Source organism: Nelumbo nucifera, chromosome 1 (genome assembly GCF_055504915.1).
Source record: "Nelumbo nucifera cultivar China Antique chromosome 1, China Antique-T2T, whole genome shotgun sequence".
Taxonomy (NCBI): Eukaryota; Viridiplantae; Streptophyta; class Magnoliopsida; order Proteales; family Nelumbonaceae; genus Nelumbo; species Nelumbo nucifera.
In genome coordinates this window covers 107,262,138-107,334,226 of record NC_142649.1, presented here as the reverse complement: position 1 = coordinate 107,334,226, position 72,089 = coordinate 107,262,138, and the positions used below count along the sequence as shown (strand labels likewise).

Here is a 72,089-nt window from a genome sequence, read left to right as displayed (position 1 = left end):
GGAAGCCGATATCAAGGGAGATGTTCCTGATGTACAGATACAAGGGCTATGAGGTGCCTATGAGGACCAATTTTGTAAGGAGGAAATCCAAACTTGGCAAGATGTTTCAGACAAAGTTGTTTTCCAACAGGGTGCAAAGAGTGACTTAGAGACTTCTTTTAAGCTCCGATTTAAAGGACATTTTTGCCCAACTAATAGTGGTATACTTATTAATTTTTCTCATTTTCTGCCACTTTGGTAAATATAATATTGCATACTTCCTATTCCTCTGGGTCAGCCCTCGTTCACTCCACCGGTCCATACCAGCCTTGCAGTTCGCATGGCAGTTTTATTTCGCTATATTGAGGATATCTGACTCGTCGGAGTAGAGAACTAGGACCAAAGCTGACAGCAGCGTTGGGGGTTAATGGAGGGGGGTGGGCTACACCTATGTAAACCCATGAAGAAAACGAAAAGGTGGAGATAGATCGTTGATATCTCTCAGTCATTGTTTCATGCCTTTAGTTGAAAACTTACTTTATTACTAGAAAAGAAAGGTAAAAAGAAATAGAAAACCTAACATTTCTATGGAAGATTGGAATCAACTCAGCCTAGTTTCATATATACCCCTCAGTCCACAATCTTAATTTTGTTGATCGTCTCATCTTGCGGTTTAAGAAGATTATACATGGATCACAACATCTACTCGGCCATTAAAAACCGGCTAGTTACTAGTTATTAGTTTGTTTGCATTATAGAAGTGGCAATGTAGGTTCAGGAAATTGACCTGAGCTAGTGCGAGACCAAACCCATTTTCAAAGTCATTGTTTGAATGATATGCATCAAGCACATCAACCATATCCTTCTAAATGGAGTTTACTTCGACTACCCTTGACCGTATTAAAATTAAAGACCATGACTGACCAACCAAATGAGAGAGAGAGAGAAACAAAGAACAAGTAAAAAATCAACTTTATCCAACTCAAGTTTAACCAAGACTGATCAGCCTCATGAATGGGAGCTTGCATCCTCGAAAACTTTCTATTCCTGCCAAGATAGAGCAGCCACAACACCATTTACATTCTAACCTCACAACTAACGGAGTTCAGACTTAATTCCACGTATCAAATTTTGTTAGCCCTCTCAAATAGATTCTCATTTTCGTTTTTCTAGAACTACTCCCTCCTTTCTTCTCCCCCTACACTGCCATTGCAACCAATCACCATACGTTTGTCTACTGCAACAGCCGACTCTCAACCGTCGTTCATTCCCCATCCTGAGCCCAACTCTCTCTCTTCCTCTTCTTTATTCCTCCCCCTCACCTCTAGTTCCACCCTACTATGGCTCAGCTTGGAAAGAGTAGAAATGCAAATATGTACAGCGTAAATACATACAAAATATTACAAAATATAAGGTTTTGCACTCTACAATTTTGCATTTGTACTCCTTCCAAACTCAGCCTATGGATTTCTAGAGACCAGTGCTACCAACCATCAAAAAATGCCCTCAATAACAACATAGGGATTTCAATGGTGAATTCAGTGTAATAGAAGACGAAGAACATGGTTGAAATGCCACTGATAGGGATGGCAATTTTGTGGGAATTTTTGAGTATCCAACCCTTCTCGACCCTAATAGGACCCGTTAATCAAAATGCTATAGGGTTTGGGATTTTAGATTAAAACCTATAGAGTTTGGGACGGGTTTGGGTTTTGACTTTAGTGTATATTATATATCATGCACAAACTTATAAATTTTAAGTACTAAGATAATTATTCTATTATTAATATTTTATTTGTATAAATTTCTTTTGATTAAAATCATCATTTGATGTAAATTTGGATTTGATAGATTGTTTATTTCATTTAGTTACAAAATGCTATTTTTAAATATTATTTCTTTTAATTTTTAGTTGAAATTTTTAATCATATATATGTATTAATTATTTTAATGAACACAAAAGTTAATAAAATCTATTTTATTTCATTAAATAACACAAAAAGCGAGATGGCTTAATAGCCTAAGGTAGTACTAAGAGATTTGGTGTTATCATTAATTGATTTGGGTTCAAGTCACACTATAAGCATTAAGTAACAATTTTTTTAGTAGAAAACATTTGGTCAAGGGGTTAAAAGGGTAGGACAGGTACAGTGCCAATGCCCAAAAATTGAAGTCCCACAATGAGAGGTTCTTCTTCATGTCATTTTGACTTTGAGGAGTTGAGCCTTCACCTCTTTTAGCTTTGTTTTGTCCTTTATCCTTATTCCAATTTTGTTTAGCTTTGTCTCATCCTTCAATCGAATTAGAATGCAACCTTTCAACTGTATTCCAATTTCTCTCAATGCCTTGATAGTTCCTCCGGTTCTCAAATGTTGTAAAGTAATAGTAACAGAAATCAAAATGGAACTTATCGGTAATTTCTTTCCAAACCAAGAGACAGTAATGTTGTAGAACTGCGGTGATGAATTTGAGAAATTACAGAGAGGAGGAGTGAGTTGTGCCACTTGGTCACTCTCCTTAAAATCGCATTTGCCCCCTACAGTGTAGTTGGGTGAATGCAAATTAATTTCCATGATAAAACAACCCACAAGCCACTGGTAGGCGTGCACTCACTTACCAGACCACCGCAAACCACCAGGAATGATGCTTAGAAATCTGACACTCGACAGAGAATAGAACAGTGTTGTGTGCACTAGTCTATGTTTCTAGGTCGACTGACACTCTCTTTATAGAGTGTTCTTAGTCACTTGAATGGACCAGAAGTGTCTTTTCATTGAGATGTTTCTTCAAAACAATGCACCTATTCAAAGAGACATAGAGAAGAAGAGACATGAAAAAGGAAAAAAAAAACATTTTAAAAAATAAATTTGAAATTCAAAAGTCAATCCCAACCCCTCTCTTGGTGAGACACGTGCATACACGGACACGCACACCCCCAACCCCTCTCCCATGCATGTGAACATCTATATTGCTTTCCTCCTATGGGTTCCTACCCATAGATAGAGAAAGTCTATAGATATACTCAAACACAACTCCTTTCCCAGCAACGTGGGACAAAGAGTTTTCCCATTGATTTAAAGGAGGAAGGAGAAAAAGACAAAACAATAACATAAGGGAAAAATGAGACATTCTTGAAATTTTGAATCTCGCTCAAACAATCCCCCACAAGATTTAAAATTACAAGATCGGACATCTTGAGCATCATAGTGAAAAAAGTTTTCATGGTGATGTCTTTTGAACTCCAATCAACACTTAGGTATGACAGACTATGTTATAGAGTACAAATGAAGTCAGACTCCTTCGACCTTTCTTCTTTGTCATAACTAACTAATCTGCCAACCAGCTCAACTCACCATTTCTTTAGTGGTTCTTTTGTTTTGGAACATTTTGGCCTTGTTCCCCTCTTAGAATCATAAGTGTTTTAAAGAGTTAACCCTTAGATCTCTCTTAGAAGCAACCACACTTCGCACTCACTCAGGTTAGTTATTTAGTGTACACTGCACACACTATTTTTAACCAATTACAAGTCTTATATTCAACCTCCACATTTTGCAACGAGCACTATCTTATTTCAACATCTAGTAATGGGGCACAAATTGATAGTGCTTTCCCAAGTCACCTAGCAACTTGTTTTTACCCGTTTAATCTAATTACAGGGATCTCCTTTCACATAGGTTGGGTGTCCATCATTAATGACTTGTGTAATGGGCTTCAGCCCCATTCCTACTGGTGCCTCATAAACTACTTTAAAAGTTTGCGGTTTGGTTAATGAATCTACAAGGTTCTTTTTAGGCCTTACAAAATCCAAAGTGATTGTACCTTTGCTGAGGTATTGTCTTACCATGTTATGCCTTACTGTTGTAAGTTTTGTTTTGGCCTTGCCTATCACTACTTGACTATCACAATGGAGAGATATAGATGGAACTGGTTGTGGCCAAAGTGGTATATCTACCAATACGTTTCTTAGCCACTCTACCTCGGACCTTGCCAATTCTAACACAATGAATTAGGCCTCCATTATCAAACTTGTATTGCAGGATTGTTTTATTGATTTCCACGATACTGTTCCACCTCCTAAGGTAAAGACATATCCACTGGTGGAAGTTTTGAAATCCAGTTTGCATCAGTAAAGCCTTTTAAAACATGAGGAAAACCTAAGTAATGTAAATCAAAGTTTATAGTTCCCTTTAAATATTTTAATAGCCTTATTAGAGCATCCCGATGTTCATTTCTAGGATTATGAGTATATTGACTTAATTTTTCAACAGCTATTGCTATATCCAGTCTTGTGAAATTCATTTAGTAAGACATAGACCCAATTATGCTTGCATACTCCTTTTGTGAAACAGGTTCTCTTATATGTTTCCTTAAGTGAATACTACAGTCAAGTGGTGTTTTAACAGGTTTACAGTCATAGTGTCCAAACTTTCTAAGAATACTTTCTACATAGTGTGACTAGGAGAGAATAAAATTTCCTTGTTGTTTTTAAATTTTAATCCCCAATATCCCATAAGCCTCACCCATGTCTTTGGTATCAAATTTGGACATTACGAACTATTTTGTTTCTTTCACTACCTCCAGACTTATTCTCATTATTAGCATATCATCAACATATAAACAGATCATGACACGTTTATTATTTACAAACTTGTTGTACCCATTTGTTACTAACACATTATCAAACTTTTCATGCCATTATTTGGGAGCTTGTTTTAAGCCATACAACGACTTAATTAGTTTGTACACTTTGTTTTCTTGTCCTAGCACTATGAAGCCTTCAGGTTGCTTAATATATATTTCATCCTCTAGTTCTCCATTTAAGAAGGTTGTTTTTACATCCATTTAATGAACTACCAATTTATAAATGGAAGATATAGCAAACAAGACTCTAATTGTAATTAACCTTGCAACTAGGGAAAATGTGCCAAAAAAACATACATCTTTCTTTTGTTTAAAGCCTTTAGCAACTAAAGCGGCTTTGAATTTATCTATTGCATCATCTAATTTTAATTTTTTCTTAAAAATCCACTTACAATCTAATCCCTTAGTTCCAGGTGGGAGATCTACAAATTCACAAGTGTGATTAGTGACTAAAGAGTCCATTTCACTTTTTATGGCTTCTTTCCAAAACACTGCATTAGGGGAGCTTACAACTTTCTGATATGTTATTGGGTCTTTGTCAACTAGAAATGTGAACATTCTATCACCCAAGTTTGTTTCTTTTCTTTATCTTTTACTTCTTCTCAAGTCCAGTTCTTGATTATTGGAATCAATGTTTCCTGAACTAAGTGAAATACTATTTTCTTGAGCATTTAACCCTTGTTCTTGGTTTCTATTATAGACTTGGGATGGTTTCCTACTTATTGTTTCCCTTTTCTATGGGAAGATATGCTCAAAGAACTCTGTGTTTCGGGACTCAATTATTGTGTTGTATTCTACAACATTTTCTATTATTTTTATTAGAAGGAATTTGTATACTACACTGTTTTGTGCATATCCAATAAAATACACAGTTACAAGTTCTGGGTCCCAGTTTCTTTCTTTTAAGTTCAGGTATTTCGACCTTTTCTAAGCAACCCCAAACTTTTAAATAGTTTAGGTTGGGTCTCCTATTATGCCAAAGATTAAAAGGCATTTGACCTTTCTTCTTATGAGGTACTCTATTGTATAGGTGACAAGTGTGAATGTCGGAAAAAAAAATGGCTCACTTTGCCACTTGGGCTGGAAATGGAGTCGCCACCCATCAGATTAAAAAAATGGAGGTGATGGGACCTCCGGGAATAATTTTTAAAAATGTTTTCATTTTAGTAATGACTCCAAAGACCGTGGCACCGGTTAACCAGTCCGGGTAAGACTTGGAAGGGAGAGGGAAGGGGTTAGACACCCCTCTCCTAGGTCCAATAGGTGGGGCCTACATGGTACTCAAGCCTTCAGTTAGAAGTAAAAAAATCCTAATTAATTAAAGAAAGCTACTAAGGACAAAAATAAGGTTCAACAAACCAAAAGCTCAAAATGATAAGTACATACATTCTTTCTCTTTTCATGAATTTGAAGATACTATCATTAGCATTACTTTCCAAAACAAGCTTTAAATAATACTGAGAAGATTCTAGAAATATAACACAAATGAAAGCAAGCCAGAAGCAGGGGCCTACTATTGTATTGTCATCTTATTAAACCTGAATCAAGAATTACATCTCTTGGTAAACTTCTAGAGATTGCCCCTCCAACTAATTCAATCAAAGGATAATAAGAGGAAAAAGTGTGACCACACTATGCAGCAGATCAACTATGAATTTAACAATGAATCACAAACTTCTAGAAAGGAGACAGGATTTCTACGAAACAAATCTTACTCCGAAGAAATCTAACTGAAAACATACCACCTAGAAAATATTAACAAAAGGAAGAAAGAGGATTCAATGAACACTCTAAAAGAGATCGATCTAAACACAATTTTAACTTCAAATAACAAGATGAGGAATCTAACAATGAAACAAACTCACATTCATAGTACTATTCGAGACATATATGGATTAAACCTGAAAACTATCAACACTAAATCTAAAAGAATAAAATAAAAACAAAAAATGAATAAAAAAAACAAGGAGTAACTGAACAACAACATAACATACAATAGTACGTACAGATCTAACCACACATGATAGTAGACAATGAACTAAACTACAGGTTTGGTTCAGCTGGAAACCTACCAACAGGAACGAGTCCAATGGAATCTGCTCCGTCAGTCTAATCCCCAACCTTGAACCCTCACTGTCAAAGTGAAGTGATAAAGGGTTGGTGCGGGTTACTTGAGGGATGTCCTAACCAGAGGTTCGATGCAGCGAATGGAAGTCTAGATAAATTTGGTGTATCTTGCAGGAGACAATAAAAAACTATGGCAATCGCATGGATCCTCCCGACCTCTGAAGTTCACTGGCTTCCTGAGGAAGTCTGCCGAACAGGGGGAGTCGTAGTTCATTGATGGACGTCGAATATGCAGTAATCTTCTAGAGAACAAATGAGATAAGTGATGGTGTTAAGGATGATGAATCTCACTCTAAATTTCGTAGGAGGAGAGGGATTATCGAGAAAGAGAGAGAGAGAGAGGTGGATGTCGTCACTATTCGTCGAAGGAGATGATGAACAGTGATGAATGAGCGATGGGCTTCAGACTAGAGGAAGGAGAGGGAGGCGAAGGTGGAAAATGATCAGGAAAGAAATACAAGAAAAAGGGATAAAGGAAACCGGCGAAATCTAATGAAGAGGATGACGAAATCGTCATCGCCTCCAATGGTCTAAGCGAGAATGACAATGAATAGTAAGAGCTTCCCTCCTCTTCTCCACGTTTGCTTTGCTTAGGGTGAAAATGAAGGGTTCGGTTCCTTTTAAAAATGTGTTAGGGGGTTTTGTAAATTCTGAAATATTAAAGGGGTATTTTGTACTTTATGATTTTTGACCTAAAATGGTTCAAAGGGGATGGTCGGACCAGGGTTTTTGGTTCAAAGATGAGGTTTGGTTCAGCTGATATAGGGTTAAAGTGGGTTTGACCGTAAATAAGGATTTGTAAGAGCAGACCCGTAAACAAGGGTATTTTTGGTTTAAAGTTTATAAGGTGGGATTTTTGGACATTCTAAGTTGATTGACGGGGTCAGATTGGCCCAACTAGGCCCGGATTGGGCAGATCTGGAAAGGTTTCAATTTGGTTAATCTGAGGGCTCAAAATGGAATCTTTGTGTGATGAAGGGGCAAATAAAGGCAGTTTTGGGTGAAATTTCACAAGGTAGGGTTATTAGGAAATTTGAGGTGACTGGTAATGTTAGATTGAACGAACTAGGCTCAGATCAGGTAGATTTGTAATCCGGTAAACCTATAACCTTAAAATATAATATTTGTATAATTGAGGGTAAATGGAGATGTTTTGGGCTGAGATTTCATATGTAGAGATTTTTTGGTATTCTGGGGTGATTGGAAATGTTTGATTGGCTTATGTGTTCAGATCAAGAGGATATGGGTTGTAGGTACGAGAAGGGTCGAAATAGAATCTTTGTTTGATGGTCGGGTGAATGGTGAAATCTTGAGTTAAAATTTCATGGGTAGGTGTTTTGGGATGTCCCAGGTTTGATGGTTATATCTGATCTAATGGTTGAGGTGTAAGTGATGATCAATCGGGGATCATCGAATAGGTATCAGGTATGTTTAACGGTGGATTTGAGGGCTCTCGGGGTAAAATTCGGGTTGTTTGGGGTTTTGAGGTGTTTCAGAGAGGTTGGATGAGATTGATCGGGTGTTTGGGGAAATTGGAGATTTAGGTGGCAGACCGAACAAAAATTGGATGCTAACAACAAGCCGTTAGGATTGGTTCTCCCCACATGTTCAAAGGTGCACCCAAACTGATTAACATACCACTCATCATTTCTTTTAATGTTCAATTTAGTCTTTCTGCAACTCCATTAGATCCAGGCTAGTAAGGGGTTGTGGTTTCATGGATGATTCCATTTTCTTCAAAAAATTCCCTTATGGTTTCTCCATCATACTCAATCTTTCTATCTATTCTAAGTCTTTTTATTTTCTTTCCTAATTAATTTTCTACTTTAGCCTTATATGCTATAAAGGCTTGACCAACCTCATCTTTTGATATAAGTAAAACAACTTTTGCATATCTAAAGAAGTCACCTGTGAAGGTTATATAATATCTTTTTCCTCCTTTAAATTCATGAGACTTAAGATCTCTTAAATCGTTGTGTATAAGTTGGAATAGTTCAGATTCTCTTTCTACACTTTTATGAGGTTTTTTAGTGAATTTTTCTTCTATGCATACTTGGCATTTTTCTGTTTTAAATCTATGGGAACATTCAATACTCCTAACTTAGATAACCGTTTTAGATAAGGAGCACTACGATGTCCTAGTCTAACATGCCAAAAATCAAAAGATTCAATAATATAAGTAGAAGAAGAAACATTCTTATTCATAAAAACATCAAAAATATTTAGTACAAATAGTCCACTAGCATTATATCCTTTTCCAACAAATACATTATTTTTAGTTAACACAGTTCTATTTGCTTCAAATAGGAGTTTCAATCCTACTTTGTTGAGGAGCGCTCCCAATACCAAATTTTGACTGATCTCCAGTACATGCAGCACGCCATTTAGCATTAGGATCTTTTTTGAAGTCAGTTTCAAGAGTACCTTTCCCTTGTCGATGACCTTCAAAGTTTGTGAGTTTCCCATGAAGACTTGCTCTCACAGAAGGAACTGCAATCTCCACATATGTGCTTAGTAGCACCAGTGTCCAACACCCACTCCTTTGGTTTATCAACCAAGTTTGCCTCAATTACTATGGTTGCAATGATGTCCTCAGTCATTAACCTTTGGCTTTCTAGAGTCTTTCTTCTTTTGGTACCGGTAGTCTTTCTTGTAATGCCCAGATTTACCACATACAACTATTTAGATTCAGACAACTACTTGATTCAAAGTAGTGCCCTTTCTCTTGTGCTTCATAATGGTTTTAAAATCATTCCATGTATGTGGCAATTTCTCTATGAGAGAACCGGCAATGAATTTAACTGGCAATTTCATGCCTTCTTTTGCTAGTTCCCCCACAAGCACTTCAAACCATAGTTTAAAGTACTAATACAATATGCCTGGGCGTATCTTTTGAAAAGATATAGTGCAAAACGCCTATTTCCAGGTGTTTCAGACCCCCAACTTTTTTTAATAATAAAAAACACGTTTTAAGCTTCCAAAAAAACCAAACTTTGAAAAAAATCTTAAAAAAAGGTGTTTCAGTCATTTCTAAGTACCGATACAATACGACCGAAATGTGTATCGTATCAATAATTTGAACCTTGCTTGAAACTCATCTATTTAGGCAGAAACGTGCATGTCTTCTTTCATGGTAAAATGTAGGAAATTGGCAATTACATATTTTTTATTTCTGGCATTTTCCAAAGCATATTTATTGTCCAAAGCATTCTAGATTTCATAGGCAAAATTGTAGGAGTAGTAGACATTATAGAGTTCAATGGACAAGCAGTTAAAGATATAGTTTTTGCATAGGTGATCAGTTGTGATCTAGTGTTCTGCAATAACAGAATATGTTGGTTTCTCCATGTTTAGTGGGTTCGGTTCAGTCAAAGTTGATGCTACCCCTAACTATTCTAAGGCAAAAAGGAGGTGTTGTCTACAACGCTTGTCTTGTAGTTGGTTCCATTAAAGGAGTCAATCTTAGAGAAATTGGGAACTGTTGATAGTATCTGGTTCCTCATGATAGGGTGAGCAAAGATAGGTTCCATAAATGCAGTTTAAAGATTGTTGTAAAATAATAGTAACAGAGGAAAAATGGAACTTATCGGTAATCGCTTTCCAAACAGAGAGACGGTAGTGTTGTAGAACTGCAGTGATGAATCTGAGAAATTGCAAAGAGAAGGAGGAATGAGTCGTGCCACTTGGTCACTCTCCTAAAACTGCATCTGCCCCCTACGGTGTAGCTGGGTGAATGCAAATCGATTGCCATGATAAAACAACCCACAAGCCATTGGTAGGCGTGTACTCATTTACAAGACCTCCGCAAACCACCAGGAATGATGCTTAGAAATCTAACACTCGACAGAGAATAGAACTGTGTTATGTGCACTAGTCTATGTTTCTAGGTCCACTAACACTCTCTTTATAGAGTGTTCTTAGCCACTCGAATGGACATAGAAGTGTCTTTTTAAAGAGATGTTTCTTGAAAACAGTGCACATTTCGAAGAGACAGAGAGAAGAAGAGATAGGAAAAACAAGAAAATATTTTAAAAAATAAATTTAAAAGTTAAAAGTTAAACTATTTAAGCTGATCAAAGGTAAAAAACTAATTTTGTGGGACACGCACACACATGTACATGCACCTACAGCCCAACCCGGCCCAGCCTGGCTCACACGTGTGAAAGGCACCCCCAACCCCTCTCTCATACATGTGAACATATATAGCGCTTTCCTCCTATGGGTCCCTACCCATAGATAGAGCAAGTTTATAGATATACTCAAATACAACTCCTTTCCCAGGAAATGCAGGAGAAGGAGTTTTTCCATGCATTTAAAGGAGGAAGGAGAAAAAGACAAAATAACTACTAGGAAATCCTTGTTATTGCATGTACATCCTCTTCTTCTTATTGCTTTCTTTTCACCCTTCCATTGTTTTTAGCAACTTCTTTTCCTTTTTCTATCTTATAGTTTGTGGTTTGAAATCCAAAATTATTCTTTCTATCAAAGTCCATGACTATGAAAGACAAACTATTAGAACTTCATTTGATCATTTATTATGGGATCGTTTATTAGGATGATGTTATAGTATTATCCCATCAAAATAGGAGGAAAAAACTATTTAGGTTTAACAAAAATGCAATAAATAGAATGACCCATGAAAACCAGAAAAAGCAAATCACAAGAAACTAAATCCTAAAATACAAATTCACACACATTGGTGTAGGTGGTGGTGGCCAGTGGGGTGGGGGTAGGGCTGTCAAGTGGACTAGATTTGGTCCAATCAGGTCCAATCCAACGTTGGTCCATTTACAAATGGACTGGACCAAATCCGGTCCAAACCCCATACAAACAGGATCTAGTCCAGTCCAATTGAAATTCAAACCGGTCCAAATTAAATGTTTTTCTCATAAAATGTTTTCCCTACTCACAATCCATAAGAGTTCACAATGGTCACTAAGAAAAAACAACAACAATCAACGGACGATAGCCTCTCAACATATATGTGTCATCTTTTCATTGGTTGAGTTTTGGTAAAGCAACACTCCTTCCAAACCACGTACAAACCCTGGAAGGCAGGAAAATTTGCCCCCTCCCTAGATAATATCCCACCGTCCATCTCTATAAACTTGGAGAAATCTCAATCGTAGCTTGCGGCATTGCTTGTCCCTCGCTAGTCGCCATGCAGCATGCTGACAGTCGTTGTTTTCTATAAAAAGAAAAGCCCTCCAGACCTCTAGCATCTCTCTCTCTCTCTCTAGTTTCTTGGGTTTTAATAAAAATGGCGGCGATAATTGCACATCAAATCAGTGCCCTATTTGTGATGCCCATAGCTTCATAAAAAAATAGGAAAGTGTCAAGTGATCAGCCTATTGCGGTAGTCAGTGTATCAACTCTCTGGAAGACACCCTTACGGCCTATGAACTAAAGGGATGTGAGATCTAGCATATGGATGGCCGAACCCTACAGGAAGGTTGGGCAAAATTTCAAAAAATTCTTTGCTCCTATCCGGGAATCCTATTCCCAAATTAGAAAACTGCATTTTCAAGGTTCGTTCTTGTAACCAAACCAAACCAAATCTGAAACCAAATAAAGGGAGGGATATACCTGATACGGAATCCATGCAAGAATACTCCTCCCAACGTAGGTGTTCACGCCCAAAGAGAGTACCAAATCCTTCATCCACTGAAAATGACACAGCTTAGGATGAGGCAGGATCAACAGATAGTTCTTCACCAAGAACTAGTGATTCTTTAGCAAGAATCGAATGGGACAGTGAGCACAGCTTCTAGATTGTCTCTTCTGGCAGGAAACAACATCAAGATCAAATCTTGATTCAATCCAAGAATTGGAGATCGAACAGGGTGGAGCGGCAAGAGTAGGAAGAAAAAGAGCAGAAGGCAAGAACAGTTTAACTGTGTTGTCTTCTCTTTGTATTCAGTGAATGAGTTTTTGGTAGTTCGTCATGTTCTCCTATTTATAGCCTTAAAGAAACAATTTCCTAATCTCATTAGGAGTTTCCTAATCCAAATCTTTATTTGGATCTGGACTCTTTAACTGATAAGGATAATCCCTTATCTTATCTATAGATAAAGTTCAACCTTCCTAATCAAATTAGGAGTTCCTTTAATCCAAATCTTTATTTGGATCTGGACTCCTTAAGTGGATGAGGATAATCTCTTATCTTATCTGTTAATCCAAATCCCAGATCCGCCCCTGTTTAACTAATCTAATTAACCTAATTTCAAATGGGCTTTTAGGCCCATTAAGCTTTCAGGCTCACTTCCACTTTAATGCTAGCTAGCTTGGCTCTCTTTGTATGGCATGGGACCCTATCATTGATCTACACATCAGCCACATGGGTTCAGCCTAGCCTCTGTTACAAGGTCAGGCCGAATTTACTACTAAATACAGTGAAACCCTGAGTTCATCACTATGGGCTCTTAATGGGCCCAACATTTACACTAAATAGTCCTTGGGTCTAGCCATTTTATGAAGGCCCAAGAATTGTGGACAGATGCAAGATTAGCCCATCAGGTATAACCCTCAATGGTCTTACACTTAACCTCTCAGCCCATAATGATCAAACACTGTCCGACAAGAGAGGACCTCTCCCTCGGCTGTAAGGTGCAGTGTTGCACTCTCTACTCACATGGATCCTGGGAATTAAAACCTTTTGCAAACATTTTGAAACCATAATTGCAAAAAAAATTTCAATGGTTGAAATCAATTGCCAGCAGTTTAGGTTTCCATCAGAAAGAGTGCATCCCCGATCATTCACTTTGTCTGATAAAGGGGCTAATCCTGTCACTATGATCACCCACTCAAATGAATTCTCAGACTGTCCCAACATACCTAGGTTTTGACCCCCCCTAAGGATCTCACTGATTGGTATATCAAAGACAGTCCAATCCGACACCTAGTGTAGCATCATAATCGAGTCTAGGGGTTAGGTGTAACATTCCAGTTTTGCCCATCTGTCTCCAAGGTCCAGGGTAATACTGGAATTTTGGTCCAGTTTAGGGTTTCAAGAAAACCCACACTACATGTACCTTAGGTCTCACCTTGGTAGCTGAGACAAGCCACTCCAACCAACTTGGTGGTACATCAATGTCAGCTTTGGCAGGATAAATCTCCCCAAATCTATCCAACAGCTGTGAAGATTCTAAACTAACACGAGTCTCATATGTGTCCAGTTTAAGGGTATTACACAGAAAAACACTATAATAACATGAATTAAATATGTATTTTATTCATTTACAATAAATGTCATAATGTACATCATGCTGATTAGAGCTAAGGGAATACACTATCTAACAACTTCCACTTGCACTTAGGTTCAATCAGGTATAAGTCGGAGTCCCATACTTTCCACGTGTTTCTCAAACACTTCCAGTGTTAGTGGCTTAGTCAGGTCTGCTACATTTTCCACTGATGCTACCTTTTGAATCAGGACATCCCCTCTTCCAACTATCTCTTGTAGTACATGGTACTTCCTCTCGATGTGCTTTGACTTTGAGTGGGCCCGTGGCTCCTTGGCCTGAGCAATAGCTCCAGTGTTGTCACACAACAATGGAATGAGTGATGTGCTGGATGGAACCACTCCTAACTCCTGAATGAACTTCTTCATCCATACGACTTCTTTGGCAGCTTCACTTGCAGCAATGTCATCGGCCTCGATTGTTAAATCTACAGTGGACTCATGTTTGTTGCTTTTCCAGTTAACTACAGGACCCCACTGTAAAGATGTATCCTGATGTAGGCTTTCTATCATCTGGGTCCAACTGGAAATTGACATCGGTATACCTAAGGATTTGTAGTAAACTACCATCGAATAGTAGACAAAACTCTTTTGTCCATCGAAGGTATTTCAGTATGTTTTTCACAGTGGTCCAATGCTCTTGTCCTGGATTAGATTGGTATTTACTTACCACACTCAAGGCCTAAGCTATGTCTGGCGAGTGCACAGCATGGCATACATGATGCTCCCTATGGCAGATGCATAGAGAACTTCCTTCATGCCCTCAATTTCCTCAGGTGTCTTGGGAGACATACCCTTGGAGAGAGTGACTCCATGCCTAAAAGGAACATTTCCTTTCTTAGAGTTCTCCATACTGTATCTCTTGACTATTTTATCAATATAAGTAGATTGGGATAATCCTATTATCCTCTTCGATCTATCTCTATAGAGTCGAAGTCCTAAGATATAAGTTGCTTCTCCAAAATCTTTCATGGAGAATTGCTGCGAAAGCCATACTTTCATTGCAGTCAACATTCCTACATCATTCCCAATAAGTAGAATGTCGTCTACAAATAGAACAAAGAACGTAACCTTATCCCCACTAGTCTTCCCATAAACACAGGGCTCATCCAGATTCTACTCAAAGTCAAACCATTTGACAGTAGAGTCAAATCGGATGTTCCAGCTCCTAGAAGCTTGCTTAAGTCCATATATGGATCGGTTGAGTTTACATACCATGTGTTCCTGACCTGCAACAATAAAACCTTGTGGTTGCTGCATATAGATACCTTCAGTAAGATCATTATTCAAGAACGTGGTTTTGACATCCATTTGTCAAATCTTGTAGTCATGGTATGCTATTATAGCTAGCAGAATCCTAATAGATTTAAGCATGGCCGCGAGCGAAAAGGTTTCCTCATAATCAATTCCTTCTTTATGAGTGTACCCTTTTGCCAAAAGACGAGTTTCGTAGGTCTCAACATTTCCATCAGGGCCCTTCTTCCTCTTATAGATCCATTTGCAACCAATTGTTTTTACCCCAGGGAGTGGATCTACTAGAGTTCAGACTCCATTGGTCTCCATTGAGTCCATCTCAGCTCTCATGGCATCTACCCACTTCAAGGAATATATGTCCAACATAGCTTCCGTATAAGTCACGGGATCCTCCTCACTGGTCATGGCTTCCACCAAGTAACTTTCTTGGTCATAACCGTAATGAACTAGAGACCTGGATGCCCGGGTAGATCTCCTAAGTTGGTCATTTACTGGAGCTTGTGGGACATCTCCCACTACTCCTGAGCTCTCCTCATTAAGAACAATTTCCTGACGATGATTGTTCAGGATGTAATCTTCCTCCAAGAGATGGGCATTTCGATTATAGAACACCTTCTGTTCTCTTGGATCATAGAACAAATATCCTACAGAGCCTTTTGGGTATCCTACAAATAGGCAACGGCTAGTTTTAGATTTCAATTTGTTAACACTTGTTCTTTTAACATGTGTCGGACAACCCTAAATCTTCAAGTGTCTTACACTTGGTTTCTTACTAGTCCAAAGCTCATAAGGAGTCTTCGGAACGGATTTGGTTGAAACCTGGTTCAACACATATATCACAGTCTCTAATGCATAACCCCAAAAGGATGTGAGTAGTTTCACGTGTACGAGAAATGATCGGACCATATCCAATAAAGTCCGGTTCCTCCTTTCTGACACACCATTTAAGTGTGGTGTAGCAAGAGGAGCTAGTTGTGATACTATCACATTTTCCTTTAAGTAGTCCCTAAATTCAACAAAGAGATATTCACCTCCTCGATCAAATCAAAGGGACTTAATGTGTCTCCCCAATTGCTTCTTGACCTCTTGCCTTAACTCTTAGATCTTTTCAAAGGATTCAAACTTATGTATCATTAGGTATACGTAACCATATCGAGAGTGATCATCGATGAATTTTATAAAATAAACGTGTTGGTTACGTGTCCTAACATTCAGGGGACCATATACATCTGTATGTATAAGGTCAAATGTGTCTATTGATCTTTCAGGCTTACCGTTAAATGGTCGTTTTGTCATTTTACCCTGAAGGCAAGGTTCACAAGTTGGAAGATATTCTACAGTTAGAAAATCCAAAGGACAATCATTTACTAACCTTGTGATACGATCTATGTTAATGTGGCCAAGTCGATAATGCCACAGGCATGTGGGGTTAACTGTATCACGGGTTTTTTTCTTGGGGTTATTATCCGACGTAGTTTCGGTTATATTTGTTTTCAGAGAAGGATGGAGAACATAGAGACAATTCTTAAGTTATCCATATGCGAGGAATTTGTTATTTCTTTTGATAGTAATCACATTACTGAAGAGAATACAATATCCATCTGCACATAGTTTTGAAACAGAAATCAAATTTCTTCTCAAATTGGATACATAAAGACAATCTTTTAATGTAATTATTCCTTTTCTGAAATACAATTCTACAGTTCTTATGGTTGTAGCTGCAATGCTTGCAGAATTCCCCAAGTAAAGAACCACTTCATCATCACTCAGTCTTCTGTTTGTCCTAAACCCCTACAATGTATTACATGCATGAGTAGAAGCCCTAGAGTCAATACACCAAGAAGCAGAAGTGACCAACATATTGGTCTCTATGACAAAGGATTCGAAATTACCTTGTTTCTTGGTCTCTAGGTACTGAGGACAGTTCCTCTTCTAGTGGCCGGTCTGTTTGCATAAGTGACAAGCATCTGATGCCTTGTCCTTCCTCTACCTTTTAGGCTTGCTATTTTTCTTCTGAGGTTTCTTCTTTGCCTTCCTCTTCTTCTTGCCCGACTTGACACCTTCAACAAGCATGGAAAGGGCTCATCCTTCTTTATTAGTTCTTCGGCCCTCTACAACATATTGTTGAGTTCCTGAAGGCTAACATTTAGCTTGTTCACATTGTAATTCATTATGAACTAATTGAAGGAATGAGGCAAAGAGTTCTGAATGGCATCAACTTTGGTGACATGATCTAGCCCACATCCAAGAGCCTCTAGTTCATTGATGTATCCATCATCTTATGACAATGGTCATGAGCTAGCTGGTTCTTAGAAATTTGTGCGGTCGTAAACTACTTTAGAACCTTCTAACGAGTAGAACGATTCTGCTCTTCATACATTGTCCTTAGACTATCCAAGATATCCTTGGACACTTCGATCTGATCAAATTTTCGTTGTATCTGGTTGTCTAAGGAGGTTATGGTATAGCACTGGGCAAGAGAGTTTTTCTCTTCCCATTCTTGATGTTCCTTCCTACGGGCCTCAGAAGCCCTATCACTCAGACAATCCAAAGCAGGGTTCTTAGCAACCTTGTCCAATTTCTCGGACGTCAGGACCAACATAAGGTTACGATACCAATCAGTGTAATTTGGGCCCTCAAGCTTATTGTCGCCCAACAGATTGACGAATTGTCCATTTGCCATTTCTGATAAAAGGAAAAGCAAATATTGGTTCACAACCTGATTTGATTCATGTTATCTACATAGATATGGCTTTTAATCTATGTTCTAATTCCATTTGTTCATCTCTGAGATTTCCCTCCTATCTCAGTGACGGAGAGTGCCAACTATGCCTCTGGAAATGTGGGAAACCACATAGGGTGCATGGAGCCAACTGTTTCAGCTGCATAACCGCACAACCTTCTGTGAAGCATATCCACTCATCTAATGAGCTTTCCATTTGGTCTCTATCAGACAAGGTTCATTGCCATTTTAGGTTAAACATTTATGTCCAATGAGTGCTTACCCATCATATTCGTGAACGCCAAGGTACTGTGAGAGAGTCTTCCATTTTAGGATATGCCCCTCTCATATCGGTCTATGACACCCCTATAATTTTATGAAGGGATGTGAGATCCATCATATGAATGGCCAAACCCTACATGAAGGTTTGGCAAAATTTCAAAAATATATTTGCTCCTATCTGGGAATCCTATTCCCAATTTAGAAAATTGCATTTTCAAAGTTCGTTCTTTTAACTAAACCGGACCAAATCTGAAACCAAATAAATGAAGGAATATACCTGATACGGAATCCACACAAGAATGCTCCTCCCAATGTAGGTGTTCATGCCCAAAGAGAGTACCAACCCGAAGCCGGTTCATTAACACCCCTAGGTGGGGGTATAGAGTGGAACAGTGGATCAAAGGTGTTTGAGTGTAGAGAGATTTGGGGTGGATGAGGTGATGGGGCCAAAGTGCATTAAATGAGCACTTATGCATAACAAAGGAAGAAGAAAGAAGTAGGGGAAAGAGAAACAGTAGTTGGTTGCAGTTGCATTGAAGGGGGGAGAAGAAAGAAGGTGGAGAGAGAGAGAGAGAAAAGAAACGAGTTTGAGTGAAAGAAAGGGGAGAGATTTGGGATGGATAATGAATTTTTTCTATTTTAGAGTCAAACGATGCACGATCTAAAAGCTCCTAGCTGGAAGGTTGACTAGACATTGTTCACGTGGTGAGTTAGATCAAACTACAAAACAGAGATCAGAGAGACCGGAGTGGATTACTCGGTGTGGTCTCTTCGATGCTTAAGTTAGTATTCTTGCTGTGGTGGCGAGCTAAAAGCTTGAATGCTAGAGAGCTTGATTGTAAATAATCGCGCATATCTGGGCCCTAGAGAGGTTGATGCCCTTATATAGTTGAGCTACCATGGGTCTCACGAAATGATTCTGGAATCCTCGGCCTGAGTAGATGAGATACGTTTCCACTTTAGACGGGGAGTAACGTATCAGCCAATGAAGTCTATCGTTACCATCTGATCCGGGCGGGGAGAGGATAAGGCCTGCCATTATGCAACATGATACCGAGAGGTTCAGAGTCCACTAAGAAGCATCTAGAGTCGATTATGTGTCACTTCAGTTCTCGGGCCTCGAACTGGCTTAGGTGCCGAGGTGCCTTTATACCGAGGTGACTCTATGCTAAGGTGGCTTTGTACCAAGGTGACCAAACACCCGAGTTCCAAAAACTACTGACTAGGCTTCTCTTGTTGAGTTGTCATCCTACTGGTAGATCGCGTCCACGTGACCTTTACTTACTAGGTCGTGCCAAACTACCCCTCATCAATTGCCCCCCACTCCTCGTGCCAGGGGTCCTAACTCGACACGGAGAGTTCTTGACAAGCCCAGGTGGATTTAGCATGATGTCCAGGTGGTACGGAGGTTGGACCTTTGGTTGGACCTGTTCGATTGTTTGGCTAGACTAGGAAGTGACCCAGATCATATATCAGGTACGCGTGGACATCAAGCTGATTATAAACTCCGCAGACGTCAAAACACGTGCTCAACTGATTTCAACCTCAGGTAACATGTAGCCAGTTTTCTTAGGAGCCGTTGGATCACACAGATCTTGGTTGTTGATCCCCAGATATAATGGCTATAAATAGGGGCCAAATTGCCCATTTTCTTTGCCACAAACCATGAGTCTGAAGTCCTTGAGGTCGCGTTCAAGTCTTCCAGCTTGGTGTTAACTATTCCCGAGTCCGAGGTCGTCTTGCTTTCTTCAGTCTTCATTGATGAGTTCGTCTTCCTTTTCTTTCAATTCCATTGTCCTTTCCATTAGCATGTCTAGTCTTAGCTTATATAGCCTTTTAGATGGGAGCGGTGAATCCGCTGGGGCCAAGGTGGGCACCTCGGCACAAATCGCGAAGCCACGTCCTACCGAGGTGGGCACTTCGGCACAGGATGTGGACTCCAGCCCATCCGAGGCAGACTCACCTCGGCGAAAGCAAGAAGCCTCTAGCAAGTCGACCTTCACCTCACACCGAGGTTGCCTGCCGGACAGCTTCGATCTGTCTACAATGACAGCAGACAGGCTCTTGTCTTTAGTAGCTCATTGCAGACTCCCTAATAACTTAGTATGTAGTATTCCCTTAGGCAACTTTCCTTGGGATCACGGTCATAACAAGATCGTGGTCTTCGAGGAGCAGCTCGTAGTCGAGCTGTCTTCCACTCCACCCCTTCATAGTCGAACTCGTTAAGTTTTTTTATATTGCCATAGACCAGCTACATCTGAACTTCATCCGCAACATTGTAGGTACCATTTACCTTTTTCCATGATTATAACTGACCTCTAGACCTTGACATCATTTCTTCGATCCTCTCCATCAAGAAGAACCCGGCCTGTGTTCTACCCAAGCACAGGTGAAGTTATTACATGTCTCCTCGCCCTAGGTACAAGTTGTTGCATGAGCTCCCAAACAAAGTCTTGGCTTGGAAGAGACGTTACTTCGTGGTCCGTAACACCGAGGGGTGGCCGTTCCTGACTCAATAGAGAGCAGCCATCCAGGACCCCAGCGTTAGGTTGGACCCATAGACACAGGAGGAGATCTGATCTTGGGCGAATCTCGGCCTGAAGTTCAAAACCTCCGTGACCAAGGAGAAGCTCGTACAAGCCGTTCTAAGTCCTCCTGGTAGGTCACCAACTATTGTACTTATTTTCGTTGTTTTGTTTTACTTTGATGTTGCATCTAACTCGATTCATCATCTTTTGCAGCTGCCATGGCTGACATCCCCATTGACGAGCTCTTTGGGAGTATGCAGAATGGGAAGAAGAAGAAGAGGGCCTCCAAGAAGGCTCGCCTCCACACCGAGACCACCACCTCTAATATTGGCGCCTCCATCCCCGAGCACCCACTAGTCGTCGAACAACCTCCCATGATGGACTTGGTTGAGGAGGACCAAGGCAAGGCTACCCTGTCCTGCGTGCCCGAGGAGACCACATCTTCTAAGCCCCAGCACGTGTAGGTGACCACCACTCCGTCAAGTAGCGACACTTCTACTCGGAGCATTTTGACTCCGAAGTTCGGTCAATCTGACTGATGCCTTGGACCCCCTTTGTAAATACTCGATGTCCCGAGCTTTCGAGCTTGGCTAAATAGTTGTAATCTTTTTGTTGATGTTTTTTTTTACTATGTACCCTAAGTGCTTTATCAATGGAATACAAGTATTTTGCAAAACTCCTTGTGTGCAAAAATTTTTCTAAGTATAGATTACTCCCAAGCTAGTGAGCTAAACCAAATAGGAGCAAAATTTTTCTAAGTGTAGATTACTTCTGAGCTGGCGAGCTCAACTCAAATAGGAATAATCTAATCGTCATTGTACACCAGGGTGAACTGACACTATAGAGTACATGCCCGACCTGTCTGTGCTCGGGCTACTTTGCCTTGCCCATGCCAAAGCAACTGGGTTTTAATGAGCCTGTGCCGAAGAGGCGACCAGGTCTTAGACTGCCTATGCTGAAAAGGTGACTAGGACTCATCTGTCCATGCCGGAGAGGTGACTGGGTCTTATATCATGCCAATGTCTCTTGTCAACTCGGCACCGTAGCCCTTAGGATTGTGGGAGTGACTTAAGGTCCTCTCTCCAGTTCGTCGTCTTTAGGATCAGCTCAGTGATCCTATGGACTTAGTTGTTTTCTGTTTAAGTTGAGGTTTATAGATAGTATCTCCTCAGGTTGTCAACGTTCCAAGCTCAAGGTACCTGTTTCCCTTCCATGGTCTCGAGCTCATAGGTTCCTTCTTCGAACACCCATCTCACCAGGTAAGGACCTTCCCAATTTGGACCGAGCTTACCCACGCCGGGCTCAAGTACCATTACCTTGCAGAGGACTAGGTCGCTGACTCGGAATAGTTGCTTCCTAACCCGAGCATTATAATACTGAGCTACTCATTGTTGGTAAACTGCAGTTCAAATGTGAGCCAGATCATGTACCTCCTCGACGAGGTCCAAGTTAGTTCTAAGTTCATCATCGTTTGTCTCTTCATTGTAAGCTACGAGCCACAACGTCGGTACTTCAATCTCTGTCGGGCTTACAACTTTCGTCCCGTATGTGAAGTTGAAGGTTGTCTCGCCGGTCATAATCTTGATGGTAGTCCGATAGGCCCAAAGGACACTGGGTAGCTCGTCCACCCACAACCCTTTAGCTCGTGAGAGGCGAGCTTTCAGTCCGCAGAGGATAGCCTTGTTCCTCACTTTGGCCTATTCGTTCTCTTGTGGATGCACTACCAAAGTGAAATTTTGCTAAATCCCCATCTCGGCGCACCAGTTTTGGAATTTGATGTCCTCGAATTGTTTCCCATTATCTAAAATCAAGACTTTGGGCAGTCCGAAATGGCACACAATACTTTTCCAGAAGAAATTTTGCACATTCAGGGCTATAATGCTTACCAACGGTTTGGCTTCTACCCACTTCGTGAAGTAGTCCACTACCACAACCAAGAACTTCCTCTGCCCGGTTGCCGGCGGAAATGGACCAATGATGTTGATTCCCCACTGTGTGAAAGGCCACGAGTTAGTAAGATACTTCAAATCGGTAGCAGGTTGATGGAGGATGTTGGCATGCCTCTAACATTTGTCGCATTTCTTGACAAGCTCAAGTGCATCTTTCTTCATTGTGGGCCAATAGTAGCCCTGCCTTAATGCTTTTAGGGCGAAGGCTCTGCCCTCCAAGTGTCCTCCGCATAATCCTTCATGGATATTGTGAAGTACGAACTCAGCTTCTAAGGGTTGCAAGCAATGTAGGTAGGGAAGCGTGGAGGATCTCTTGTACAACCATCCGTCTATAAAGACATACCGAGCTGATTGACGCTTTACCCTCTGAGCTGCATCACATTCTACAGGTAGGGTCTCGTGGAGCAGATAATCAACGAGAGGGTTAATCCAGCTCGGTTCTACTTGCAACACGGGAGCAACTTCTTCTGTCCCCCCCCCCCGAGAACGCTGGGCCGAGGCAGGTCCTCTATGTACAGAGTTCGCATGGTGTTGCCACTTGTACTTGCTAGTCGAGACAAGGCGTTGGCCTCAACATTCTTAGACCTTAGAATTTGCTTGATGAAACAAGTGCTAAAGCCTGATAGGGTCTCCCTGACTTTGGTTAAATAGGTCGCCATACTTGAGTCGCGTGCTTCGTAGTCACCATTGACTTGGTTAACTACTAGCTATGAGTCATTGCACACGATGAGACGTTTTGTACCCATTTGCTTCGCTAACTTTAGCTCGGCAATTAGTGCTTCAAGCTCCACCTCATTGTTCGATGCCTCGAATCCAAACCGGAGAGCATACTCTAGCTTCACCTCGCTTGGGCCATACAGTATCAGTCATGCACGACTTCCTCGCTGGTTAGATGAGCCATTTACATGGAGGATCCAAGGCTCCTCATCCCAGGTCAGTACTACTCTAACCGAGACTAGTGCCACGCTGGTTGATGCCTCCGACATGTTAACAGGCTCAGCCAATTCAGGGGCCGATGTGTTGAACGTACATTCTGCTACGAAGTCCGCCAAGACTTGGGCTTTGATTGATGGCTGTGGCTCGAACCAGATGTCATACTCGCTAAGCTCGATGGACCACTTCGTCAACCTACCTGACACCTCAGGCCTAAGTAGGATGTGCCTCAGAGATCTATTAGTAAGGACGACGATGATATGGGCTTGGAAGTATGGGCGTAATTTTTGAGCTGCTACCGCTAGCGCGTATGCCAACTTCTCAATGTCGAGATATCTGGTTTCTGTGTCCTAAAACATTTTACTTACATAGTAGATGGGTCATTGAACCTAGTCTACTTCTCTAATTAGTACCGAGCTTACCACCTCGTCACTCGTAGAGAGGTACAACTTCAACTCATCTCCTTCCCTAGGTCAAGTTAAAACTGGGGCGGTACTTAAGGTACCTTTTTAGCTCACCAAACGCGAGCTGGCACTCTTCAGTCCATTCAAAAGTTTCATTCTTCTGAATTGCCTTAAAAAAGGGGAGGCACCAACCTACCGATTTAGACATAAACTGGTTTAGGGCAGCTACCCGGCCAGTTAGTCGTTGTACCTCCTTGATTTTCTGGTGTGGTTGCATTTCTAAGATAGCCTTAATTTTATCCGGATTAGCTTTGATGCCACATTAGTTCATTATGTAAGTGAGGAATTTGCCTGACATGACCCCAAAGACACACTGATAACTCTGCATTTTGATGCCTTAAGGGCATCAATTCAGGGGTATTTTCAACCTTAAAATAGTCAAATTATGTCCTTTTCCCAGTTAATTTCAATGTTGTGACCTCTGAGGGTCTCTATGCAAATTCTATGCAAAACTAGGAAGTTTCCATGGCTGAAATGCAACTTTTGGGAAGCTGGTGTGAAGTCCAACTGAGAGAGGGGTGTTTTTGTGAAAAACTGAGAACAAGAGGGCGCCTCCTATCTACTAAACCCAGTTTAGCACCCCTCCTACTGTATTAGCATGCTCCCCACGCCTTAGCAAACCCTAGGGCACCTTTTAACCCATTCTTTTCACTCTTAGCAAACCCTAGCCGCCCCTACGTGTTTAATCTCCACCCTCCACCTCTTCTAATCTCCACCACTCATTCTAGGGCACTCTTTTTGTAGCTTTTAAACCCTAGGGCTCCACCCAACTGCTAATCCTCACCATTTAGCCCCTAACCACTAGATCTCAGCCCTCCATTCCATCTTCTATCTCAGCCATCCACTCTACGGTGCCACCCACCTCTTTTAATCTCCACCTTTCAGCCCTAAGCGCCTCAATCTCCACCATCTATTTCTGAGCACCCAAATCTCAGTCCTATATAATATTGGGCGCCTTCTCCTTCTATTCTCAGCCTTAGGATCACCCCAAAACCGTCCTAACCCTCCATTAGAAATCCTAGGGCGCCCATATCTTTGCTAAAACCCAGCTGTCGCACCCCTCTTTCTCTCTAATCCCAATTGTATCCACCCTTCTCTATAAAAGGGACCTAAGAGCTCCTGAGGAGGGGTTGGATTCTGCCCCCAGGTAAGACGGAAGGTTGATCTTGAGAAGTTCAAGGGTAGAGGAAGAGGAGGACACCCAGGCAAGAGGAGGAGTTCCTACTTGCAGTTCGCCAACACCACTACTGCCACCTCTGGAATCGAATCCCAACAACGTTTACTTTATTTTAGCTTTAATTTATGTTCTTTCAATTCTAGTTTCATTATTTATTTTCTGTAACTTATTTTCATTCTATTTGATCTTCATTTTGTTTTCTGCAGATTTACAATTCGGCCAGGTAAGACGGAAGGCTTAGCTCAAGAAGTTCGAGGGTCAAAGGAGAGATCCAAAGACTACTACCTCTGATCGGATTACAGATTTTTATTTTGTTTCTTTTGTTTATTTATTTCTATATTTATTTATGTTTTTACACTTTTAACTTTCAATATTGTTCGAATTCTATATTTTTCTCAGTTTAATTAATTAATTTTTATATTTTTTCACTTTGTTCTCTTGTCCGGATTTGAGTATTTGTTAATTTTCCCCTCGCTTCCTTGTGGATACGACATGTTCTCACCCATTTACCGCATTAGTATTTGTTTGACAGTCAAAAAATTTTATAAATGTTTAAACTGGTGTTCCGAAGTGGTTAACAACATGCTTCTGGACACACCACACACTTGTTTGGGTTTAACTTCATATTGAATTTCCTTAAAATTTTAAAAATAGCATCTAAATCATCAATTAAAGATCTAGAAAATTGGGTCTTCACGACCATGTCATCAACATAGCATTTCACTTTATTGCCAATCAAATGTTCAAAAATTTTGTTTACAAGTCACTGGAAAGTTGCTCCAGCGTTTTTCAAACCAAAGGGCATAACTTTATAGCAGTACAACCCGAGTTCGGTTACAAAAGTAGTTTTATCTTGGTCGGTTGTGCCCATCCTAATTTGGTTGTAGCCAGAGTAAGCATCCATGAACTCACCAACTCATGCCTTGAGGTCGCGTCTACCAGGCGATCAATTCTGGGCAAGGGGAAACAATCCTTTGGATAGGCTCTGTTCAGGACAGTGTAGTCGTCACACATGCGCCACTTGCCATTGGCTTTCTTCACAAGCACAGGATTGGCGACCTAGCTCGGGTAATGGACCTTCCTAACGAAGTCTATGGCGAAGAGCTTCCCAACCTCCTCATTGACTACCCTCCACCGCTCTGGGGCGAGGTTGCGTTTTCTTTGTCTAACTGGCCTAACTAAAAGGTCCACATTAAGTTTATGAGTTATCACACTATGGTCGATTCCGGGCTTTTCTACCACAGACCAGGCGAAAACGGTCTACACTATTGAGTAAGAAACTCACTAGTTGTGTTCGGAGTGATTCGCTTATCAGTGCACCGATCTGAAGATTCTTGGTCGATTCGGTCTCAGAAACGATATGTGGATTGCCTCTTCCATCGGGGCAGCTCGCTCCTCAATGTAATCTGTCGGTTGCTCCAGTTCGACATCTTCCGCCAGTTTTACCTTTCCCTTGAGGGCATCCACGTAGCACTTACGGGATTCGAGTTGATCACTTCGTATGACCCCCACTCTGTAATCTGTCAAAAACTTCATCGCGAGATAATAAGTTAATGTTATCATGCATAATGCATGTATGATGGGCCAACCTATAATTGCATTGTAAGGGGACGGAGTTGCAACCACCAAGAATGTATCCTCTCGGTTGAACCCTACTAGTGGAGTATCCACCGGTTTCATATCGCTCTGCTACAGTTGTAACTTGTCAAAAGTTCCTTTGAAGAGGATATCGGTTGAACTGTCTGAGTCCACCAAGATCTGCTTCACCTCGAAGTTATTGATGATCAATTTTACAACAAGGGCATCGTCATGAGGATACTGAATCCCACGAGCATCGTCCTTGGTAAAATAAATGGGTTCTTTGATCCGAGGTCGCTTTAGTGGGTTCTCTATCTCGTGCTCCAGTTCTTGGAGCACATGCACCCTGCTACAATGGATTCCCCGTTGATTACATTGATCACCCCGCAGATCGGTCTTTCTTCTAGTAGCAAGCGAGGTGGTTGTACATTTTGCCTACTAGTTTCTAGGGCATCCTTCTTCCGATCTCCCTATTAGTCCCCTTGTCCTTTCTCCTCGCACAAAATATAGTTCTTCAAATATCCACAACGAATGAGTTCCTCAATCTCATCGTGGAGGTTTTTGCAGTTCTCTGTGATGTAACCATGGTCCCGATGAAAGTGACAATAAACATTTGGGTTCTTGATTGCTGGGTCTCCCCATAGCCTAGGTGGTCATCTAATGATGGAGGAATCTTTAATGGCCATCAAGATCTCTCCTCGCTTCGCGTTAAGGGGAGTATAATTGGTTCTCTCTACTGGTGAGGTCCTAGAAAGCTGACCCAACCTGTAACTTCATGAGGAGGACTTGCTTCTTCGCTTTGGGGACTTGCTCTTTTTCCTTTTCTGCTTATTGTTGCTCGTCCATTCTTCTTCTCTCTTTCTTTTTTCGCCTTGCTGGTTGTCGGTCTTCTGGTTTATTTCTTCTTTTGTACTAATAAACTAATCGGCTAGCCTAAGCAACTCTAGCTTTTTTCCACGACGTGCCACTTGAACTCCTTATGAGTAATTCCTTTACATGTTGCGAAGAGGCGTACCACCGGATCAAGGTCTGATATCTGTAGGCATGTCTCATTGAAGCACTTGATGTAGCTTTGAGGTTTCTATACCAGGTCCAAACTACTCCTCTAAATGTGGTGGAGAAAGCCACGCACATGCAAGCCTCATCGGCCTCGGTGAGATGCATCTAGGACTGGAACGCATCTACATGAGCATTGGGGTCAAAAGACCCATCATACTTGTCTAGTGGTGATACTTTGAAATCTTTCGGCATTGGAGCCACTGGGAGCTCAGGTGACAGGGGGATGGCCGGCTCAAAAGAGCAGGCATCGTTCTCATGGCCACCGAGCTTACCTCTTCTCTTTCTTGGCTTTGATCCACTAGATGGCTAGGCTTTGCTGGTGGGCTATTCCTTGTTGAGGAACGGAAAGTCTTGCGACGTCGCCATTGCTACTTCTTTGGTGGTGCGGCGTTTATACTGCTAGCCTCAGTGTTGTCAAGTATCTCGATCTTGCTCCGAATGGTGGGGCGAGGTGGTTCGAGGGTTCTTCTCGCTGCTTCTTCTTTGTCGCGTATCCGGCGCTGGCTATCACGAGGGACTGAGGGGTCTCTTCTTGAGCCCGCACCTCGGGCCCCGAGATGACGATCTACATTATCTTGGTATGGAAACTGCTGACTATGCCTCTCGGGCTAGCTGGATTCGGGCCTATCTTTTGAGTTCTCTTTTCAGGAGGTCGGGGGAGTATGCCGATCACCTATTATACCCCGTGGTGAGGTCCATCCCGAGGGAGGGACCAGTTCCTATGAAGTTTTCTCACCACAGGGGGGAGATTGACGGACGTTCTGATGAGCCTGATGCTGATTCGGGTTCTGAGTCTGCCCTTGATGTTGATTTGTCAGCTGGTTCGGTTGCAACGGTGGGAACTGCTACTGGTACTGTTGATAGATATAATACTACTAAAACTGTTGGAATTGGTGGAACTATCACATTTGAATCTGCATCATCCGAACATTCTAGATGAGGTCATTAAACTGGGAGTGCCCGACCCCAGGGGGAATCACAGAAGGCTCCGAGAATGTGGCATTCACTTGGGGGAGCGAGACACTCACATGTTGGATAGTGTGCGGCACGGACAGTGATGGAACCCATGAGAATGTCAGGGGGATGGTAAACTGGCCAATGGTCACTAAGGTAAACTATCAGGGATCGCGTCCACATGACCTTTACTTACTAGGTCGTGCCAAATTACCCCTTATCAGAGTCCAAACTACAGTTTAAATCTGGACTCCGTTAGTTTTGAGTTTTGAATGTGAATGGTGTTGTGGTTGCTCTCTATTGGTAGGGACAAAAAGAGGACACAGGATATGAACTATTTCCTTCTTACTATGCCCAAGTCCATAGCTAAAGAATCACATTCTGATTCAATTGAAGGATGAAACAAAGCTAAACAAAATTGGAATAAGGTTGAAGGATGAAACAAAGCTAAACAAGGTGAGGAGGGAAGAGGCCCTGCTGTTGTTGGTATTGGTATCTTTGTCCTCACAGGCAGAGGCCAAATACAACAGTGGCCCTTCTCTTGTCATCTCTTATGTTGTCTCCAACCTCTCAGCCATGTTCTCCGTCTTCTGTTACATTGAGTTCGCCACTGAAATCCTTGCGTTGTTATTAAGAGTAGTCTTCAGTAGTTGGTAGCAATGGTCTCCAGCAATCCATAGCAGGGGGAACTGGAGGTGAGGAGGGAAGATGAAAGAAGAGGATGAGAGAGAGTCGGACTTGAGATGGGGAATGAATGGTGGTTGAGAGCCTGCTATTGCAGCAGATGAACGAAAAATGGTGGTGTAGGGGGGAGAGAGGAGAGAGAGAGAGGAAGAGAGTAGTTCTAGAAAAACGAAAAATGGGAATCTATTTGAGTGGACTAACAAAATTTGATTCCTTTTTGGAGTCCTGACTGCGGTTAAGTTTGGACTCCGGTAGTTTTGGGTTTAGAATGTAAATGGTGTCATGGCTGCTCTCTATTGGGAAGGACAAAAAGCTTTTTGTCCCTTGAGAATGGATGATGCGAGCTCGACAGCCGGAACATAATTATACCCGATTGCTATCTGTGGACCAACTAAATAACTTTGCCTCAATTTCATTGCAATGTAAAACATATTTCTTGATCAAGCAAAATTACCAAACTAAGACCCGATATTGCCAAAAGCCCAAATATGTATTTTACTTAGACATATCAGGATGCTAGCAAAACAACAGATTCGCCAGATTCGTCCAATACACTCCAATACGCGATGAAATTTTGAGCCTTGATTCTATTCATCCTAAGACAAGATATTTGATACAATTTAAAACGTTTCTCTTTTGGTTAGCCTTTATTTTTTAAAATCTTTATTATTTCTAAAAGGACTATTTTTTAGGGTCTTATGAGAACCAGGGATCAATCTCCAAACCTTTTTATTCCCTTGTAAATTGTCTTAGAGTCGAGGATTAAAATGTCGATATATTATACACCTGTATTGAGGCGTATTGTATTTGTATTGGTATACTCAGATACACATGATACACCGATACAAAATCAATTCGTACAATTTAAAACTTTAAAGATGTGGGCCCCCAGGCCCCCCACTCCCTAGTGATTATTCAACAATTTGTATTGGCAATACCAACAATTCAGTTTCAAAAAAGAAGAGCACATTGGTCCAACAATTCACAAAGACAAATGCCAAAAGCTCTTTTTATGTGCATGCTTATTTGAATAACCTAAAAATGACTGTTATTACATGTAACTAATTGCAAATACCTCTAGTCAAATGCATAAGGATCGTCTGCATAAGGATTCAAAGACCCCTCCGTAAACAAGTCACCTATTGCTGAAGGGCGTGAATCAGGACCACCCTTGATTACCTGAACAAGGAGCAAATACACTCAGATATATTTCTTTTGAGATGAAAAGCTCCAGAAGAAATGATTTGCTACAAAATTAAAAGGGTTAGAAGAGATAAGGATAGATCAAAAAGGACATGATTAGAAATAGTAAGAAATAATTTAAGCACTAATAACAGTGGATATGATTTTAAATAGATTGAATTGGCAAAACAGGATTCATGAAGCCAACTAGTTGGGATAAGGCATGGATGATGATAATGATGCTTATGATGACACAAACCAGTCAAAATATACACACATAAAACAAAGAAAACGACAACGTAAGTGTCCAGTTTCTTGATATTCTCACACTTAATCCAAGTGGGAAAAAACTCCAGTGCAAATCTTGATGCACATCAATAAACACAGACTCCCATAGCAGCAAAGTATATTACCCAAATTCTTTCAAAAGAAACTTAAACAATGTTAATATATATATATATATATATATATATATATATATCAGTAAAATCTAAAATTTAAGGAATTTAAGGTAACTGATGATGCTTCTAATTTATTTCAATGAAAAAGAATATATAACTAGAGAAAATTATTCAAAATATTCAAGAGAAATCAAAAGCTTGAAATCAGCTTTCCATGCATCCTTACCTTTACAACATCTTTTCTGCTCTTGGTTTTTGGTGTATCGGTAGTCTTATGTTTCATTGGGCCCTGATGATAAGCATAGAATGCAAAATACATTATAAAGACAAATAAATTATCAACCATAAAGTTGGTCAATCCTCTAAAAATAAATAGCACTATATCAGTAAGCACACCCCAAACAAGACTGTGCTTTTTGATTTCCTGCGTTTTGTAATTCTTCCTCTGTCGGAGGTTTCAACTTCATACTCATGGTGAGTGACCTGCCATGGCAAAAGCTCATACAGGAGCCAAGGACAATTTTAATCAAAATATCCAGGTAAGCAACTTAAAACGGTATCAGGCACTAGAAACGACTTTCTATATGAAAGATAGATTGAAAAATCTATTTTTTGCTATTACTTTCCAAATACAGATATCTATCATCACCCACAACAGGGATATATTATGTCACATATGCGAGTGCATACAAATACATGCAACTTACCTTCCTACTATGCTTAGGAATATTCAATATGCTTCCTGGAGTCACTTTATCTACTTTCTTCAATAAATTTGCCATTGGTGTTTGTGTTGCTCTTAGTAAAGATGAATCCTGGAAATAATGCACAAACATATATTCAACCGAATACTCTATATTCCACATAGCTGGGACCCAGGATTGTTGCCAAAGGAGGCAGGTCAGAATATTGTTCTCCTTCTCACCTTCGCCTTATACTCTGATATTATTGGGCCATGTCGACTCCTTTTCCTATCATGCGCATCCTCCATTTTGATTGATGAGATGGAATACTTCTGCAAAAGAAATGGAGCACTATTATCTTTGAGAAGACTTTTAAATCCAAGGAGTTGGAAGTTATATTGTTTTTGACAGGTCAAGACATTGAAGATTCCAAATATCCATGTATTGCAATTTAGAAAGCTATCCATTGCCAAGGATTGGGAAGAAAGTGCAATACTTTCAAGTTTTCCATGGAGAGCAATAAAAGAAGATTAAATTAGAAAATCTGGGTTTCATTTTGTGAAGTTCACTTATTTCATCTAATACCAACAAAACCTCAACTGGAATGCCATGTTCAAAGATCACAGTAAGGTCAGAAATGCAATGATTATCAGAAGACAACTTCAAGAAATATATCAGGATATGCTTAGGATACATATGGATTATTCAAAACTGAAATAGAAAGGTACGAATTTGTTTATAATAATTGATATCAATTGATTCAGTTTGTAATGGTTAAGTATGAATTTATAATAGTTGAGTATCAGTTTGCAATAGCTTGAGTATGGTTTGTAATGGTTGAGGGATTATAACAGTTGAGTATGGTTGTGATGGTTAAGAATGGATTTATAATGGTTTTTACCAATTGAGTATAGGTTAGTAACATTTTGTATTAGTTGGATATTGATATATAATGGTTGAGTACTTGAGTATTGGTTTCTAATAATTAAGTATGGTTTGTTAGGGTTTAGTATGGGTTTCTAATAGTTTGTATCTATTGTGTATCTGTTTGAAAAGGTTGAACGTGGGTTTGTAACGATTGAGTATAGTTTGTAATGACTTGTAAAAGTTGAGTGTGGATTTGTACAGTTGAATATGGATTTGTGATGGTTTATAGAAGTTGCATATCAGTTTGTAAGCATTGAGTATTGACCAATACAGGCATGATAGGTACCAATGTGTGGTGGATGCAGTAGAAATTTACCAAAACTGAAGATTTCCTACCATGCCATGTATGTGTCAAGTTAAATTTTCTATTTTCTTTTGGTCAGTTATTTTAAATAGGAAATTGTGCTGGACAATCCCTCTATCTAGAATCTACAAAAATGTTCTTCTGTAAATTGGATAAAAGAGTAAATTTGAACATGGAATAAGAATTTGACTCTGATTTATTGTGAGGCATGTGTCTCTCTTCTCTACTCTCTCCACTTCTAAAAGCGTAAGCTCTTCTTCTCTCTCTTTTTCTTATTACAGGTACGAAAGCATCTCTCTATCTCTGCCTTTATTGAGCCATACAAGTATAACATTTCGATCTGGAATTAGTCCCTTTTTCTCTAACTTTTTCCAAATCTGGAATCTTCCTTTGAACTGGATTTTCTTTATCCACCCTTCTCAGCCCACCATTGCTAAATCTATAGGACACTCCTCTTGCCCTAAGCATAGTTTTCAAGGTTCCAAGGTAAGGCTAGGCAACGGGGTGCCTTGTCACTAAGTTGCCTAGGCAGGCACCTAAGCACCACCTGTTAAATGGGCCTTTTTGCATCATTAGGAGAACAGTAAGAGTTTCCCAGGTAAGTGGCCAAAAAACTTACCCAAGGGAATGTGCAATTACCGTGGGTCCCACATTTGCCTAAAGTGGAACATCCCCCCCCCCAACTTACATGAAAACAAACAGGGCATGATTGGCAACATGTAACTTTATTGATTTGAAAAAGAAAAGAATTAGATAATATATACAAGAATAATAAGGTGCCAAGCACCCCAATCACCCCAAGGTGCTAACTTGTCCCCCTTTTTCTACCCCCCTAATTGTTTCTTATGTTGCTAATTGTTTGACTTATGTTGAAATTAAGATCCATCATAGAAAATCAACATATTCATGAGAAGAAAAAGAAAAAAGAAAAGAAATTTCAGAAAATATAGGAATTGAGCTCCTGCTTTTGTCCTAGGAAAAAAAAAAAAAAGAAAGGGTGAAAGAAGAAAATAAAAATGAAACTAGTATATAAACACAAAATGAACAATTTAGTATAAAAATGCCTATTTTATTTTATAAACTCAAAAATTAAAAAATATAAAACTATTTTATAGCATCGTGTAAAAAATAGCTAGGCACTTAAGCGAGGAAACCCTTCATGGGCACCTTTTCATTTAGGAGTCATCTTGGCAACTATGATCCTGGGTCACCTGAAAAAAAACCAAGGATTTTAATTTGGACTGTAACCTTGTGGAATAGTTATGGACTAATGGTCACAAAAGTTTATAGGCATTTCATTGTACATGGATACTCTAGAGTCTGGACCTTCTATTGCAATGGCATCAAAAGGGAGAATGGTCTACCATTTGCTTTTGAGATTGGAAGTGGTGATACTACTAAAACATCAAGACACACAACCTGAAAGTCCAAGCATTTGGAGATTGTTATCCTCACCTTTTGTTTCCTTTTTAGATCCAAACCTATCATCCCCCTTTGACTCAGGAGGAAGAAACAATTATAGCACTAGAGCTGAAAGGCATAGTGATTAAAGCAAGAAAGAAACCAGGCCCATTTTGTGGGAGAAAATGTGATAAAAGCTTGGATGTTATTAATAGCAGGAGACTACTATGATAACTTGTAGCTTTCACTCTAAAATTCCTTCATCATAAATGACAGCATGTTTTCAACATTTAATAGGAAAATATTTACTAAGCAGATATTATATGAAACTCCAGAGGAGTTGTTATTTGTTTCAGATAAAATAAAGCCCTCAAGAAGTGTGGTCATGTTATGCATATTGTGACCTTAGTTATAGTACTTGAATATCTCTGCACTCAAAAGTGAAAACATAAATATTATAGCATATTACTAAACCTCCATTGAGTTGACCTCATGATCCCCTTGTGGATTGTCATCCATTACTTTCCACTGTAACTGCAACAATGCCCTTTGCCTTTCTTCCTGCAGCAAACCAAAATCAAGGTCAAAATGAGGTCAGAACTATATAAATTCATACAATAACTCATGAGAAAATGTACACCTTTGACTTTTGGAGTTCCAGTTCCTCTTTTAGTTTTCTACATTCATCTTCATGATTATGCCTCAAATCTCTAATCTGAGCTTCATGCTCCTTCCTCATCAACATAGTTTTCTAAAGGGTGATAAATTTTTGAACAGTGAGCAGTTGAAACAAAATAAGAATCCCGGACAATAAAATAATGAGAACTTCAAAACAAAGTTTACTTCCTTCATTTCATTTTCAACTTTAAGCTCAACTTGTTTTAGCTCTTCATTGTGTTCAGCTCTAAGACTCAACAGAATTTTATCATGCTCTTGTTTGATATGATTAATCTACAAAACAGAAAAAGAAAATAAGATAGTTCTGGAAACTAATGAGAACTTTTCATTCAAAAGGCAGGTCAAAATAAATACAAAACCAACCATTGGCATATGATATAAGGCTTAAATATTATCATTTAAAACTGTACAATTAGACTACAAATCATAAACAAGAACAGGAAAGGATGTTTTATCATATAACATGGAAATGTTAGTGAACGCAAGCTATATAAATGGGGAATGATGCATTAGGTAAGCCAAACTAGCAAGCTGTACATATGTAAGTACATAATACAAAGGTACAATTGCACAGACAGAGTATTTCATTTTATATTTATGTACTAGTCCAACACTTCTTTTAATTGGTCAACTAGTACAACACTTGTTGTAAATGGAAAAGTTATATTAATAGGCTATGTAACTCTTAACCAATAAGAAATATTCTCCAGCTACTACAGAACAAAGGTATAATCTTAATAGAATAGTCAGACATTGTGTAACGTGACTCTGACAACCACCAACCCCAAGTTCAAACTGCAAATATGCAGGTATTGCTTATGCATATTTAGTATGGAGAACAACCAACCACAAACCTGAAAAATTAATTAATCTTCTAACATACCAAAGCAACATGTTCCTCCTGAACATGAGTTAGATATTGCTTTGCTTCTTCTTTGCTTTCTGCAACTTTTTGGTCACATTTTCTTTCCATTTCTCCAATAAGTCTGTCTGCCTGAAAGTTCAAATGGATGAATAATATCCATAATAAAAACAACAATAGAGATAAGAATGCAAATTGGGTTTCCAAATTGAAGATTTAGCATGGTATCAGGCCCAGGCCCTTGGTCCGTGCCCATTCAAAACTTAATAAATGCTAAACCCAGGCCCACCCAAGTTGCACACCTAAATAGATAATTTTAGTATAAACAGACCTTTTGCTTTTCAAGATTAACAATCTCCAGTTTCTCCGCCTCGTACTTCTTCCGGATATCATTAATTGCCTAATCAAACTCCTCTTGGTTTAAAAGAAGGGAGAGCTTTTCTAACCATTTGGAGCATTCATTTAATGAAATAGCAAAATGATAACACCTGATCATTCCTCTGAGAAATTTCCTTTAGATGCTTTGATAATTCTGATTGTTTGCTTTCTAGCATCAGATCATATTGCTTTTTGGCTTCTGCAAGTTTGCTTTCAGATGCTGCTAGAACTGATTGAATCTGCAATCATATATTTGATTTTATCTTAGTATTTGCTAAACTTAAATAACTCCAGAACATCAAATTACTCTTTTTGGAAACCTCTGTTTTTTGATCTTCCAGCTGTTTCTCTCTGTCTTTATGTTGCAGATGTAGCTCTTCCTTCTCATCTAAACTGTTCTGAAGTTGGCCAACTTGTTTCTCCAGTAAACCAACATGCTGCACATGCTTCACTATCTCATTTTGAAGAGATTCCATTTCTTCTGCTTTCTCCTGTAGTTTTTCTTGCAGATTCTCTTCAAGAAGTTGGCTCTCGGATTCTAACTTAGAAATCTTAACTAATAGATCTTTCTGCGACATTCAACCAAGTCAAACAGGTTAGCATGCAACACAACAATAAAATGAACCATTGATAAAGAATAAAGCTTGCAAACCGTTTTAATCTCTGATAAGCTTGACATTTCTGTCAGTTTTTCAATTTTCTCTTCTGATCTGGTAACCAAAATCTCCAATTCAGTCTTCTTTGAAACAAGAGTTTCTACTTCAGACTCCAATTTCCAGACTTTCTCTTCTGCTAAACGGCATTCTTCAGCATGCTGCACCATCATAAATTCCTGCACTTTTTGCAGATCAATGACCTTATTGTTCAAATCTTCCTTTTCCAATTTAAGTGCATCTTTTTCTGCTGCAATGTGCAGAAATTGGTCATGAAGTTGATCAAATCGGCACTGAGCATGCTTGGCAGCTAAAAACTTCTCTTCTTGAACCAACTTATCCCAAGTGTCAAATGCAGAGTTTAACTGGGCAATATTGTTGGCAACAGCTGCACTTTGTTTATCCAATTCAATTAGCTCTTTCTGTGAAACATGAACTAAATGTTCAAGGTGTTTTATGTCTTGGCCTGCTGTAAGCAATTTTTTAACCAAGCCCTCATTGTTAGACTGAAGAGCATTCTTTTCTTTTTCCAAATTCTCCTGATTAGCAATCAAACAATTGTATTCATGTTGTTTTGAACTTAGCTCAAGACGCATCTCTTCCAACTGAGAATTAAGACTTTCTATACTCAACTTATCAGTTGCCAAAGTTGCTTCTAACCTTTCAATCAGAGCATCTGCATGCAAAGAATTCTGTTCTTATTAATGTTAAACTGTAGCAGCTTTTTTACTAACCAAAGCCATGAAAATTAAGGTTTTTCAAAAACTAGTCCGCATAATAAGAGACTCAAACTCATTCTGATCCATCTGGTCCTACTTGGATTATTTTTTATTTTTTTTCATCTAGTTCATTTTGCATCTTTACACATCAAAGTGACCAACTCCAAGAAAGCAAATCACAAGGGTTACATGACTAGTCACCAACTGAAGGGTTGACATGTTTACAATCTCTAGAAAGGAGAAGACCAACCTTTATCCTTTATGAGCTGGGTAGTTTTGCAATTTTCATCCCTGTAAGTTCTTTCCCTTTTCTCCTCCTCAATTTTGGCTTCTGTCAATTCTTGTTCCACTACCAGAAAAAAAAAAAGAGCAAATCACAAGAACAGCACATCAGAATGGAGTGGATGCTACATATATCTAACTTTCCAGTTTTATTTTGGCACATCTATAATAAGTTTCCCATCTGATCAATAGTGTTACTTCCCGGTGCACAAAGCAAGTAACTATATTGATGTATCCTAATCTTCAAAAATGGAAATCTTCATAAAATGAACATTCTACAAGGCCTTACTGTTTCTAATAGTTTCTTCTGCGGACTCTAATTTTGCAGACAGATCATTCATCTGGAGGTGTAGACTATCAAAAGCTTCTGAACTTGCAGATAGTTTATCCTCAAAGAACCTTTTATCTTGCTCAGCTGTTGATGAAGATTAACAGAGAACAGTCTGAATCTGAAACAAAATATACAAAATTCAAGGAAAGAAAAGATAAGGAGATACCTTCCTGAACTCGGCCAGCTAAGTGCTTTAAAGTTTCAGTGAGTTGATCACATAAGACCTTGGTTGAAGAAAACTTTGACTCCAGTCCTGTCCAAAGCTTCGCATCTTCTTTTTGCTTCACTTTGAGTTTTGCATTTTCATTGATTGCATTCTGCAACTTCTCCTCTAGCTCATGAATATGCTCTTCTGTTTTCTTCAGCTTTGAGTTCTGCACCGTTTATCACGATAGTTGGTTAATTAGTATCTGAAATCAGCATTCGCAAGTTATCTCCTCTGCCAGCTTACCGATTCTATTCATTAATTTAAAGTCCGATGCAAGCGCAATCATTATAACACAATGAAATATCCACTTAAACATGACAATGCATGAAGATACAATAAGATTAAAAAATCAATCTAGTAGGAAGAATCTAAGTTAAAGATGACAATATCAGGAAAATAAACAGAATAATTCTATAGAAAATAAACAAAATATAGTTAAGCACTGACATTAAGTTAGATGCCGTCGAAGGTGCGTAAATGTATATGTGGGTGGTATCGCAACAATTGTCACTAAATTATGAACTATGACCAGATAAATGCGAGGAAAACAATTAGAAACCATTTTACCGCCATTTCAAGATCGGTTTTCACGGAGGCTTGTTCTTTAACCAATTTCTCTGGAAACGAAGAAATCAAAGAACAGGATAGAATTCAACTTTGCAAAGTTAACAAAACAAAGTAAACTAAAGAGAAAAAGGATAGAATAGAAACCTGCAGTGAGCTTCAAGTTGGAAAAATTCCCCGACGAAATTGAATCCGAAGACGACCTTGAATATATAGGAACGGTCTTCGCGGATCCTGAAACCGATCCTGACAAGGATCTGAACTGATCCAAGCTCTTGATACCGGAAAACCCGATCTTCTTCATCATGAATTCATATATAAAAGTTTGCCCGGAGAAAACCTTAGAAATAAGAATTCGAAGCTTTCACCCTCAGAGCTCTGTGACTCCAGCTTCCGCAGGGAAAACAATTGAAATAAATCGGGCGCCAAATTCTATTATTTATACTGTTGGGTTGTGTCGCTCGGGCTTTTGCAATCTCCTAAAAGGCAGTTGCCCAAATATTCATAAGATAACCCTTGTTTTCCACTAAATTACGAAAATACCACTTTTTAAACCATAGAAATAGCATATAAGGACAATTTTTGGGGTTTAATATCAATAAAAGTAATATATTTAAAAATTTTTAAAATCAGGTAAACTTTTTAAAAATAATATTAATAAACGGCAAAACACTGTTCATCTTCTTCTTGCCATTTGTTCATCGAAGCCGTTACAAGTCACCGTCTGCCACCACCGTTTGCTACCGCCCACTGCACCTCAGCCCACCTCCGCCTCCACCTCCAACAATGTTGTCAGAGGTGGCCGAAGGCAGAGGTGGCGACAACGGCACTAGTGGTTTTTTTGTCCAATACCGCCACCTCCGGCAACATTGCCGGAGGTGACTGGAGGCAGAGCTGGCGACAATGACGCCGGTTGCCATTCCTCTGCCCGTCGTTGCTGCCACCTTTGTCTCCACCCACCTTCGACAACATTGTCGGGGGTAGAGGCGAAGGTGGCAGCATTGGACAAAGAAACCACTAGTGCCGCCGCCACCACCTCTGACAACGTTGTCGAAGGTGGATGGAGGTGTGACAGGCAACAACGGGCGACGATAGGCGGCAGCTCCGGTGAACAAATGACAAGAAGAAGAAGATGAATAATGTTTTTGTCCTTTATTGATATTATTTTTAGTTAACCTATTTTTGAATTTTTTTTAAATTATTACTTTTATTGATATTAAACCCCAAAACTTGCCCTTATATGCTATTCAAGTCTGGATATTCTGACTACGAGACATTGCTGGTCACAAACAGTTATTGTCTACATAAATTAAAGGGTAAATTATAAAACAAAGACCTCGCTGTAATTTGTTGTGCGACAAAAACCCCTTTGTATTAAAGGTAGTTACAATATTTTTTTAATCCCCATATTACCCTTATAACAAGAACGAGATAAATACTATTCATCTTCCCCTTCTAATAACTATTCCTTCACATTTCTCTCTCTCTCTTTCCCTCTCTCTTTCTCTCCCCCGCTCTCTCTTCTTCCCCTTCCCCCTTCTCTCCTCCTCTTTCTTCTTCCATGCGATCAGTGCCTTGTCGCTCTCCTCTGCATACGACCTCACGATATATTACTGGTGTTTCATCAAAATTCACGGGTTTCTGAGTTCTGATTGGCAAAGTTCTTGTACAAAAAAGTCTTTGTGAGAACTGGGAAGACATAAATGTATAGAGGGAGCATGGGAGTAGCCGACTCGGGAAGCAGTTTGACTTGGATTTGCAGTGCAATCAGATTCAGATCACGTTACACATAACACATCCATCCAGGTAGCATGCATGTTTTGTTTCTGTTGCCTTTGCCTCTACAGTCTCTCTTCTCTGAATACTCAATATAAAAAATCAGTTTACTATGTTGTTGCTGGTGCTTCTCCCCCAGGCCCTGCGTCTCTCTCTCTCTCTCTTCGTAGCCTAGAGTTCAGTGACCCACAGCCCCAGTGACGAAACCCCCCGACCCCTGATAACAGTTGGAGTGCTCGTATTTTACCCACAAAAATCAGGAACAACAAGGCAGATAGTTCTGGCTTCTGCCCTATGAGCATAAATTCCTCCGTAATTCCCCCACCCCTTAACTGAAACCATTTTTCTCGTGCTCTCACTCTCACTCACTCAGATTTTTTTTCTGTTACAAAACAGAGCATCCGCTTTCTGCTTTTGTTTTGCTCCTAAAAAATGACACATCATCGCTCGATTTGTTCCCTGTTGGTTCTCTTCTCTGTTTTGCTCCTCTTCCTCCTCCCGTGTTTTCCGGCTGCCTCTCTTACAGAAGACGCCATCTTCTTACACCGAGTTAAGAACTCCCATCTCGATGATCCCACCGGTAGCCTCCACGATTGGAATCTACCCCCGCAAGTCACTAACACTATTCCCTGTAATTGGACTGCCATTGTCTGTGATTCTCTTTCCCTTTCCGTTATCTCTATCCCCCTCTCAGGAATCCACATCTACGGCTATTTTCCTGCTGATTTCTGCCGCATTCCCACCCTTCAGAACCTTTCCCTCGCTGATAATTTCTTCAACGGTTCCCTTACTTCTACTTCCATCTTTCTTGCTCCCATCTTCACCATTTGAATCTGTCCCTCAACTTGTTCGTCAGTAACTTACCCGACTTCACTGCCGATTTTGTCAACTTGCGCTCCTTGGATCTCTCGTTTAACAACTTCTCCGGCCACATCCCCTCGAGCTTCGACCGTTTTCCCAACCTCACTATCCTCTGCCAACAAGGAAACCTGCTCAATGGTATCATCCCTACCTTCCTTACCAATCTCACCCAGCTCACTAGATTCAAACTGGCTTACAACCCTTTCACCCCAGGTCCCTTGCCATTACATATTGGAAACCTCACCAAGCTAGAAAATCTATGGCTTCCTAACTGTAATGTGGTCGTCGGAGAGATTCCAGAGTCTTTAGGAAATCTCGCTTTGCTCAAAAATCTCGATCTTTCCGACAATTATCTTTCCCACAAGATACCGGAGAGCATTGGAGGATTGAGGAGCATAGAAAGAGGAGAGAAAGGGGAAGGGGAAGATGAGAGATCGGGGGAGAGGAGAGAAATGTGAAGGAATGGATATTAGAAGATAATATGGGGATTCAAAAATATTGTAATGGTCTTTTTGAATGGAAGGCTGAAGGGGTTTTTTGTCTCACGGTTATAGTACAGGGAGGGTTTTTGTCACAAAACAAAGTAGAGGGGTCTTTGTCACAGGTCCATATTGTAGGGTCTTTGTATTTTATCCTAATTTAAAGCCTACTTTTTTAAATATCAATATATATACAGATAAATACGATAGAAAAAATGAAAACATGCGTGCTCAACAGATCCAAACTCCGTATAAGCACTGACTTGCCCTGATATACCGCCATGTATCCAAAAATGATGAGACATGAGATGTTTTCAATACATAGGAGGAATACGTTGTGGGAAATTATCTTGTGGAGGGCTGATTTCAACTCAGGCAACGAGTGCCATTTTTTGGAATCTGGATTTGCACCTTACACGGCACGCCTGTTACAACTTCATAGCGCTTTCAACCGTGAATTTAGAATATCTCCTTTACTGTTGTCAAATTATTGGAAAGATGTTTCAGATACATGGTTGCGTCACGTGTACTATGAGGCACACTATATGAATAGCAAATATGATTTTCATTTTTCTAAGGCATTTTTGCCAAATTGGCGTCATGTAGATTTAGCCATGTAGGCATTGCATTCTCCCTTACTTTTGTTTGATTGTTTGAATGATTTTTACCCATTTTAGAAGAATTCACTTTGGCACCCCGCATACATATCTCTGCGTGTATGGAGAACATCTCAGATACTTGTCATTGGGAAATGTTCTCAATACATGGTTGGGATGTGCCTGTGAGATGACTGGGGGGCCAGTATGAACTTGTTTTCAAGTAACACTGAGGGCCTTAGGTAACACCGAGTGTTTTCAAATAACACAGAGTGCCTCAAGTTCTATAAGAACTATTTTTGAAAAAAAAATATCATTTTAATATTTCTTGTAACAGTGACAATGTTTATCCTTTTTGCTTAATAGTAAATTTGCATGCTTTGCACGTGGCATTTATTATTTAATTATGGTATAAAGGCTTGACTCATTTGACCCAAATGGTTGAATTGCTTATCTACTACTAGACAAAAGGACAATTTCTTTTTTTTTTGGTTCAATGTTGAAAAAAATGAGATTTAGGGTTCGTTTGATTTGCGGATAGGACCGAAAGTAATTTTATTAGTCTATTTATTATTTTCTTATTACTTTATTAATATTTTATGAATATATAATTATAATTTTATTAGTACTTTGTTATTATTATTTTATTAGTATTTAATAATTGATACCTTAGTATTTATTAATAATTTATTACATTTTATTATTACTTTCTTATTAGTTTATTAATTTTTATCATTTTGATTATTGTTTCAAATTAATTTATTATTATTGAATAAATAATATGTTAGTATTTTATTATTACTTTAATTATATTATATATATTATTTGTACTTAATTATTCTTATTATTTAATAAATAATATTTTAGCTTTTTATTATTAATTTTTTTTATTATTTTATTAGTATTTACCATTAATTTATGAATATTTTATTAAAATATAATTATATTATTATTACTTTAATAATCTTTTTATTATTATATTTTATTCCTATTTTCTTTTTGGTTTATTAATATTTTATTATAGTATGATTATTTAATAAATATTTCACTAATATTTTATTATTATTATTATTACTTCCATAATATTTTATTGTTTAATTATGTATTTTTTTATTATTATTACTTTAATTATATTATATTAATAATTTATTATTTTATTATTACTATTAACTTATTATTAATTTATTATTTTATTAACATTAGGGTTTGGGGGCCTTTTGTCATGAGTTCTTTATTCCTTGATAGACTCTCGTATGGGAATCCCATTCCCGGGGGGAAGCTTGGAATTTCTATTCCCCCAAGAATGGGAATCGGCATCCCATTCCACCATATGGGCATTAGCCATTAGCACCTTAAAATTACATGTTTTGGCCTCACAATTAAAAATAGACTAAATTCAAATTACATTTTTTATATTTTCATATGTATAAAAGTAATTCTTATTTATGGAACTTGTTTTTATAAGATGAATATACAATTATTAGAGATGTGCTCAAATGTTTTTTTGCAAAACTTATGTATTTTTCATTTTTAATTTTTAAATTTTTTATTATTTATCTATGACATCAAATATTGACATGTTTGACCTAAGAGTTGAATTGTTGACCCATACCAAATACGAAATCAATTTCATTTTTTTGGTTGGTTTTGAATTTGTGTTTAATTTCCATTATCAACAAAAATAATTATTGTTTATGACACTTATTTTTCTTTAATATGATTAATAAAATATCAGAAAAATGGCCCATTTTTTATGCATTTTTTATTTTGTGAATTTGTTACTATTTTCAATATTTTATTATTAATTATGATATCATGGATTCACCCAATTAACCGAGATGGTTGAATTAGCTTACCCACCACTTGGATGGAAGAATTTTTTTTTTTTTGTTAATTTTAAAAAAGAATAAATTGCTGAAACCTCCCATAAAGTTTTTGACCATTGTTGAAATCTCCCCAAAAGTTTTGTAATTGCAATCGCCTCCCTTGAACTTTCTAATACAGTTGCAAGTAGACCCCCTCTCTTAAAATCCTTTAACAAGAGGCACACAAATGTCCAAAATACCCATGCAGTTACTATTGAGGCTAGTTTTTGCATAACAAACAATACAAACTTTATGAACAACAAAAGAAAAATAAGAAGTTTAAATTGCAACTTTGAGGGATTCATATGAAGAGAAAATTTATAAAATAAATAAATTTCAAAAAAGAGATTGGAAGGGTTTGGGATAGTGATTGATATGAAGGAAAAATTTGGAAAATAAACATTTTAGTCAAATTAACTACATGGTTATTTTGGACATTGTCATGCCTCTTGTTTGAGGATTATAAGAGAAGGGGTCTATTTGCAACTATGTTACAATGCTCAAAGGAGGTGGTTGCAATTACCCAACTTTAGGGGAGGTTTTCAACAATGGTCAAAAATTTCAAGGGAGGTTTTAGAATTTTATCCCTTAAAAAAACACGAGTTTCATATTGTTAAAAAGTATTTGATAAACATGGGTTTCAAATTACTTTTCAAAATATTTATTTTTATACTATTAAAATTAATGTTGTGTCTTTAATTTGTAGAATTTAATGATGAAAAAATACATCTTAAATATAGGGTTTAATGAGAGAATATATCGAATTAGTTTTAAATTTATATTCAATTTTCATCATTAATGAAAACTTTCCTTATTCATCATACTTATTATTGTTTAATATGTCAAATATATGATGCTAAAATGTTCCCAATTATTTTTTATTTTTATATTCTTTGCATTTTATCTATTTTTGAAATTTATTATTTAATTGTGGCAACGTGGATTAACCCATTTGACCAAAATGGTTTAATTTCTTACCATCACCTAGATGAAAACACCTTTTTTCCAGGTAGATATTAAAAGTATAAGTTTTTATGTTATTGGACTATTAATTTATTATTTATGGGTTTAATTAATATAACTTAATGATGAGAAGAAACAAAAATGTTTTAAATATATGATTTAAAGAAGGTGAATGTAAGTTAATTCTTTAAATGTTGGATTTAATAAGAGGTAATTGAATGCATTGAATATCTTAAAATTACTTCTTTTCAACTCATTTAGGTTGCGTCTGGAATCGGTGTAAAACGTCATTAGTGTAACATTTTGCATCGATTATCGATGTAAAACTACACTCCATCCAAACACATGTAAAACTGAACCGGAGTGTAGTTTTATGTTGATAATAATTACACCCTCTTTCTAAACGCATACAAAACCGAACCGATGTAAAATTTACATCAGTTCTTGATTTACACCACATCCAAATGTAGCCTTAGGCTTAGTTTGGAAAGAGTACAAATGCAAATATGTACAGCATAAATACATACAAAATAATACAAAATATAAGGTTTTACACTCTACATATTTGCATTTGCACTATTTCCAAACTCAGCCTTAATATCAATAACTGATTACCCTATTTGCCCTCATTTTTTATCAATAAATCTAAATATGAAGGAATAACCTTTATCCTTAAAAAATTCTAAAAATATTCTTAAAGCTATTTATACTTTTTAAAGTAGTATAAATATGACACCTAAATAGCTTTAAGTTGGCACTAAATATCAATTTAAAATTTGCATGAAAACCGAAATAACCCTACCGAGTTCCATGGCATGGCCGTTGCTTAAGAAAATGGCATAGTTACCAAACATAGCCGAGATGAGCCCTTTAATAATGCGAATGAACTTTTTTTTCCATTTTATTCTTATTTTCTTTCTGCTTCATAGCCCATGCCTTTACCCGGCCATAAGTTATGAGCCATAATCACCAACGGCCCAACCCCAGTCCTGGTGAATTTTTACAACCAGCCAGAGAAATTACCAATTCAACCAATGCTGTTCTCTTGAATTATGAGATCATGATAGTCAATAAAAAAAAAAGAGCATGGCTAACACGACAAGTGCATGTATATAACGACAATAATAAAAAGTTAAAAATTCCAATGCAAAAGGTCAGTTTTTTGGGGTCGGAGAGAGAAAGCAAGAAAAGAGATGAGAGAATTTTCAGGAAGAAAAAAAAAAAAAACAAGATGAAGAGAGAAAGTATGAGAAATAGCCAAATAGGAGAGAATTTTTAAGAGCAATGTTTTAAAACCCAAGCCGGGGGTTGATCCAATTTTTTGTGCAAGTGATGGTTCACCGGTTCAAATATTGCCTGACCATTAAAATAAAGGATAAAAGATTTAAACCTCATGAATTTTCTTATAAATACTAAAACCTCCCTGCACCTTTGTATAAGGACTTAACCCCTATTTGGGAGTGCTTTTAAACACTTTATTGTGAAAAAGTGCTTAAAATTCCAAAAGCACAAAAAAAAGCACTTGTTGGTGTTTGGTAAAAAAAGGCCTCAATAAGTGCTTTTTCAAGAGAATAAGACCATTTTTTAAAAAATTTTGGGCTTTTTAATGAGCATTTTTTTGAAAAAACAAAAAGTGCTTATTATATTTCTTGCCCATCTAAATACTTATACTACCCCATCTAAATGAAGCACATTTTCACCAACACTTAAAAGCTGTTTATTTAATAAGCACATTATTACAATAAGTACTCCCAAACATCACCTTAAACCTCCCTTCTTAGCTGAAATTGTAAGCCAAAAACCACACCTTGGTTTAGAATTTGACCACACATGATGTTCAGATTCTTTTAAAATCCCAATAGTGCCATGTTAAACTTCATAGTGGTGCTCTCCAAAATCAAGTTCCTTTCTTCCAAATAAATAAGGATAGACCTGCATATCCATGGGAGACCTTCCAAGGTTATCTTTTTATTCTTCTGCATTTAACTTCTAAAGAAAACACTAGGTAACTCGGTGCTTGCTTAGGCGTGAGTATGGATAACCAGAACCTACCTTGTCAAGATCGATGTCGTTACTTTGTACGGGTTAGTTCCAAGTTTGGCATCGATGCCGTTGCTCCAGAAAACGGCAATATATCAGCATCGTGTAAAAAAATGGTACTCCAAGAAATGTCTGTTTGTTTAAAATTGTTTTTCCATAAAAAACAGTACTTCAAGTCACGTCTTGAAAATCGGGAAGGTGTGATTTGGAGCAACGTCGAATTTGGCATTTCCTGGAGATGCAGTTCATTGTTGCCAACAGGGACATGACATGGCACTGGATAATAGGTACCAGTGCTAAAAACGTTTATTGGAATATTGGTACCAAACAAAAAATATTGCTGTTGTTCCAGGAAATGTCCTATTTGGCAGCAACATTTTTAAACAAATTAAAAAAAAAACACTGTTTTCTCAGAAAATAGTGTTTCTAACCCATACATTAAAAAAACGGTACTATATCTGCAGCATCGATGCCAAACATATACCATATAAACTAAGAGATGGACAAGCACATAGGAATACCCCATAATCCGGGGCAACCAACTTCGCTCTCAAAAGGCTATTAATAAGAACCCAGATTTCCTACTAACTTTTCCTACCCGCTCTTTATCCGCCATAGAGATGTATGGCTCCAATTCATAGCAGGTAGAGAATGAGTAGGAAAAGTGAGTAGGAAATCCCGAATGTACTAATAGACGATCAAGCAAACCATGAGACACAAGTCCATGGATAACAGGGTTGACTGATATACCAACAAAATTAATTAAACTCCCACGACTAAGTCCTTGCAAAAAAAATAGACAACCCTGAAGCAAAACCATCAACTCTTTCGGCTAACTTACATTTGGATCTACAACACATAAATTAAAAAAAAAAAAACCATTATCATTCTCCAAAATACAATTTTTAAGCACAAATTTCTTATGACCTTAATTAATCAATAAGAGTTGGGGCACATAAGGCGATGGATCTAGGTTCAGCTATTTAAGTCAAATAGATTAATCACGATGACATAATTAAATAATAAAAAATTAAAAAATATTTATAAAAATACAAAAAAGTTGTAAAAACATAGAAAATTTTTAGCACATCTCTAATGTTATATGTTCATTATATTTAAAAAGCATGTATGACAAATAAAAATTATTTTTATTAATAATAAAAATAAAATACAACAATTAGAAAAAAAAGAGAATTAATGTCTAACTCGTGCCCCACTGACCATGTCAAAAGGTTTAATGGTTCAATTAGTTGGGTCGCCGTGTTGTTAATTGAGTTAATGTTTTTTTAGCGAATCAATTTGGTGGTAAAAAGACCTAGAATCTTGGTTGACAAGTCCACCTGTTTGATTAGTTGATTTAAAAATTTTATTATTTAATTACAGCATCATGGGTTGACCCATTTGACTGAAATGGATGAATCATTGACTTACCACTCAAATAAAAAAAGGGAAAAATACAAAAAAAAGCTTTCCCTAAAGTTTCTAATTAACGATAATAAAAACCTCCCCTCTAGTTTCATTGTAACAAATGCCTCCTTGAGTAACTTGATTGACAAAAACCTCTTTTCTATTATTGACCCAGATGAAAATGTTAGATTGATGCATCAATTTTTTCAAATACCAATTTTACCTTATCAATTATTTTACATACAAAATTACTTAAACAACCCCATTTTAAACTCAGCAAACACTCCGTTTTGATTTTTATCCTCTCCCTCCAAATTCCCATCCCTAAATTCCATCCCAAGATGGAGGAATCCTATTCAAAAGCTTCATCGATTCTGAGAGAGCCCTGTTCCAAATCCATTAAAAGAGAAACCCCAAAAGAACATTGACTCTTTCAATCTTCCAACCCTTGAAACCCCAGTCCATCGACTAAGGAAGTGAAGAACATCTTTATACTCTTTGCCAGTGATTCTTTCATTGCTGATTCTTACGGTGAAATTAACCACCTTTGATTCTTTCATCGCTGAACTTGTGTCGGTAGAGAAGTGAGACACCATTTTTTATGGTTCAAGCAGGGAGAACACAGGTAAAGTGAAATACCATTTGTGGTTCAAGCAGTGGAGAAGTGAGACACCATTTTGCATCATAACGGGGATCGTATCATTCTCTATGTCATTTTATTGTACTTTTCGATTGCCGTTTGTAAACAAGAATAATGCTATCTCCCTGTCGTTTGTAAACTTTTTTTTGTTTTTATTATTATTTTTTTGAAAATTATGAACGGCAACTGGACCGCCATAAATATCTACATCTACAAATAAAACTTGATATCCAAGTGTACATATACCATGCACAACATGCTAACAATGTCTTTTCGTGAACAACCAATTCTCTGTTTTTCCAAAGACGTCTCAGAGACAATGGAAAGACCCACGAAAATAGAAATTGGTTCAAGATTTAGCAACCTTCAGAATTTTGATTCTTGAATCAATTTTGAAAATGCCTCAAGTTTCACAATAATTCTTGAGTTTGGAGTCTCAAGACTCTGTGATTTAAAGATAGATTTCTGAAATGGCGCAAGACAAAATTGTGAACTCGCTCGCATGGCTGATGACGAGGTTAAAAAAGAAAAAAATGGAAAAAGAAAAAGCGCAAAATTAATGTCCAGAATACCCCTAAATTCAGGATAGGTTCATAAAGCATTCTCAACCATCGATGCAAGTTAGCAGGAAACCTTTGTGCAGTAATGAAAACAAATACCTTCGAAGGTTAAAAGGAAGAACAATGGGATCTCGGCAGAAGAGATTCTTGTAGAATAAAAATGAGGGTTGCGCAATGGGAAGAGCTTATAAAATCATGTTTGGTTCACTGTTTTGGTCTCATTCTTTTAGTTCTTGCTCATTTTGGGCAAGAATGGGCACGGATGAATAATATTAGAGTGTTTAATTACAAAATTCTTGCTATCCATGGCACAAAAATTGAGTAGCCTATAGCATGAAAAATAATCATGCCCATCTTGCTCATTTTCTTTCTTTGAGGAAACTCTACCTACAAAACTCGGTTGAACCCTTATTCAATTTGAAATTGATCAAAACTGAAGTCGGCATAAAAAAACTTTATTAAAATACTTTTATGAAAGCACTTTCGTGAAAATACTTCATACAAGTAATTTTATGAAAAGTACTTTTGTGAAAGTAATTTTATGATGAAAATACTTTTCTGAAAGCACTTTTACGAAAGCATTTTTATAAAAGCACTTTTTTGAGAGTACTTTTATAAAAGCACTTTTAGGAAAGTATTTTTATAAAAACAATTTTATGAAAGTACTTATATAAAAGCACTTTTACAAAAGCACTTTTACGATAGCACTTTTATGAAAGTACTTTTAGTAAAGTAATTTTATAAAAGCACTTTTAGCAAAGTACTTTTATGAAAGCACTTTTACAAAAGTACTTATATTCATTCACTTTGGATTGGGTTGGACCCAACCCTATCCGTTTGCATTTTAATTAGACTAGGTTGGATTGTAGTAGGTGTTGTAGTTTTTGTATATGTTTTTTGGATTTCTCGTGTTATTTTGGTGTTTGATTCAATTGGATTGGATTGGACCCAACCCGATCCGTTTGCATTTTATTTGGATTGGATTGGACTTGGTTTGTGAGGATTTGGACTGGATTTAGTCCAATCCATTTGTAAATGGACCAATATTGGACTGGATCGTATTGGATCAAATCCAATCCAATTGGCAGCCCTATTTACTAGTAGAGTACTGTGGAAACTCACCTCAACAGACATTGACTATCGGTCATCCATCAGTAAACATCTATGCCAATAGTTTTGAAGACCTAGGCTAGTGGTTTATGAATACCAACAGTTTTTTTTTAGAATGAAAATAAGCAACATAGGACACTTGTCAGTCTGAAAAGAATTCAATTTTAGGAAAAAAATGTTTGGTTCATAGCAATATTTTCTCATTCTGCCTATTTTTAGCCATTCTTGTCCATTTTAGAATTTCATGTTGGATAAGAATGAGAATTGAAACAAACATGACCAATGTTTCTGAATTCTTGTTTGAGGAACAAATTTTTCATTTGTTTTTGTTGGTAATCAAAAATCAAATGAATAAAAGGGAGTCCTACTTACAAGAACCCCCTGAAGAGAAAGACGAGAAGAAGATACAAAGGCGCCATATTTTAGCTACAAAGATAAAGAGAAGAGCCACATTACGATAGAAGATTAAGGGGATTTGTAGCAGCCAGGGATCCGAGTGAGATGTTGCTCGATTGAGGGCAAATATGGTATTTTACAATATCTTTAAATGATGCCTTAGGGATAATTTTATAAATGTATACATTTTCCATCTGGGTCAGTGATAAAAGGGAGGTTTTTTGTCAAGTTTCTCCAAAGTTTAGGGGAGGTATTTGTTACAATGAAATTATAGGGGAGGTCTTTATTATTGTCAAAAACTTCAAGGAAGGTTTTTTTATTTTACATTAAAGAATGGTTTCATTTCTGAGCCAATTGTAAATTTTATATTCCATTTCCATTATTAGTAAAATTACTCTTATTTGTCATACTTATTTTTGTTTAATATGGCAATTGTGACAAATATATAATATTAGAGATGCGACCAAATTTTTTTATAAATTTTATTTATTATTTGTATTTTATTTATTTTTTAATTATGGCATCATGGGTTCATTTTTTTGAACCCAAATGTTTGCACTGCTTACCCACTACATAAAAAATATTTTATTTCTAGATTGATTTTAAAAATATAGTTTTTTATACTATTAAAATGATTCTTATGGATTTAAATTAAGAGTGAAATCAAGCCGAGCCAAGCCAAACTTTAAAATGCTTTGACTCAATTCAACTAAAATACTATTTATGTTCGAGTTTGAGTTTGATTTTAATTCAAACTCTATTTCCTAGTTTGAGTTCAAGTTTGATTTCAAAGCTTGAAAGTGAATATATTTTTATATTTTCTAAATGCATATGATATATTTTATAATATATACTATATTCTTATATTATATAGAATATAAAAATATATTTTCATATATTTTTATTTTCTATAACATTATGCATATATGTATGTATATGGTAATCAAGCCAAGCTCACATGCTTTCAAGTCGAACTTTTTAGGGAGAATGATTGATCAGTCCAGGTCAGAATTTTGTAGCCCCACATTACAGGGGGATGAATCCTGACCGTGAATTGATGCTAAATTCGTGGGGAGGATGTGGTTTATGGGGGGGGGGGTGGACTATGTGGGGTTGTTATTCAGAATTCTGCATTGGGTTTCAAAGTACTTAACCCAACTTTTTATTAGTTGAGCAGAAGCTCAAGGGCGAATAACTAATCAAGCTTACCTCCAAATTCGAACTCAATTCGAACCGAACTTAAGTCGAGCCTAATCAAACTCAAGCCCGAACTATTTGATTAAAGCTTAATTCAATTGCAGCCGTAATTTAAATAGTGAAATTTAATGATGATCAATCTCTTTATTTTTATTTTTTATCTAGTTTTTTATTTTTAGTATCCAATTATGGTACTATGGGTTCACTTGTTTGACTCAAATGGTTGAATTGCTCACCTTCCAACTAAAAACCAATTTTGTTTCCATGTTAGTTTTAAAATAATGATTTTGTACTATTCAAAACTGAGTGCCAAAAAAGGTAGATAAACAAAAATATCTCAAATATAGATTCACTAACAGTTCCTGCTATTGGAATGACCAAATTAAAAAAGAGAGGTATTTTAGTAAAAACAAGTCTAAGAAGCCTTGGGGAACTATTCTTCTTTATATTAATGTAGATATAAATAATTTTTAACAATAATTCTTAATTTATTTCCCTAGAGGGCTCAAAGGCTTAATGATGTGAAGGGCACCCCAAGAGGAACTTGGCCCAAGATAGTAGTAGTGTGTAGTGGGGCGTAAGAAATTTACCGGGGCATGAAAATGACAACTTGACAAGCATGAAGATGTTTATCAAAACCCATGACAGTCTTTGGTCATGGTAAGCCAATAAAGATTAACCAGCTTTAGGTCACAAGTATGACTATAAAACGGCAAACAGTCTATAAGGTTATGTATATTTGAATTCAGACCATCAACGTTTTATAATTCAGGTCATAAGAAGCACAGCTCAAAGGACGATAAATTTTGCAATTAGGAGCATTTATCATTTGGAATTAGGAGCTCAGACCATAAACAACATTCTAGGTGCCGTTAAAAAATAAACAACATTGTAGGTCATTGAAGAAAAGCTCAAAGGACGATGGCATTTGCAATTAGGAGTATTTATCATTTAATGACTTGCATACATAACAATGATTGTCAAAAAAATGCAAAACGGGAAAAGCAAAAAGGACTATACTAGAAAAAGAAAATCCAATGTAGAAAACACCTCTCATTCTCTTTTACACGCTCATACTAGACATGAACAAGCCCGTCACCTATTTGCTTAACTCGAAGAGTCAAATATATTAACATCATTGAACCCATGCTTGACCTGAAACAGAATATATATAAACAAAGTTTTAGGAGCAAATAATTTGCAGATTTAGAAATATTGATAACTACAAGATCTGACGATGAAAGAAATCTAATTTCCGTTCTTATGTCTTCAGGACTCTAACTTGGTCTACATATAGACAGTTATGCACAGGAAACCTTTTTGTATGACCCAGTTTTGCAATAATATACACCAGAAGAGAATCTAATATTTCAATCAGAGGCGGATAACTAGTACTTGATCTTTTTTTTTTGGGTAGAAACTGGCACTTAAGCTCAACCACCTGATCTTATTTTACCTGCACCTGTACAAATAAATTAAAATAGTTTATACTAACTTCAGCAGTCGCTTTTTTTCTTTGTTTTCTTTTCTTTTTTTCCTTTACAGTCACCCGGTAAGATTCAGCAAAGGACATGATTATACATATTTAGCTATCACGTACATGTGCATATGCACAATCGATCACACTTGCTCAAACGAATTAGGTTATTATTTTTTTTTCGAAGAAGGTAACTATTTCATTAGAAAGAAGAAAAGATGACGAGAGCACTTAAACAGAGCTTTACAAAAAGAGCAATTACAGCCCCATCAACAAAAACTACGATCAAAAGACTGTTGTGGTATTCTACAATATCTACTTCAGCATTTAAGTCTCAGGGAATCCAATGAAAAACAGTCTGGAAGGAGGTCAAGATACCTCTGAACTCATTAAGATATTTCACCACCCTCCGAACTTATCAACAAGTCTTGGATTTTTATACCTGGCCTTAATATGTTTTCTTTCTAAATTTTGATAACTAAATTATTCATTGATCAGAACAAAATATACACAAAAGGAGCTAACCAGTCAGGAGCACCACAATAACTTGAATAGGATAACATAAATAGGCTCATGATCAGAACAAAATATACCTTGCCCTAATTATGTATTAATAACATAAATAGGAAGACAAGATTTTAATAAAAATACACAGCAACATGAAGTTCCTTATACACCTAAGCTAAAATCACAATTTTAATTCCATCCAATATAAAAGATATCATTCCCATTGGACCTTTAAATTTATCGAATATCTAAAGCTTAATGCTTGATTTAATTTTAGTACTGGAACAAACATGAATTAAGTCATAAATTCATTTAACTTGGCTAAAGTGATCTTTACAGAGCTTACAATATTGAGAAGAGAAGAACTACTTTTCTTGAGTCAAAGGAGGCTGCACGCTTACTCCGCCACCTGCCATTAGGTGTGTCATGAGCTCTCTCAGTTGTTGGCTTGTCTGTTTCATGAATGTAAAGGACAATAATGTAAGTGCTAATTTTATTCTAAGCAAGGCTGGTTAATGTAAGTACTCATTGTTACAGGCTACAACTAGTAAAAATCTTAAAGGTCTGGTAATAGCACAAATAAAAGAATGGAGATACTTGTTTTGGGGGAAAATCCATATATTGTAAAAGATGGCCAACATTATAATTTAGAACAACTACGGGGCTGTTTGATACAATCAAAGTGGCTAAACTGAAAAAATTATTGTTTTGTCTTTAACTAAATAGGTTTTTAAGGAGGTTGTGGGCTTTGGCTAAAGCTGAAGTTAGCTAGATTAATATACATTAAATATTTTATTCTTTAATTATTTTGTCCACTAAAAGACAAAGCAATAAGTTGTTCAGTTCAGCAACTTCAATAGTTATCAAATGGCCCCTAAGGATATGAATTTGACCCAAAAAAATATATATGAATTTCAGTAGTCTCTAAATAAGGGGTATGAATTTTAGGGGGAAAGCATTCAGCGCATTGGGAACTTAGAGTCATCTGACATGTCAGTGTATTTGAAAGACTAGAAAAAAGAAAAAGGCAAACAGTTCAGTAAAAGAACCCTGCAAATTGGATGGATAGAACTAGAACTAACCAATCTACCTTGTCATCCAGCCCGTTAAGGGGGCTCAGGACTAATATCTTTGAGGAATGCCAGTAAAAAGACCTTATAGGTCCAAAATTGATCAAATTGAGTGAACTTGATAATGTAATGTTTGTTTTTACTTGGGGCTCAAGCTTGTAGTTCAGTTATTTGGCATTCGGCACCACAACAACTTACCCACTCCGCAAAACAAATTATTCTTTCGAAGATGGACTCTTATAGCTTTTAGTTAATTAGTTCAGTTATTTGGCATTCTGCACCACAACCATGCAACTTCCACTCCGAAAAACAAATTAATCTCTGGAAGATGGACTCTTATACAATGAAAGAAAAATCATATAGATAGCATTGTACTTTCAATAAATTGGGTGATATTTTCTAACACTCACTGGAAATTTCTCGTGTTCCTAGGAGTGAAAAGTAGTTGCCTTTTGGTACCCGGAATGCTAGAAATGTTCTATTGTAATGTTACCAAATGCCAACTTGTTTAATTGTAATGGTGGCATTGATGTTTACACACGCACACACGCACACATGTCAATATGTCATATATGAAGAAAACGGCAGAGATCTATCAATATATAAAATTTCGAAACTACAAGTTAGTTAAGGCAATTGTTGATAAAGAAGATAGTGTTTGAATACATTTACATACCTCTGGAAGTGGACCTCAGTGATATCAGGTTATGGTTCATTAAAAGCTGAATGATCTTTCCACCTATCGGTATATTAATCTTTCTCTCAAACAGCTTCTGCAACACAACAATTTTGTTATGTACTAACATTGTGGAAGGATTAGAAATAGAGTAAAAATACAAATATGTACAGTGCAAAACCTTGTATTTGCACTGTACATATTTGTAGTTCTATTCTTCCCAAACTGAGCCTTAAGGACAAAACATAATGTCCTTGATACCCTTCCTTGTCTGCCCAATGGCACCAGAGATTTCCTATTAGAATGATGAACTTTTATAAACAGCTCAAATACCACAAAGCATAGAAAGGGAAAAGCATCATACAGTTAGTGCATTCTCAGCTTTCATTGAGTGCCCTTCAAAGCTCTCAACTGATTTGGATATTTCCAAGTTTTCCTTCTCAATATCTATATCCACACTGCATGGGGAAGATCTATCTGTACTTTCTGTCTGCAGACTGGCGCTGTTCTTGCAATCCCATTGGCTATCTGAGCATGCCCGGCTTTCTAGTGGATACAGAACTTCTGCAACATTTAAGACTGACAAGTCTGATGAACAATGTCGATTGGAATTTTCGTTGTCAGAAATCACTGAAATGCAGTAGACATCTTGACCCTGCAAAAAGGAAATCATAGTCTAATTTCAAATTGTATAATTTAGGAAATATTATATAAGTAATAGCTCTAGGTTTCGTTGTCAGAAATCACTGAAATTCAGTCTAAGTTCCATTGGTACATTGAGAAATGATAAATCTTCTTCATCTATATCCACTATCCATGACTTATCAATTGTTCAACCATCTAAAATCAGCATAGTCTAATTTCAAACTGTGTAATTTGGGAAATATTATATAAGTGAAAAGCTCTAGGTTCCTATGTTCTATTACACTAGTAATATTCCAATCAATCTCTATGTTGAAATTATAACCACTCTGATTAAGGACCAATATATATTAACAACATTTTCTTCAATCCTGTATAAATTTGTGCTGATGAGGCCAAAATTTTTCAATGGAACAACAATTAGAATTCAAAACCTTAACCTTTGCTTGCTTTCACTGATGAAGAGAAAAGAATTTTGATTTCTGATGATTGTAAAACATAGTACCAGCTTGCAATGACTGAATAGAATAATTAAATAGTTACGTGCAAGAAGCTCATCAAGAATCCTTTTTGTTATTGTTGCATAACCATCTATCAGATGTAGTAGCAGATATAATAGACACGATCAAATGAATGAATGCACAGTCTTTTTAATGGTCCTTTAGTTGATAATCTCTTTCAAACCATTGTCAGGAAATCAGTGAAATTTGAATTTAGACATCTACAGAAGAAAAGCAACTTCATTACTTTAGATGAAACATTAAGGTTGTGTTTGGTTTGAAGGAAAAGGTAGGGAAAGGAAGGGAAAGGAAGGGAAACCTGTACAAACCTGCCTTTCCCTTCCTTTCCCTACCTTTTCCTTCAAACCAAACACAGCCTAAAAGCTGGTAGATGGCCCTCTGTATCCGTACTTCTCCGTATATATAATTGAGATTTACATGCCAGAAATGCAAAAAGATGAGCCATTTGGTTACTTTGCCTACATATATGCACAAGATGTATGTTGTCAAAACGATTTATAAGCTTCTGAAAATGGCTATATGCACGAAAACCAATGTAAATATTCATCAAAAAAGAAAACCAATGCAAATAAATGGATAAACGTTTATCAGCGTTTTTTTAATAAACGCGCGCGCACCAAACAGTATTTTTTGAGCCAAAAAACGTTTCTCTTCCCAGATGTTGATATGGTGCCGTTGATCAAATTAAGATTCTATCCAAATATTTCTGTCCACTTGCGCATATCTGTTTAGAAGTTCTAGAATGCAGAGGTTGACACCAATTAGAGAATAACTTCAGTGGAAGAGAAATGAAAGACTAACAGAAAGAGCATTATAAAGAGAACAAAAACTTCTCTAAAAGAGCATTATAAATAGAACAAAACTTCACCAAAAAACACATAACAATAATATTATTTTTGTGACAATTTAAAAATTATACCCAGGTAGATAAATTTGGATGGAGCTTAATCACTTTTCTCCTAAAGACATTAAGAATGTAAGCCTTCCTTTATCAGGTTTAACGCAGAGCATCTTAACTCATCAATCCTGAATAAACTTCAGCCTTGATGCTCTTTAACCCCGCTTCCTTAAAAAAGTTAAAAAGAAAAAAAGAAAAAACTTAGAAATTAAATTACAAAGCCTCTAAATGGATATAATAAACGCAATTCAAAGAAACACCAAAATGGGACCAGAAAATTGGAAAAAGAGCAACACAACTAATGTCCATTAGACTAACAACAATAACAACAGGTTAACGCAAATTAATTAAATTCGAATAGAGTACAAACAGAGATCCGCTGAAATATTCGTCGAAATTAGAATTTTAACTCAACAGAGCTAAAGCTTTCATTGGAACTTGGAAGAGATAAAAAAGGGGAAAAACACTAGTAGAAACCTCAGAAATCGAAGAGAATAAGAAACCTCACTCACCTCCTTGCACGGACAGACCGCCATTTCGAATAAAACAGAGAGGTTCGGGAGAGACGACTTAGTTTTCAACATGTGAGATCGGGGAGTAGTAGTACCCTAGCTTATTTATCTACTGTGAATCAGAGGAGAAGTTCTTCTGGTTGAAGCTCTCAGAACTCAGAACACAGAGGAAGAGTAAAAGCACGGCCGTTGGTTCGAACGCAACTTTGGAAGGAGCTTTCCACTTCACTGGCGCGGGCTGTCTGCCAGCCGTAGAAATTAGAAATCCATGTCCCCGATGCCCGACATGGACAAATTTGAAGCCAATATGACGAAACAACCCCCGACAAAGTTCTTCTCTACATCCTGACTACGAAAGTACGAAAAAAAAAAAAAAGGGATAAAGAGGTTTTTATTGTTCAGTCCACCCCATAGACTGCGACCCCGGTGACAACCCCAAACTTTGTTTTGCGACAAAAACCTTCTAAACTTTTGTATGTTACACTTCGCCCCCTGTTTCATTAACCGGACTGACCATCAAAGCAAGAGCTGTCAAAATGATGAAAATGGATTATTATTTGTCAAACACCACACTCCTTTGAATGGGGTTATTGTGCTTTCAAACACTTAATGATGAGTTTTTCTTTTTTTTTTTTTGGATAACTAGATTGCACCCTTAGAATTCTGAATTTCACTCTAGACTTATAACAATTCAAAATTTTAGATACCTCTATCTAAAATTTTGACATCAGTTCTGAACTGATGTCAAACACAACACTGTGTATTGACATCAGTTCTGAACTGACACCTATCACAATTATACAATAAAATTAAGATTTGTGGAAGTAGATTGAACAATAGAAATGATGAGGGTTTCGAAGCACAGTAACCTAATTTTAAAAGAGATATTATACTTTAGCCTATCCTTTTTTATCATTTTGATAACTTTTATTTCAAATTCATCAAATCTCAAATAGGCAATTTAATAATTTTATGTTATTGTAAATGTTATAGGGGCAAAAATGACAAAATTCAGAAATTCAAAAAGCCTTTATCACAAAACAAAATGGGGTTCACTTCACTATGATACTGTAAAGACGTGATATGAAAAAGTTCACTGGTACCATAGATTTTCCCATATTTTACGTGGAAGATGTGGACGATGGTCTATTTTCCAATCATCGTTACACGTCCAGCTGTGCAACACAAGTCATGCCGCATATGGCGTCCTCAGTCACATGATATTTGCCCGTAACGTCCTCGTTGAATCGTTGGCTTCAGTTATGGAAAAGGTTTAATTTAACTGTCACCAGCAAGGATTTTAGCAAGAAAATGATACTGAATTAAGGCTCAGGGGCATTCTGGGTACGCCGTAAATCGTTGTTAGGATCCCATTGCGAACATAGGTCAGTCGCCTTGTTTGCACAGTTGCATGTGAGTACGTGGTTGAAACTTGAAAGCGAAAGCAGCTCCCCAGAAACCTATCAAAGTAAAGCGAGTCACGGGCGTCTCACAGAAAAATGACTCCACAATTCACATCTGTCCAAAATGGTTCAGCCCTTCAACAAGTATCATTCTTTCTTCTACTAAGTTTACTTGAGTTAAATCAGTCCCCTACAACGTTCCACATCACATCGCTGCTGTGTATTAGAAATATCTCCCGATGATAATATTCAGGATAAAGATGTCATCATTGAGAGATGTTTTCAATATACGCAGAAATGTGCTATGGGACGTTGTGGGGCTAATAATTAACAGAAAATCGAGTGAAATAAGGGATTTTATTTTTCTCTTACTTTCTACCAATAACCAAACAAGACCTTAAGTAACTTGATTTGATAATTGCGACTAATGACCCGTGCCACTTTTCCCCTGAGAAAGGGCTAAACCCAGGAAATTTTCTCCCTGGGAAGTGTTGTCAAACCTGTATCGTAATATCCAAAAGGCTCATTGGCTTACTCGGTCGCTAGTTTACTAGTTGGACATCTCACCCGGTTCGATTTTTGGGGCCTTGAAATTACAACCTACTGCTCAGGTTTAGGGTTCATCGACCATGGTGGTACGTAGGGCGGTCTGCCTTCCCTGCTGCAGGTTCCTCTTGAATTGGGTTAGAGCGCTCCTCACACTGACGTCACAGTCATACCCCACTGTGTATTGAAACATCTCTCATAAATAATAGTATACTGAGTACAGGAGATATTCGTAATGTACAGTTGAAACACCCTGTAAGGTTGGTGTGAGAAGTTCTATGAGGTCCAGATCTGGACTGGTTCCTCCCAAGTCCCAGCCCCAGTCACCCTCCTGCTGTAACCACACATCGGCAGCCCACTTGGTCCCCTCCACCTCTGGAGTATGGACTGGGCTAAAGTAAACTGCTATACTACAGCCTTGTGCATGGTCAATCTTATGCGCTGCCGCTGGAGGTAATCCGTCTGTGCAGGACCCACATGGCTAACCACCCGACTTGTATAAGAAATGGAAAAATGAAGGATAGGAAAACGACTTTGCGTGAAAATAACAATCGAATTCCTGGAAGAAGACAAACAAACAAAGCTGATACTCTCTTTAGCAGTTAGCACTAGACTGCTAGTAGCATTTTGACCAGTAAAGCTCACATTCATCTGAAAAATCGTTACGCAGATGAGCAAACTACGATGCATGATGATCGATGATTCTACATTTTCCACTGACAAATTCCTTTTGGGTATAAAGAAGAGTTGCACTACACAGGGAGTAGAGGCCCAAAATCACTCAAGCTTATGCGCTGCCGCTGGGGGTACGTCTTTTTCTTCTTGAATCATGGCCAATCTACCGTCCTCGGAGTCGGTCAGAGTCCGACTTACTAGCACTAGCAGGACTGCTGCCTTACTGCCTTACTGCTTCCTTGTGCAGTGTGCAGCTGGGGCGGCCCAAACCCAAGCCCGGGTCGGCTCAGCCCTCAATTTTATACGGGCCGGGCTTGAATTTTTGGACCTTGGGTTGGGCCTGGGCTCAAAAGTGTTGGTTTTTATATTTGTCCTTGGGCTTGGTTCTTAGGCCCAGTTCTTAAGGTTGGGCCTGGGGTGAGATCACATCCAGCCCAACTTGCCCAATTTGCACCCTAATGTGTAGGTAGGGGTGTAAATGGATCGAATTCGAATCGGATCAGGCAATATTCGAATTTAAATCCGATATCCGAATTTGATTGGATATCCAACGGATATTGAAAATTAATATCCAAATTTGAATCCGATTAAATATTCGAATATTCGATTCGATTCGAATTCGAATTCGATTAGTTAACTATTTTAAATAATTAATAAATATATAAAATAAATATTTTATTGATATAAAGTATATAAATACATAAATTATTTATATAACTTAATTATTATATATAAATTATATAAAATATTTTATATATTATATATAAGAATTAAATAATCAATCGAATTCGGATATTATCAAATCGAATCAGGTCATATCCAAATTCGAATCCGATTAACTATTCGGTAAGAATAGGATATCCGAATTCAATCGATTAGATATTCGAATTATCCGAATCCGATTTGATTATGTCGAATAGTGAATTCGAAATCAGATTTTCGAATACCGTTGACACCCCTATGTGCAGGCACTTGACTACTAGAAGATTGGAATCGCGTCCCTCTGGTCGTATTTCCACCATCTATAATCATTCGTAGGAGATCACATCTGCGCCCACAAATGCCCCATATGCACATCTCAACATGCATTGGGAACATCTCCCAAAGTTGTCATTGAGAGATGTTTCTAATACATGGTTGGGATATGCTGTGGGGCATAGATGTGAATTCCATTGGCAGATTTCCATCACTTGCAATTTGGGTGAGCTCGGGTTGACCACGGTTAAAATTTGTGTGGACCCTAAGGCCCGGGCTCAATGCTTTTCTGATCTCCTAAATGCAAAAAGCCATATAGAAAATATTTCCAATGTGCTGCTGATGTTGTGTTCTCAAAATATTCACATGTTTTTTATTTTAGAAAATCCTATCTCATGTAGTTTCCTTTTTTTTTTTCTTTCTGAGCTTTTTATATGACTATACAAGAGGACCCATCCCCATCCCAACCCCCAACTCTAGTGACAACCAAGGATTAAAGTATCAATATCAGGTATTGAATTGGACAACTTGGATATAGATATGGTTGGGAAATGCATGGATACAGACAAAAAAAATATTAAAATGCTTAGATACACTAAGGAAATTTATACAAATTTCATAAATATATCAATAACTTCATGTTTAATGTCAAAATAACTATAAATAATGTATAAATACAGAGGAATTGTATATTTTAATGTTATATCTGAATAAATATATTACAATTAATATAACGGGATGAATGGGTATTATACAATTTTATTGATAATGCATCAATCAAGAGTCTAAGACACACATTATATGGATTTTTACAAATTAATACATATATAAAGCCATTATTATTTTATTTTTATTAATTTCCAAGGCACAAACATATGCAACTATTATATTTGAATTATTATATCATTTTTTTCTATTTTAATATTTTTAATTTCTAACATCAACTAAAAAATTAATTCACAAATGTTTAGTAAATAATATTTTCGTTTTTGTAAACAATAAATATGTTTATATAAAATGTAGATGAAAATATCAATTAATAATTTATAAAAATCTATAAGCTTAAATTAAAATGTATCAAATATATTAAAATTTTGAAGATGGATATCATATGAAAATTCATAAATTTTAATTACTAAAATAATTATTCCATTATTAATATTTTATTTTTATGAATTTTCTAAAATTAAAAATTAACTTTTATATAAATGTAGATTAATGGATTTGATAGATTCAATCTATATCTCAAATATTTTGTAAACAATATTTTATCTTTGTAAGTAAAAAATACATTGTTATTTAATGCAATTAAAATATTAATTAATAATTTATAAAATAATTATTATAATTTATTAAGTTTACATAAATACTTTTAAGTATTAAAATAATTATTATATTAATAATATTTTTATTTGTATAAATTTGTTGAAATTAAAAATCACTTATATATGTGGATTTGATAAATTATTTATTTTATTGGTTTAAAAAATAATAATTTTGAATATTATTCTTTTTAATTTGTACTTGGAGTTATTGAATATATTATTTGTTTAGATTAAAGGTAAGCATTAATGTTAATAAAAGATAATTTATTTCACTTATTATCATGGTGGTTAAGATCCTTGTGCTCCTAGGCACTAGGCAACCTAGGTTTTAGGGTTCAAATCATGTTACATCCCTTTTTTTCTATAGTGAAGCACTTTGTTGTTAAACTTGGATTCATACACCACTGTATCAGCACAGATACGCCACGATACACAGTGCCAGTCATGGCGTATCTTGTATTGCCCCTACCAAGACCGACATGATACGCTTGTGTTGATATTTTAATCCTTGGTAACAATGCCTTAAACTAATAAGTAAGGAAAACAACCCTAGTGAGAACGGGATTTAACCCCAAATCTCTCCTAGATTATTGTACAACTAGCCTACATGCAAATCTAGCAATATATTGAGAACATTTTCCCATGACTTTAGCATACATGTTCAAGAGATATTCCCAATATGCAACTGAATGTTGTCCAAGCAGTTTGCTTGTAGGAGGTCCTGACTCAACTTGCACTCCTAATTGATTATTTCCCTCACTACTAAAGCTTCAACCAAATCTTTGGTGATCCTTGTACTTTGGTCTCAGTCTCTATTTCCAAAATTGGCCTTCGTAATCTCTTGCCAGCAGCTGCATGCCCTGTTGGAATCAAGATTTGCTCCTTACAGAGTGCACCTCACACTGACCTCATATAGTCCCATCCCACTATGTATTGGGAATATCTCCCCACGAATGACAACACAAAGCACAGGAGATGTTCCCGATGTGTGGCTAAGACGTGATGTGAGGTTGGTGTGAGAAGCGCTCTATGGGGAGCAGATCCAGTCTCCCCCGTATGTAGTATGCCACATAAGTTTGTAAGTGGGAATCATCAAGTCACAATGAAATGGAAATAAGAAAGAATAAAATAACAATCTTTATAAATGCATTTTATTTTTTTCTATTCATAAGCAACTTTTCCCTACATTTACATAGAGATTAACAACAATATCCTTGTTGTTTGGAGGATTAGTTTGGATGAGAAAAAAATGGCTAACTTCATCCTACCTTCGTTGTCAATGGTTTAGTTTGGAAGGAGTATAAATACAAATATGTACGATACAAATACATACAAACTAATACAAAATACAAGATTTTGCACTCTACATATTTGTATTTGTACTCCTTCCAAACTGAGCCAATGGCATCCAACCCTTCAGAAAAACACAAATTATTGCCTTAGTTATATATACCATATTCTCTTTTAGCAAAAAAACCCCAAAGTTCCTTTTAAAATACTTCAGAAACAAATTATAAAGGAATAAGAAACGAGATTAAGAAAACAAAGACAATGTATACTATTATTCTGGCATTTCTACTGACTAGTAAATATGCACATGCATTTGCACGTGGTAATTTTAGATAACATTGATAATTTCAATATCCTTATTAGAACTGTTTAAAAAGGATAAGTAATAAAAGCATGGTGTGCTAGTGTGTTTAGATTTTACATTTCATTTTCATTGTTAATAAAAATACTTCTTGTTTATCATATTTATTTTTGTTTAATATGATAAATATATGATATTAGAGATGTGCATAAATTTTATAAGGAAATGTTTGTCTTTTCTATAATTTTTATTTTTATATATTTTTTAATTTTTATATAATTATGACACCATGTGCTGGCCTATTTGACTTGAAAAAATGCAATCTCATTTTCGAGCTACTTTAATTTTTTATTCCATTTGCATAATTAATTCCAAAAATAATTCTTGTTTATCACACTTATTTATGTTTGATACGATAAGTTTATAATGTCTTAAATATCTCAAAAAAATATAAATTTTATGTATTTTTTATTTTTTATTTTTGTGTTTCTATCTATTTCTTTTTAATTTTTTATAATTTAATTATGACAACACTAGTTAACTCACTTACCCAAACGATTTGACCATTATGGCATAAGTCAAATAGGTTGGATTGAATTTAAATTTAACTCAAGCCCAACCTTTTGCATTGGACCTGAGGTTTTAGACCAAAGTCAAGCCTAATCTGTTCAACTTAGGCCCAACCTCCAATCTACATTGAAATTTGATAGACTGTTTTTCTAAAAGATAGAAATTTGATGCACTTGGGTTAGTCTTGGACTTGGGCCTATCAATTAACCCATGACAAAATTTGACATAAAATGTATGTGTATAATTGTATATACATGCATGTATGCAAATATGTGCTATATATGTATTTGTGACTGTATGTATATAATCAATCTTGACTTTAACCACTTAAGAGATTGGCTTGGGCCCAACCTGAAAAATAAAAAAGCCCAAACTTTTGAGCTTAGGCCTAATCCCAAATCGAGGACTGAAAATCAAAACTAATTTGTCTAAAATTATAAACTATGTTTATTTGAGCTCGAGTTAAGTCTACCTAATTTGCTTCCCTATGGACCATTGATCATTAATTAGATGCAAAAACAATTTTCTTTTTAGGTTAGTTTAGTTTTTAATTCTATTTATATTATTAATAAAAATAACTCTTATCTATCACACTTATTGTTGTTTAATATGACGAACACGTTATATTAAAGATGCCCCCCAAGTGTTCTTTTTACAAAATTTCTATGTTTTTAATAATTTTTTGTGTCTTTATCTTTTCAAAATTTTTATTTTTTGTTTATGATATCATGGGTTAATCCATTTGACCTAATATGTTTGAATCATTGACTCACCACTTGAATAGGAAAGTGGCTTCATTTTTGGGTTAGTTTTAAATCTTGTTTTTCCTTTCCATCAAATAAAAATGCTTTTATTTAGCATGCTTACTGTTGTTTGATATGATAAATAGATAACATTAAAGATATGCCTAAATTTTTTACAATTTTCCATAATATTGTATTTATATCTATATTTATTTTAATTTTTTATTATTTAACTATGAAAACATTGGTTGACCCATTAAATGCCGATTGTTGAACTATTTACTTGCCATTCAAACAAAAGGGTAGTTTATTTAATTATTTTTCATGCTAGTTTTAAACATAGGTTTCATATTATTAAAATAATAGATACAAATTTACTTTGCAGAATTTTATTGGTAAGAAACAAAAATACTTCAAATAAAAATATCTAAGGAGAGAGAATAAGAGCTAATACCTTAATGAGAGGAAATTTAATGAAGTGGACAGTAATAGTACTTTAAATTACATTTTTGCCTATATAGTTAAAGATTGATTATTGGATTAAATTCATAAATAGGGGTGTTTTAGTCAAGAAAAGTTCATGAAGCTCATTTATTTAATGTGTCTTAAATATAAGATTTAATGAAAATTATGAAATGAATGAGACTTAATACCTTAAATATAGGACATAATGATGAGGAATATAATGAATTTAATAAAAACAGTATTTCAAAATATGTTTTTTGCCCTCATAAATATAGGGAGACCAAGTTTAAAGGCTATGGGTATTTTAGTAAAAAAAATCTAGAATTTAGACCTTATTCACACTTTTAATAGTACTAGTAAGTGTGCATATGCTTTGCATGTGGCAATTCTAGATGATGATAATGATAGTAATAATGTATCCATACATTTTTATAAATATGTATTTTTTTATTTTGTTTTATATTATTAACCGGATGCAAATTGCAAAATTGAAATCTAATTATATAAACAGCTCATCCAAATATGTGATAATTGGATCGAGTTGTGAAGTTTCAAGTATCATTGGTAGACCTACCTGCTTCGCTAGATTCTTCTTTTTGTAATGTTTTATCTTTTTTATGTTTCTTTTTTTGTTCATTTATCAAAAAAACGTAAGACTTAAATAGAGGGGAATGATGTGAACAATAGTAGTTCAATTTACAATTTAAACGTCACAATTAAATAGGGACTAAATCCCAAAATGAGTATGTTAGTCAAAAGAAAGTTCCACAATCTTATTCATATTTTTAATATATAGTAGTGTAAATATAGAATTATACATGTGTTCATTTTTTTTCTTTTTTTTTTGTATTTCTGTGTATAAAATAATCTTGATATGTCACACTTACTTTTTGTTTAATATGATAATTATATGATATTATACATGTGCCTAAATGTTTTTTTTTTTCTTTTTTCAAACTTTATGTATTTTTTTGTATTGTTATATTTTATTAATTTTATTATTTATTTATGACATTAAATATTAACGCATTTGACCCAAAAGTTGAACTATTGATTTTAGTCAAACAGTAAAATAATTTCATTTTTTGTTAGTTCTAAATTATGTACTTCATTTTCATTATCAATAAAAATAATTATTGTTTATTACAATTATTGCTTTAATTTTATTAATAAAATTATCATAAATGTGTTTACTTTTTCTACATTTTAGTAATTTTCTATATTTATTCCTATTTTAAAATTTTTATTACCTAACTATGACTTCATAGGTTGATCAATTTTATTCGAATGGTTGAATTTCTTAGCCACCACTTAGACAAAGAATGATTTTGTTTCTGAGTCAGTTTTAAAATATATGGGTTTATGTTGTTAAAAATATTAACATAGATCTAATTAGAAACATTTATTAGTAAAAGATAACTTAAATATAGGATTTAATAAGAGAAAATGGGAGTTAATAATTTAAGTATAAGACTTAATGAGAGCGGATTAAATGAGGTGGGAAGTAATAATTGAAGTTACATTTTCAACCATTACCAATAAAAATGCATTAAATACACAATTATAGGCATTTTATTAGCCATAAAAGCTGACATTAAAATTGTAATATAATGACTTTTATACCATTTCTCAAACAAAAAAATAGAGGGTAATTTTAGTCCAAAAGAAGTTTCACATTGCATTCCCCCTTTTATATATAGTTATAGATTATAGAATTATATATTGTATCAAAAGTTTCTCCATTCTATTGGAAGTGGATTTAATAGTCTAAACTCTAAAATCAAAGAAACATTAGAATGAACATCGTCATCATTGTCCATGCCTTAGCTCAATTATATGTGGTTGGAGGATCGTGGGCCAGGCTTGCACCTATAGTAAAGGTTATAGCTTGGGCCCTGACCCATCTCGACTCAAATTTTAGGCTTGAAACATAAACTTGGACTTGAGCTAAGCTAGCCCAAAACTATTGTGTGTGTGTTTGTGTGTGTATTAACATGTGTGGGCTTAATGTAGGCACAAGTCATTTCTAAACACAAAATTTCCATGTTGGGCTGAGCAGAAGTGAACACCCTAAGATGAGTTTGGATCAGGCCCAAAATTCCCAACATACGATTACAATGGTTGTTGGGACCAATAGTTAAGACCTTGTGTTGGGACTAGATCCAGTCTCCCTTAAGATAGAGAATTAGGGATGCAAATTGGGTGGAGTTGGGTTTGACTCAAGGCTCAAAGCAGTGTAAAGTGATAACTTGGCCCAACCCGAGTTGCACCGCTAGCCTAGAGCTTTGTTTGAGTCACTTTCATTGAGCTGCCTTGGAGAATCCAAGATAAGAGAAACTTCATGAGGAGCCATTCCGTTTAAATTGCAAATAGTCACTAGTCAGAGCTCTCGACTTTCGACTTTGTGCTAGCGATCTATTAGGTGTTTGATTCTTCTAGGGCTGAAAATCTTGACCCCAACCCATTTGACCCACCCACCTTGGAACCCACCCATACCCACCCAATCTATTGGTGGGTCAATATGGGTCGAGTAACCCATTAGGGCCAGGGTGGGTTGGGTCGAGGGTACCCATTAGGGTTAGGATGGGTCTATATCTCAATAGAATTCGAAGTCACCATGCCACATTTCATTTTGAGATTAAAAGTGAAATAAAATAGATTTTATTAACTTTCATGTTCACATGCAATTTTACACAAAAGCACTTCTACAAAAACAAATTTATAAAGTAATTCTATGAAAAGGACTTTTACAAAAGTACTCTTACATGAAGGAACTTTTGTGAAAGCACTTTTATAAAAGTACTTTACAAAAGCACTTTTACACGGAAACACTTTATGAAAGTACTTTTATGAAAATACTTATGACAGCACAAAAGCACTTTTATGAAAGCATTTTTACAAAAATAATTTTACACAAAAGCACTTTTATGAAAGAACTTTTGCGAAAGCATAAAAGCACTTTTGTAGAAGTGTATGCACTTTTATAAAAGTTGTGCATTTTTTTGCAATTTTATGTTATTTTCTACATTTTCTATAATATTTGTTTTTTTTGTATTTTTTTACATTTTTTGCAATTTTCTGGTATTTTTCTACATTTTTGAAATTTTTTGTATTTTTTCTGCATTTTCTACAAATTTTTGTGCTTTAATGCATAATTTTGCATTTTCTGGTGTTTTTCATGCATTTTCTGCAATTTTCTGGTATTATTTGCATATTTTCTGATTTTTTTCTCCAAAAGTTCTAAAATTTTCTGCAATTTTTTAATTTTTTTTTTGCATTTTCTACAATTTTTTACTATTTTCTGCATTTATCTACAATTTTTGCATTTTCAGGTATACGGGTTGACCTGACTCATTTTTGTCACTTGATAGTCTTGAGAGAGATTATTCTCTCAAAAGTTATTATGTTGGGTATACGGGCCGTCCCGACCCATTTTTGTATTTATAGGTGATGGTAGGTGGGTTAGTATGGGTGAGGGTGGTTAAGGATCAATGTGAATGGGTCAAGTGGGTCAATATGGGCGGGTCAGGGTGGGTTAGGGTTAGGGTGGGTTATGACCCTTTAACAATGACCGATGATGAATCATGGTGGGTTGGTGGGTTAATATGGGTGGGTTGGTATTTAACCCTTACCCAACCCAACCCAACCCAACCCACCCATTTGCCACGCCTAGATTCTTCCCCTAATCAACTCTCACCCCAATAATTTGGGCTTTGTTTGTTTGCAATACAAACACCGAACTAGGGTGTTTATGTACCCAAGTTCACGTTTGCGAGTGTTTGTTTGATATGTAAAAAAGTAATGATTACCGGATCAAAAATGTATTTTCTGACACTTTTGTACTCTGAAAAGAGAGCATTACAGTACCTATTTTTTGGATACAATTTTGGGTTATTTTGATAATTAACTTTTTGACCAAAGTTAAGGCATTGAAGCATTTAATGATGGACCCACACTTTGCACCAATTTCAAACAAACAAGATGAGTGCAAAAACAATTTAAAATATAAATCATGTTTGCATTTATGAACCGGAAAAAAGGATAAATATGCAGTGTACATACTTGCATATTGCAACCAAACGTTCACTTTTTGCTATGATAGGAAATCCTGGCCTTCGATGATGACATACTTTGATACGAAGTTGAAGGCCATTGGCATTAAGGTTGTAGAGGTGATTGGCTTTCCTATCCCAACAGTAAAGTGGATTTGAACGAAGGTATGGTTTCCATTTGTTATGTGAGCCCAATAAATCAATATTCGTGGCAGGAAAGAATATGAATGGAATCATGATTTAGTTAAGATGGAAATAAGAAGGAATTTATTCCAATTTCCAAGTTGAATGGAATCATGAGAAAACATCATCAAAGCAATATATAGAATATGAGAGTCCAGACGATGACATACTTTGAAACCAAGTTGGAGGCTTAAAGGTTGTAGATTTGTGGCCAAGGTTCTAGA

General features: G+C 36.7%; 2 protein-coding genes and 1 pseudogene across 2 annotated transcripts; all 3 read right to left on the bottom strand.

Moving 5' to 3' along the window:
- LOC104606023 (protein CANDIDATE G PROTEIN-COUPLED RECEPTOR 7 pseudogene) overlaps positions 1 to 9,347 on the bottom strand; it is a 16,416-nt pseudogene extending 7,069 nt beyond the window's left edge.
- Positions 9,348 to 30,430: 21,083 nt separating this feature from the next.
- On the bottom strand, positions 30,431 to 39,566 carry LOC104605985 (synaptonemal complex protein 1-like). Its single transcript, XM_010270964.3, has 18 exons — positions 39,292 to 39,566; positions 39,148 to 39,197; positions 38,539 to 38,746; positions 38,331 to 38,456; positions 38,010 to 38,108; positions 37,040 to 37,716; positions 36,708 to 36,956; positions 36,498 to 36,626; positions 36,341 to 36,409; positions 36,031 to 36,141; positions 35,313 to 35,420; positions 35,110 to 35,220; positions 34,944 to 35,030; positions 32,080 to 32,169; positions 31,862 to 31,969; positions 31,551 to 31,637; positions 31,381 to 31,443; positions 30,431 to 30,750 (listed from the first exon to the last, which is right to left on the bottom strand). Exons 1-18 carry the CDS (start codon positions 39,449 to 39,451, stop codon positions 30,649 to 30,651), a joined length of 2,634 nt encoding a protein of 877 aa, XP_010269266.1. The 5' UTR covers positions 39,452 to 39,566; the 3' UTR covers positions 30,431 to 30,648.
- Positions 39,567 to 53,933: 14,367 nt separating this feature from the next.
- Positions 53,934 to 59,646, bottom strand: LOC104605986 (uncharacterized). The gene is made up of 5 exons (XM_010270965.3): positions 59,338 to 59,646; positions 57,129 to 57,419; positions 56,765 to 56,861; positions 55,365 to 55,470; positions 53,934 to 54,189 (listed from the first exon to the last, which is right to left on the bottom strand). Exons 1-5 carry the CDS (start codon positions 59,407 to 59,409, stop codon positions 54,111 to 54,113), a joined length of 645 nt encoding a protein of 214 aa, XP_010269267.1. The 5' UTR covers positions 59,410 to 59,646; the 3' UTR covers positions 53,934 to 54,110.
- Between the last annotated feature and the right edge of the window lie 12,443 nt (positions 59,647 to 72,089).

Coding starts and splice junctions, on each gene's coding strand:
- LOC104605985 (XM_010270964.3), bottom strand. CDS start 39,451: ATGATGAAGAAGATCGGGTTTTCCGGTATCAAGAGCTTGGATCAGTTC. Junction 35,421..36,030: donor AGGAGGAACATGTTGCTTTG/GTATGTTAGAAG, acceptor TCTGTTTTGTAG/ATTAATCATATCAAACAAGA. Junction 31,638..31,861: donor TTCCTAAGCATAGTAGGAAG/GTAAGTTGCATG, acceptor TTGCCATGGCAG/GTCACTCACCATGAGTATGA.
- LOC104605986 (XM_010270965.3), bottom strand. CDS start 59,409: ATGTTGAAAACTAAGTCGTCTCTCCCGAACCTCTCTGTTTTATTCGAA. Junction 56,862..57,128: donor AAGCTGAGAATGCACTAACT/GTATGATGCTTT, acceptor GTTGTGTTGCAG/AAGCTGTTTGAGAGAAAGAT. Junction 54,190..55,364: donor GTTCTTCTCTTCTCAATATT/GTAAGCTCTGTA, acceptor ATTCTGTTTCAG/GTCAAGCATGGGTTCAATGA.